Genomic DNA, 69460 nt, shown 5'->3' on the forward strand with positions numbered 1-69460 from the left:
TCGGCACAATTCCCGAGGCTAACCTCGCCAACCCGTCAAACCCGAGTAGTATACTCGGTGACACTCATGTTCTCCCGCCGGGGTCGTGAACGAATTCCTTTCTCTTGGCGCTTCTAACCGCCTCATTGTAGTACTTCGCGTTGAAGAGTTCCTGGAACCTCTCCCAAGTCATGGTGGTGACGTCGTGAATCTGAGACACCATGTCCCACCATACGGGCATCCTCCACAGGAACCGGAATGTGGCGCACACCATCGTCGTTGCGGTGACACCCGTAAAGTTCGGGACCCGGTGATCACCGTAAGCCACCGCTTGCTCGGCTTTCGACACATCCGGACCTCCTAGGAATACGGAGGTGCTTGTTTCCGGAACCTCTCATACAACGGCTCCAATGCGTGGGCCGCCACTACCATCTCGGCTACAGGCGGGGGCGGGTGCCGCCGGAACTACCCAAGATCGGAACCGGCAGGGAGCACCCCGCCGTCTCAACCTCCGAATCTCGAGGTCTTGTTCTTCGATCCGGGCTTGCATCTCCGCAAACCGCAACTCCCGATCCTCGGGGCTCACGATCGGGCGGGAGCTCGGGCAGCTCGTGGCGGGTTCTCATCACCCCGACCACGAGCCCCGCCTCGGGGACCTCTGCCTCGGCCCCTGCCAGGGTGGGGGAAACCGAGCTCCCCGTCCCCGATTCGACCCTACGGAGTTGCCCCGACTCCTCGTGGTCCGCGGCGTCCATCAGCTAGAACCGCTGCGAAACCAAGAGTTGGCATATCGGGGTCGTATTCGGTGGCGAGCTTACTAATGCCGCAATTTGGAAATTAGAAATGAAACATGCGCCTATTCTACTATCGCTACTAACATGCTTCCTAACGGGCTTTTCTTTTTCATAACCGAATAAAATAAACTACTAAAGCAATAAAGGCTTACCGAACGGGCAGTGAACCGAGCTAGCCGATGATGATTGTACATGTCGTGACGATCTTCGGAAGACAACACAGCGGCTACGATACCAAATTGTAACACCCTAACTAACTTAGGCGTATTACGTGATTTTTAAACGTACTGTGCAGCTCGTTGCTAATCAACGAGGTTTATGGAAAAACGTGATTAATTAAAATTTTGCTTTTTCATTAACTTATAAACCATTTTACAAAAAGTCACGGGATCCCGATTTATAAAATATTTACAAACGTTTCACTGTTCAACTTTTACATCAAAATAAAGTCGTCTAACGACAATTACAAAATCTCGGCCCAGATCCAGGATCGTACGCTCCAGCCTAACCGCCCCGACATGTACAATCCCATAAGCTCGCTCACGGTCCATCAAGAATCGCCTTGCCTTTACCTACACATGCAATGTAAACCGTGAGTCGACGGACTCGCAAGAAAAGCATAATAATATCATACATAAAACCGACCGCCGTGGTCAACACGATACCGAGTCCCGTCTTGCCATGTCCAACATGGTGCGAGCACTTCTTGCCATGTCCAACATGGTACCGAGTTTTGAACGTTCGGGGGACGTACTATTGACACGTAACAACTGATCGGTCGAGCCGGTCATACTCCCTCTTGGTCATACTCCGGCTGTACCGACGTGTTACTTATATCCTCACGATCGGCCGAGCCGGTCATACTCATTTCTTGGTCATACTCCACTGACCGACGGGATACGTCAATAAGACGGAACCAATTAACCAAGTGTCGACTGATCGGTCAAGCTAGGTCATACTCCCATTTTGGTCATACTCACTCGTACACGACGTGACAGGGTTGGATGGTTCGAAGCCTAATACCTATCTAATGTAGTCTAACAGGCTTCCTACATGCACGCTAAACATGTAATCTACATATGCATACTGTTATACTAATCTTACGGATTCCGATTTCGGGTGTGCGTCAACCCGACCGGAATCGAAGCCGAACTACGGACATCGGCTCCTAAACCATAAAAACCACAACGCTATAAGTGACACGCTAAATCACTTCCGGGGACTAAAACTCGAAACTAAAAGTTTCCCTATCGATAAAAAGCATGGCAATACCCCTAAAAACCCAAAAACGAGGAAAAACTAGGGTTACGAAAAATCCCCCATCCGAAGTCCGGTTGCCCAACCGACCCGGCTCGGGAAAATGCGAACCCCCATCCAGAGATTCCGGATGCTCAACCGAATCCTGCCTCGCAAACAACCAAAAATTCACATATCTCGACCAATTTAACCCCAAATTGATCCCAAACTTTCCGGACACATTCTATAGGTCCCAAATAACAATTCTAGAGCATCGAAACCTACCTTAACGAAAACCCCACATGCAAAAATCACCATTGAAGCTCAAGCTTTGAGTTCCAAACTCAAGCTTGAGCAAAACCAACTAAACAAGCAATCCACTAGCTTAATCCACCTTAAACTAGCATAATATTACCTCAGAAAACATTTAGAAACAACAAAGAATATCACGTAACGTAAACATAACAATTTCCTTCCAAAATTCATACTTTTTTCATAGAAAACTCAAAGCTTTAACAATCTAACCTACATGCTTCTAACATAGCTTAAACAACAACAATAATCATGCTTTGAACAACATAAAACAACAACAAAACACAGCAGAAACATCTCTCAAAAATCACATGCATTATCATCCATTTTCATCATTTTTCTTCAAGAATTTAAAGAGAAAGGGCCTAGGAAACACATACCACACAAGAGATCAATAAAATTGCAAGTTAGAGCTTGAATCACCAAAGAAAACCCAGCTTTTTGAACCCCCAAGTCTCAGCCGAAAGAGAGGAAAAGAGAGAGAGAGTTTTTCTATTTGATTTTCTAATTTCTTTAAAATTTGCCTAAGTGATGGAATTTTGAGAAAAAAGGATTTTATAACATATTATTCAATTAATTTCAGCCAAGAAAAGAATAATTAAATCAACATATAATTCCATTTCCAAGTCACAAAAGACAAAAAGTCATTGGGGCAAAAAGACCATTTTGCCCCTCCATACAAAAACCACATAAATCATACTTAAGGGGTATTTTTGGGACATTCTAAATTCCCGGCCATTCCCGACATTCCCAATGTCTAAACCCGTCCCCAAAATACTAACATACTAAGTTGTGATCTCTACTGAGCCAAACGCCGCGTTCCAAAATACCGGACACCGGAAATGCGAAATATAACAACTGCTGATAACATACTCATGCATATCTGAATTCCATAATAAATTATTTAAATGGCTATAAATAATTTCCTGATTAACATAAATAACTGCTAATTTCCAAATTAACTAAGCGGGCTTTACAGTACGGGTTTCAATTTCTAAGAGATCTACGTATTCAATTTCGAGTATACATGCATAAACTTAGGTAGATCTAATGAAATACATCTAAACATTATGAACTAAAATAAATCCGACTATGGTAATTTTGATCTTGTCCAATTCAGAAATTAAATGGGTAGAAATATTGTAAAATAATTATTAAAGAGATATTCATAATCAATTTTAGTCAATAATCAATATAATAAAAAAGCTCAAATTGGATTTCATAATTAAAACACATAAACTCTAAGAGTTTAATCATAAAATTCTAATAATTTTAAGCATGTAATATATCAACATAAATTTAACAAAGAATAAAACTACTAAAATTTTAAGATCAAACAACAAAAAATTCAACATAAAATAATAACGAAATTAATATGTAATTAGAGAAAATTAACATATATATATTAATAGTTATACAAATTATAGGTCCTAAATTATATACAATTGGAAATCTGATACTACATGTTAGAAAAATAAAAATTAACCCAAGATCAATTTGTATATAATATAGAACACTATAATAATATATAATAATTATATATGCGTATCTGATTGATCCATAGTTTTTACCGCAATTTGATAGTACAATACTACTATCAACTAAGTCTTCCTCCCTAAATTTCTAAATCATAAGCAATTTTATTTATCTAATTATCAAAAGTATACAATTGTGATGAGACAATATGTATTTATAGAGTTAGGGATGAGACTTAACTACATAACTGTAGTTGGACTGGGCATGCTCATCAAAGACTTCAGTCAACTAGAAAGTCCACACTTCTGCTTTAACTAGACCTTATACACACAAAGATGCTAAGCCCATTAACTATATGATCACTAATAATATGGACTAACACAACAAAGAACTATCTAATCAACTAAAGTCTTAATAAAACCAATAAAAATTAATGTAAGCCCAAATAAAAGTCTAACAGATAAATCTAAGGTCAAGGGATCCTCACTAAAAGAGAAGAAGATGGACTTCAACATTGTTGAATGACGGTTTATGAAAATCTTCAATTTTATTTTATGTTTGTAATCACTGCGGATAATTTTAAATGACTTTCAAAAATTATATTTTGGACTTTCGAATTTGGATGACTGTAATGTGTGAACTTATTTTACTTATGTTTGAACTTTGAATTTTATATTTTCTTTATTTTAGGTGTGAATTTTATGATGTTAATATTTATTTTTTTTTTAATGTGAAATAATAGTTACAACCCAACCCATACTGTACGAGTTGGGTTGGGTTGGATTGTACAAAAATAATAATATTAATTAGTTGAAATTTTATAGGCCGATCTAATTGGGTTAGCCCACTAAAATAGCATCAACACGCCTAACTCAACCCATGTGCAACCCTACTTAGGAACTCTATCTTATGTTGCAATTTTAATTTTATTCCCACAACTAGGGGTGTTTATTGAATCACATCCAATGGATTTAGACCCAACCCAACCGATTTAATCCATTTATTTATTAGATATGGAATTTTGTCATCCGATCCAATTCAATTGAATTGAGTCATCCAATTTGACCTGATCCAATAGATATATTGGATTAGATTAGTTCCAACCATTGGATGCATGAACTAATTTTCTGTTAGATTAGATTGGATCCATCTAGTCCACGTTAGTTGCCATTTAAGTTGATTTCATTAAAAATATATATATATAAAGAATATTTAAAATCTAATAATTCAACATACATAATAAACATTAGTTTAGTCCAATCTAAATCTCATGATCTCATAATAAAACTGTCAAAAAATAAAACGTATTCAATACGCATTGATAATTTCATTAGCGTTTAGGAAAATGGAAATTAATATTTTAGATCTAAGGTTTTTTTTAATCTCATTTATATATTAAATCAATTAATATATTTTTTAAGTAAAATATATTAAATATATAAAATTATAAATATATTTTAAAAATATATAAATATAATTGGATAATCATTGGATGATAATTGAGTCGGTTCGATTAATTATCAACTAGATCGAATGTCTCATCCAACAACTGATCCGATCCAATTATGATTGAATATCCGATTCTATTAGATCGGTTAAGATTGAACGGGTCAGTTATAATTGAATTAGATGTCTTTATCTTACCCACAACTTCTAATTTGTATGCTTATGACTCACCTTATTTTCTCTGTCTTTTAAAATATTTTATTAAAATTCTATTTTTTTTTTATTTTACATCAATTATTTACATTTAATCATTTAAATATTATATTTTAACTACAATATCATTAATTAAAGTACAAAAGAAATGTAATAAAAATAATAACAAAGTAGTTTCTTTGAAAGAAATAACAAAGTAGTCACAAAAACAAATTTAAATATAGAGTTTACATTTATAGAAGTTTTAAAGATGTTTATGAATGGGAATGACTTTATGAGCTAAGACCTTAGGCAGATTTGGAGAGCTGGATTCGATAAGAGTATTCATCCTTCTCTGTTTAGTAATGTCCCTACTTGGTCCCCCTAGTTTCAATCCAACTACCAACAATACATGTAAAAACATAATTATTAATTAATTTTGTAGAAAGTGAGCCAAACGTTTGATGAGATTCTTGGAGTTTTGAGTATTCCAATGCAAAATCTGAAAGGCATGATCTTCACCCTTTACATCAACCAACTCTATCTCACCATTCCATCCACTCTCTTTAACAGCCTCATAATATCCTATCCCTCTCTTTCTCAGAAAATCTTTCTCAGCCACACTAACAAGCAACCTCGAACACCCGATTCCGGCCAAGCTCGGAGATCCCGCTGCCACCGGATTCATCATCGGATTATCTACACCACCGGGCGCAGAAGGGTACACAAAGTTCCAAATCACATGAGCCAAACTAATCTCACCATTATCACCACCCTCATCTTCAGAACTACCCCAAAAGTAAGGATGAGTAAGAAAAGCTCCTGACACAGCTTTCATCCCATTACACAACCCTTCTTTCCCAATTCTCATAGCTATGTTATGAACAATATTAGCTCCCGCACTGTCCCCTCCTAGAAAAACTCGCTCGAAATCGCCGTAATCAGTCAACCATGGCTCCTCAGAGGTACCATGATGATCGTTAGTTGAAAGAGAAACCACCCATTGGAGGGCAGTCCAGCAATCTTCGTAGGCGATTGGAAGGTGATGTTCTGGGGCTAACCGGTACTCTACGGATACGGCTATGATTTTGGCTTCAGAGACTAAGCTGTTGAGAAATTGGTGGTGGTCGGCGGAGAAGGCTGACTCGAAGCAGAAGCCGCCGCCGTGAAAGTAGACCAAGATGGGAAGTTTGTTGTTGTTGAGGGTGTTTGGGAGTAATGGAAGGAACAAGCGAGCTCCAATCAGGGGTTGGAGAGAGATGGAGATGTCCTTGGAAGTGACTGGAACTCCGGTTTCTGGGTGGTGATTGTCATAAGGTGAGGGTGGGACGAATGGAGATTCGGTGAGGCGTTCTACGGTGCCGTCTTTGTAGATCCGGATGAATGGAAGGATCTCAGTGACTATGTCTTTATTGGAGGTGGAAGCCATTATTGGAGATGTAAATTAAATTTAATTTGGTGGTGTTTACATAAATATAAATATATATAGAGAGAGAAATAGATCGATCGAGATATGGTTTAATTGTTAAAATGCATTAATGAAGTACCTTCTTTCGTGCCAGTTAAACTTTATTGGTGTAATTAATAAGCGAGTTTCATATAACTTAAAAAAAATTATTTTAGTTAATAACAAGGGTGATACTTATAAAAAGTGTTGGATAGTCCGCAATAGCAATGCTTTTTCAATGTGTATTATTTATGTAATTTTGATGTCAAACTCAAATTTAATGGTGTTAGCTACACAGTACATATGACCTTCAAAGTGTCTTTATTTCACTCCATTAAAAGCCGCAATGGTAATTGTTTCTCATTAATGAGAAATGCCAAGTTGACATTGTAAATTTGTAATATGACTTTGTGCAATTTAATATTATAAGTAATACTTATTTTATTTTAATAAAAATTATAGATGATCGTTAACTAATTTCCTTTGTTATTTTATAATATTATTTTTAATGAGAGATGCAAAAGTTATGTTATGTTTTAATACACAAAGTGTAAATTAGTAATATACTGCATATGTTATGTTCTAATACATAATTATAAAATTTAATGTAAAATTTAATATTTTCATTAAAAATATATAAAAAAAAATAACTTTATCGCTAATATTGTTATTATTATTAAATAAAAAAATGAAAAACATATGAATAGTTCATAATTAATGTTATAATTAAATATACTAATAAAATAATAAAAATAACATAAAAATTAAAAATAAAAATGTACATTTATTTGACACAATATTTGCTAAGTGCCAAATTTAGATAACCTTTTGGCACATTATTGGAGTACATTTTTTCTAAGAGAATCTCTAATGGAGAACTATAAATTGCAATTTTTAAAATATTTTGCTAAACCTTAACTCCAATGGTGATGTAAAATATGTGTTTAATTTGATACAAAAGATAGCATGAGTCAAATTTAACCCTCAATAAATGTCATCTATTTTTAATTTCCTTTTTGTCACTTATTAATACTACTAGGTTATTGTTACGTATATTATACATATACTTATTTATTTTTTTAGTTTTTATTTTTGTTATGTGTATTTTTAAAATTTTATAAATTAAAAGAAACTAATTAATTTTTTAATTTTGATTTTTAAAAAATGAATACTTAAAGTTTTAAAAATTTGAGTAAAATAAATACAAAATTTAAAAATATTAAAATTGAACATACTCCAAATATTAAAAATAACAATAAATAATAATAATAAAAATATATTAATATTTATATATTTAAATTAATTTAAAATAAATAATATTAATATTTATATATATTATAAAACTAATCCTACTAACACTGTTAAATTTAATAGAATATTTTTATATTCTTAAAATATTTTCTTAAACCAACAAAAACGGTTAACTAGCCACATTTTATATATAATGATCCATTAATAAAAAATAATTTTATATTTTTAAGATAAGATATTAAAATAATATAAATAAAATTAATTGTTTAAGTAATTTACAACATAAATACTTAAGTTTAACTCCTAGTTGTAAATAAATACCTAAATTTAATTTTTGGCGGTAATAATACATAAGTTATAATTATGGAACTTTTGTAGGTACCTAGATCTTAAGCGTTAAGTAAATTACCATGTGACGATCCCTGATTGCTCCAAGTCATTAAATTTTTATTTTAAAAAAAAAAAAATTAGACCTACGTAGTTCCAGAAATATAACTTATGTATTATTACCCAAAAATTAAATTTAGGTATTTATTTGCAATTAGGAGTTAAACTTATATATTTATGCCGCAAATTACTCTAATTATTTTGTATATTTATTAATGATAGTATTGACTTTTATATTTATTAATAATCTTCACTTTTATAATTAATTTACACTTTGTGTATTAGAACACAAATATAAAAAGTAAGCAAAATATAATTTCATAGTATATTTTAGATAAATTTAACTAAAAATATGCATCATGTATTAAAGATAATCTAAGTCAATTATATTTTAACTTTGTTTGACTTATTTGCATCTACATTACAGATGCAACAACTTTAATATTGTATATAGTCGGCCACCAATTTAAATTATTATTGAAATAATATTGATAATGAATCTGCTGCAATATAATATCTCTACATAATTGTACTAATATGAGATTTTTCTTTGTTTATTATTATTGTATTATCTTTTCAATTTTTTTTAGTGTACCTTAATAGTATTATAATTTATTAATATCTTAAAAATATTTGAGTCAAAGTCCATGTCTTCTTTTTTTTTTTTTCCATCCCTCCCTTACCAGCTAGCCTACATTATTGTACATAATTTAGTTTTCAACATAATTGTACTAAACCACTTGATTGGTCATTTGGTCAAGTTTGGTTTCCTTGATTTGAAATTTTCTTAGGGGTGTTTGCTATTAGTTTTGGGTTACATGGGAATATGGGCAAGAAAACCACATGTAGAGGTTTGTAACGTCCTCGCTTCAAGTCTCCATTAGGTCCTTACACCCACGGAATGAATGGCTCTTATACACGAGTACGTCACTTTGGCTGCTTGATGGACTGATGACTGACCCTACAGACCAACACTAGTGTTTCCAGCGTGCTCTGGGAAAACTTCCCAGGAGGTCACCCATCCTAAAATTGCCCCAAGTCAAGCACGCTTAACCATGGAGTTCTTTCGTGATGGGCTACCCAAAAACAAGATGCACCTTGTTGATATAGGTAGTACCAATCAATCCATTTAAGCTCTCTTCAACTGTGTAGTCCCATACCTACACAGTTTCTGAATCATCCCATTTGACCTTCCCCAGGCGATGTGGGATTGCACAGCTTACCCGGTATTTCCCCTTACAGATCACGGGACTACTGACTGTCACAATGTGAAACTCAACTATACAAAGTTATTCACTTTAGAGATATGGACAATTCTGCCACGAACTAACGATTCTTCGAGTAAAATACTTTGTATGAGATATCGGTGATCCAACTTATTGGTGTGCTTTCAGACTCTATAGCTAAGATAAGGTGTGGAATATGGAACCGTCGGCTACAGACGACAATACCCACATGGAACCACCACATGAAGGAGACATCGCAGGGGGTGCAGTTGCGGATAATGACGCCCAAGCTAACGAAGAAAGGGATCGCCAAGAAAATGATTCAGGCGACGTGGATGAAATGCGATTGTAGTTCTTTGATTCCATGTCTTTAGAACTAGAAGCAGACTTCGAGCTCAATGCTGAAGTAGTTAGCAAAGGTGTTCTGGCCACCACCTTTGGTCGACGAACTATTGCTAGAGGACGTATTAAAGACATACTATCCAAGATTTGGTCACTCTCAGGAAAATGGCGCATGAAAACTTTGAAACCTGGGTTATGGGGTTTTTACTTTGACCTGGAAACTGATAAAAGGGAAGTCCTTAGGAAGTGACCCTGAATAGTCAATGGACTCCTCCTCAATATCATAGAATGGCCCGAAGATGGAAGATGGGAAGAGGTTAATATGTGCAAAGCAAGATTGTGGATGGAAGCTCATGGTCTACCCACACCATACCTCACATGGGAAAATACGAGTGTCATTGCCAAGAAAGTGGGAGAATTCATAGATTTTGATAGAGCAACAAGAGAGAACATCGCCCAGAGAGGATTTCTAAAGTTCCAAGTCGACGTTCTTCTCAACCAGAAGCTTGTCCCAGGTTTCTACCTAAATATCTCTTGCGACAGAAAAGAGTGGGTGCAGTTCAAGTATCACAAACTCCGGCGATTTGCTTCAACTGTGGCCATTTGGCTCATTCATACTCTAAATGCAAAAGACCTACAGAATATGCATATCCCCCGATTGGAAAAGCCGTCCCTCTCTATGGCGCATGGATTAAAGTGGGAGTGCCCATTAAAAACTGCTTTGATTCGAGAATTCCAAGACTGAAGTTCCATGATCCTTCCCCTGCCTCTGGTGTCTTCGGCGAGCGAGCTCCCACGGTTAAAGGTGATAAGGGTAAAACAGTCATTAGTTCTGACGAAAACGACCCATCAGAGGCGTCTGACTAGGGTACAACTGGTCTTTCGAACGTTAGGATGGGAAATGCTATACATGGTATGGTTGTAGGAAGGCTTTCCCCCACTTTGGGCAATGCTAGTAAGCCACGCCCTCGCTCTGATCTAAGGAAAAAATCCCACCAAATGAACCATATAGATAATCGTGAAAGAGACAAGGGGGTCATCGCAAGCCTTATGGCTGATATAGGGCTCACTAGAGACCAACTTGTGGAAAAGCCTCATGAAGAAATTTGTAAGTCCAGGGTGCCCCATCGGCATCCAGAACCAACTTATGTCACATGGCCCACGGATAAAACTTTAAAAGATGTGGTAAATGAATTAGTGGATGCCAAAGAGGGTCCAGCCCAAACAATTGTAACTCATGATACTACTATTTTCTCTGATATGGGCCAAACCTTCTCTAGGTCCAAGAAGAGAAAAGCCTGCTTGTCTATCATCCCTGTTATTACTCCAGATGTTAATATCGTTAATGTGGGAAACAAATTGGGTTTGTCTTCTACTACCCTCCTTCCCACTTTAGACGTTAACACTTTCACTCCTGGAAGTAGTGGCACCAAGAATGACTCAACTTCAAAAAAAAAAGAGTAAGAGAAGACTGCGAGGAGATCAGAGGAACCCTGAGACCATCCCTACTACGGTGGCACCCCGGAAGTCTGAAATTAAAAATCTCATTTCAGAGCAAAACTTGGTGGAAGTGGCTGTTCATGAAATTCAAAATTTTCAGGCGGGCGAGGAGGCGGCCCTTATCATGCCCCCGACCTCGCCATGAAAATCATATCGTGGAATTGCCGGGGTATTCGTAGAACCTCGGCAACTCAAGCTCTCCAAGCTTGGGTTAAGATACATAGACCAGAGTGCGTGTTTTTGATGGAAACTAAGGCGAATGAAGAAGAGGGAAATGCCACAGAGAAGTTTATTGGGTTCCTAAACTCCGTGACAATTCCTGCTGAAGGGATGGCGGGAGGCTTTACTCTATTATGGAATCAAGATATAAATCTAAAGGTTAGTGAATCTTCTAATGGGATGTTTACGGTTGTAGTCAATGATACCATTAACAGATTTAAATGGATGTTGTATGTTGTCTACGGTAGGCCTTACGAGGCTGAAAAAAAAGATTTTTGGGATAATTTGACAGTTAAAATCAATCTATGTCACTTACCTCGGCTTTTGGTTGGTGATCTCAACCTCATCGCTCACCCATGGGAGAAGAGGGGGGAAGGAAAGTTCGTCATCAAGATACAATTACTCTTCAGAATTTCATGTTGAATACGGGCGGTGTGGATCTTAGCTCCAAGGGTTGTCAATTTACTTGGCAAAATAATAGATTCAATGGGGATCTCACTAGGGAGAGATTAGACAGAGCTTTGGCATCAGGAGATTGGGTAACTTCTTACCCAAATATGATGGTTACCAACTCTCCAATTACGATTTCAGACCATGGATTTATCTTGGTGGACACCAATGAGGGGAATAGCATGGGTTTCAAACCATTCTGCTTTTTTGAAGCTTGGGCTAGAGATCCTTCGTGTTTGATGACAATTGAGAAGACTTGGGGTACTAGTGGTCAAATTAGGAAGAGACTCTTTGTGACACTGAGTAACACCCAAAGAGCATTGCAAAAATGGAGGAAGGAGGTTTTTGGCGACTGCGATAAAAGGATTAAAGAAGCTGAATCTCGACTTGCCTGGATCCAAAATCAACCAATCTCTTCGGATCTCTCCTTTGAAGAGGCTACAATTCAGAGAAATATTACAGAACTGTGGATCCATAAAGAGAGCATATGGCACCAGAAATCGAGAGAAACATGGCTTAAATTTGGAGATCGGAACTCCAAGTTTTTCCATGCGTCCACGATTATAAGGAGACGAAGAAAAAAAATTGTGGCCATCAAAGAAAACAATGGTGATTGGGTACGACATGAAAAGAGGATTGGCCAAGTCTTTAATGAGTTTTTCATTAATCTTTTTTATTCTATCAACCCGATCATTGGGGAGGATTTTAATCTTCTTTTCAATCCAATGATAACTAGTATGGATAATGAAATGATTAAGAAAGTTCCCCTGCTAGATGAGATAACTTCTACTGTCGCATCCATGCAACCCTTGAAGGCTCTGGGCCCTGATGGAATGCCAGGATGTTTCTATAGAAAATACTGGAACGTTGTTGGTGATGTGGTAACTTCCATGGTGCAAACTTTCTTCATGGATGGCTGCTTGGATAGACAAATTAACTATACTTATATTTTTTTGATTTCTAAAGAAGAGAATGCGTGCACGGTGGATAAGTTCAGGCCTATTAGTCTTTGCCACTTTGCTTACAAGATCATATCAAAAATAATTGCCACTAGACTCAGAGGTGTTACTAAGAAGCTGGTTTCTCCCTTACAATCCGCTTTCATCCCCGGAAGATGGATTGCGCCGGAAGATGGATTGCGGAGTCATCTATCTTAACTCAAGAGTTGGAACACACGATTAAGTCGAAAAAAGGCAAAGGGGGTCTTATGGCTATTAAACTTGATATGCACAAGGACTTTGATAGAATAGAATGGAGCTTCCTTGAGAAAGTCCTTAAGTGCAATGGTTTCGACAACCAAGCTAGGGGGTTGATCATGAAATGTGTCTCCACGGTCTCTTATTCAGTTAACCTGAATGGGGTCCCTCGAAAGAAAATCTCCCCGAAGCGAGGCCTCCGCCAAGGAGACCCTCTTTCCCCATTCCTCTTCCTTTTGTGTCACGAGGTTTTTTCTAAGCTCCTTCTTCGGCAGCAAGGAATGGGGAAGCTTCACGGTGTTGCAATTTCAAGGTCCTCCCCAGCTATCAGCCATCTCATGTTTGCTGATGATACAATCATTTTTGCCCGCGCCAATAAGAATAATGTGATGCAATTTTGGAAAGTATCAATACTTATGAAGCGTGGTCAGGTCAGAAATGTAGTCTCACTAAATCTAGTGTGCTTTTTTCGAAGAACACTTTACCGTTTTTCAAACAAGACATCATTAGGATGTTGAAAGTGAAAGAATGTGTGGGTAATGAAAAGCATCTCAGGAACCCTTTTGTCTTTAAAAGAAGGAAGAGAGGGGAATTCTAGTTCCTGAGAGAAAAGGTTCTGCGGAGAATTAAAGGATGAAAATCCAAATTTCTTTCTTTTGTTGGCCATACTACCTTGGGAAAAGCCGTCGCCTCAAGCATTCCTATCTACACCATGTCTACTTGTAGATGTTAGGTTATAATTAGCCTATGTTTCGGGTCTTTAAAGTTAGCATTATCTCGTCTATTGGTGTCTTTTGGAGCAGTTTTACGCTTGATTTTCATTATTTCAGGTTCCCGGGGTGTTAAAGTTCGAATTCAGTCAAATGGCGAAAAACTGGGACAAACTTGGAAAAAATTGGAAAATTCGGCTCCAGACGCATCAGTAGTCGCGACCTCCAGAGATCCAGGTCGCGACCCTTTTTCCTGGTCGTGACCCTGGTCGCGACTTCGAGAATTGGCAGAAACTCGGTTTTTCGAGTTTTGCCTGTAGTCGCGACCAGCTTAAATGTTAGTCGCGACTAGGTACGGAAATCGCAGATTTGACCTAATTTTTGATTTTTCTCTCAATTGGAGGCACACCACTCATCCCTATATAAGGAATACGACATTGAAGGTCAGAAGTAAGCAAAAACAGACCTAATAGTGGAGGCAAGTGGAGAGGAAGCTATCTTGAAGACCCGGAGCGATATCACCTTCTAGTTCTTTCTTTTACCCCTTTTAATTCTTCTTTATGTTTGTTTTTATTTCTGAATTAATCATGGATGTTTTTAGAGTGATTATGAACTAAATTTCCCAATAAGGGAGGATGATGATTGTTGTTTAAGTTTATGCCTAGTTAATAAATAATTGCCATTCCTTCATCTTATGTGTGAATACTATCTTTATTTGTGTTTAATTCCATGTGCAAGCTTGATCACCTTTTACATGTTTAATGATCTCAATTCGAAATCTGAAAAGTGAGAATTGAGAATGCTAAAATTTGGATAGTCTAGGTTCTGATGTAAAACGAAAGTATTTACATAGCCTCAGTGACTAATAGATTATTGCTTAATGCTGATTTTGTGTTGATTTAATTAAGAAGTTAATTAGAGAACATATTATTTAGAACCTAAAAGATCTGAAAAGAGTTAGGTTAATTTATAATCTGTCATTCACATTGAGATAAGGATAGCAATTAGGTATTAACATAGGTAGCTTATCAACAGGATTCACCTCCCTAATCTCTCATCTTGATTAATCTTCGTTTATTTTCTCTTTAATTTCTGAGTTTATTACTTTCAAATTGCAATCTTATTATTTTACCGAATAGAATCATAAGTATAGTTTAGTAGTACTTAATCCAATTCCCTGTGGTTCGACCTCACTTGCGTGAGATACTACTTGATTGCGTACACTTGCGTATAAACATAATTTTCGTAACAAGTTTTTGGCGCCGTTGCCGGGGAATTGTTTAAAGATTAATATTACACAAGATTATACTAACTTCTACTTTGGTATATTTTCTCTTGCTGATTTTTCTAACCTTTTTCTTGCAATATTTTCGTGATCTATTTCAGGAATCATAAGTGTATGCGCCGTCAAGGACAAGCTGTGATATTACCAGTTGATCCCGAAATCGAGAAAACTTGTAGGAGAAACCGAAAGAACAAGAGGCAAGAGGGAGTTTCAGCAACTGCTGAAACTTCAGAAATCATGGCTGCTAATGCTGCAAACAATGGAGGCAATAACGGTAATAATGGTGGCGCAGTAGAAGATCAAGCTAATGGCCGCAACTTGAGAGATTACATTCTCCCTACTCTGACGGGAGTGCAGTCGTGTATCAGGCCACCGGCAGTGGATGCAAATAACTTTGAGATCAAACCTGCCATACTTCAAATGGTGCAGTCTTCAGTTCAGTTTGGTGGCCTCCCTTCTGAAGATCCTAACATGCATCTCTCTAACTTCATGGAACTTTGTGAAACTTTTAAAGTTAATGGAGTTAGTGATGATGCTATTCGACTGAGACTGTTCCCATTCTCTCTTAGAGAACGAGCCAAGAGTTGGCTAAACTCCTTGCCACCCAACTCTATCGCCACCTGGAATGATCTGGCAACGAAATTCTTGTCAAAGTTCTTTCCTCCAGCCAAGTCTGCAAAGCTGAGAGGAGAAATCAATAACTTCTGCCAACAAGATAATGAATCTCTCCATGAGGCTTGGGAGAGGTTTAAAGATCTGATCAGAAAGTGCCCTCATCATGGTATAGAGAAGTGGATGCTGGTCCACAACTTCTACAATGGGTTGGTAGGAAACACTAGAACTTTAATAGATGCAGCAGCTGGAGGAGCCTTTATGAGGAAGAGTGCTAATGAGGCTTATGATCTATTGGAGGAGATGGCTCTAAACAATCAGCAGTGGCCAACTGAAAGGAGTCAATCAAAGAAGGTAGCTGGTGTGTTAGAGGTTGATGCCATCACAAAGTTGACAGCACAGGTTGAGGCATTGACAAAGCTAATTGCAGGGCAAGCTAAACAAGCCCAAGTTGTTTGTGAGTTATGTGGAGGAAGTCATCACTTTTCAGAGTGTCAAGCTGATGTGGATGATTTGCCAATGGATGAAGCTAAAGCCATTGGAAATTATTCACAGAACAACAACAACAACTATGGGTTCAACCAGGGTAATAACCGAAGAAACAGTGGGTTCTATCAGCAACAAACCTCTGGTGGAAATTCTAGTTTGCAGACAGATTTATTGCTTCAATTCATGACTGAAACTAGATCTTCAATCAAAGACCTGCAGACACAGATGGGCCAACTAGCAACTCAAGTAGCAACCCGTCCTCAAGGGAATTTGCCTAGCACAACTGAAGTAAACCCCAAAGAAAACTGCAAAGCAATTACCCTGAGAAGCGGTAAAGATTATGATGGTCCTGAAATGCCACAACTAGTGAATGGAGAAAAGGAGAATGAAGAGCAACCAATGTCAACCCCAACACCCACTTCAACGAAGGCTTCTGATAGTCAAACACAACCACAGCAGTCTCCACCAACTAATAGTGATCACCATGTAAAAATACCATACCCTCAAAGGCTTAGAAAGTCAAGCTTAGACAAGCAGTTCACCAAATTCCTGGAAGTTTTCAAAAGACTTCACATTAACATTCCCTTTGCTGAAGCTTTAGAGCAGATGCCAAGTTATGTGAAGTTTATGAAGGAAATCCTGTCAAAGAAGAGAAAGATGGAGGATTATGAGACAGTGGCTCTAACTGAAGAGTGCAGCGCCATCCTACAGAAGAAACTCCCTCCTAAACTCAGAGATCCAGGGAGTTTCACTATTCCTTGTACTATTGGGAAAATTGAGGGAATAAATGCACTTTGTGACTTGGGAGCCAGCATTAACTTGATGCCTCTATCGGTGTTTAAAAGATTGCAGCTGGGTGAAGCAAAGCCAACAACAGTAACTCTCCAATTGGCGGACCGATCACTAGCCCATCCTAGAGGAGTCATTGAGGATGTGTTAGTTAAGGTTGACAAGTTCATCTTTCCAGCTGACTTCATCGTTTTGGATATGGAAGAAGATAGCAATGTCCCAATTATTCTTGGGAGACCATTCTTGGCAACTGGCCAAGCCTTGATCGATGTTCAGAAGGGTGAATTAAAGCTGAGAGTCCAAGGAGAAGAAGTGGTCTTTAATGTGCTAAAGGCTATGACGTAGGGCTGAGCATAAAATCCAAAAAACCGAAAAAACCGATCGAACCGACCTACCGAACACCGCTGAAACCGAAACCGAAAAAACCAAAAACCGAAAAAACCGACGACGGTTAAAACCGCCATTAAACGGTCGGTTTTTTTTGGGTACTGAACCGACCAATTCAAACCGAAACCGACCGAATATGTTATACATACATATATACAACTTTCATATTTAATTTATAATGCACACAGTAATAACATATAATACACTTATACACTCAGTACACAATACACATAATATAACCAAAAAAAAAAACAAAACCCTTTCGACCAACACTCTTTTTCTCATTAAATGAAAAGTGAATTGTACATTTTCATTTTCCCACTCTTTTCGTCCAAAACCAAAACAGTACACATAATGCTATTAATTATCATCTCTTTCCTTCTTTCTTTCTTCTTTAATTTTCTTTTGCTGCAACTGCTAGGGTTTTAAACTCAAAATCCCAAAATCAAAACTCAAAGCTCACTCTTCACTCAATCAAAGCTAAAGCTCCAATCTCACTCGTCACTCACTCACTCACGGCTCAGGGAGGGAGGCTCACGACTCTCACTCTCTTCTCTAGTCTCTCTATTTTCCATTAAAGTCCCAAACTCTCTTCTCTTCAAGCATCATCTGAGAATGAAAGATTGAAGGCGTTTCTTTACAAGACAGAGACAAGACTGGTATTGGTAAGTTCTTTTTCTTTTTCTTCTTCATCATCTTTTTTTTTTTTTTATTTTCATCTCAGATTTCTATCTCTCCCTCAAATTTAATTTCAAAGTTCAAACTATTTTTGGGTTTCGCTTCGTGTGCTTTTGTAACTGTATCCGATTAAATTTTGAATTTGGGTTGTGTTGGATTGGCTTGCATTACTACTCCTCCAAGTCCAATGAACAAATGGTATCGCTTTTCATTGATATCTCTTTAATTTGTTAGATTTAAGAGTGTGGCAAGTTGTAAGCAGAACACATAAGGTTAAAACACATAGAAATAGTAGTTGAATATATACAAATCTAATTGCAAATTCCATTGTAAACTTCACCTACTTTGTCAAGTAGTAAGCAGAGTATAGTAGCAGTGGTAATCTCTCTACTTTGTCTCTCTCTCTCTCTCTCTATTTACTTGTCATTTTTATTTGATTGTGTTTGGATGTGTTGTTTGAATCAACCAAATAACTTGAGATCCTTTCACTGTTGATTCATTGATCAATATTTGATGTTAATCACTTGTGTTTGTTGAAATATTTGTTGTTGTACACCTTTCATATATAAAAAAAAATTATTTGAATAAAGGCAAATTTTTTTTTGCTTTATTTCAACTTTAATTAGTTGCTTACTTTATTGAAGAATAGTTTAGTGAAGAAAGAGGAAAAATATCTATGATATCACATACATTACATCTTTGTGCAGGTACCAATATTGACCCTTGAGACTTGAGTGTTCTTATCTCACTGTACTGGTGTTAATTTATCCTTTAAATTAATATCTTAAAAAAAAAAAAAGAAGTCTCACTTAACATGTTAAGAATAATTAAGAGCCACCTTTTTGCTGAAAATTGTTGTAAAATACTAAAATTTGAAAACCCCACTCATAATTAATATACTGTGTATCCTTTTTAAGTTTGGAATCATATAATAATTGAAACAAGTTTATAGAATGATGAGATGATGTGATGTATGTTTTATATTTATTATCTTATTATTTGGAGTATAGTTAAGATATTATAATATAGTGGCTATATCTCCCACATTCAAAATGTGCTTGTAGGATATTAAACTATTATAACAGCATGAATTGGGTAATGTTTAAGATTAACTTTTATATATAGATGTTATGTTTGTGATAAATGTTGTGATTGGCTCTTTGTAGTTGATATATGAAATCTAGTAAATATTTTGTGTATTTGAAATCACTAATTGAAAATGTTGCTGCTTTATATTATTTCTTAATTACTAACTTTGTTCAATAATTTGTCAATTTACAAGTTTAGTTATGGTTTTAGTTTCTAGTAAGCTGGTAATTTACACTTTCCTATTACCGCATAGATGTTTTTAATTTAGTTACTTAGCTAACATTGAATAATTCAGTATGTAATGAATACTAATTCAGATAGAGGAACTTGAAGTTTTCACAATCAATATCTGAGGTTACAATGTTGTCTTGCCACATTTTTGGCTCACTTTAGCTGGTTTGCCTAAACTTGTTCTGGATTGAATTTGTATTATAAAATTTAGGTGTGATACTGATTTCTAGTGATATTATTTTAGAATGAAATCTGTTTCTGTGATATTGATTTAATTACTCTCTCTATATATAATGTTTTATATACGTGGATATGATTAGCCATTAGGAAGTTAGAAAGGCAGAATAAAAAGAGTTTTAGATTGATTATGACATTGACATATATATTTATTTTGTGTATTTATTTAATTTATTATGCTAATTATTATATTTGTCTTTCTTTGTGCAGTATAAATTGTCTATAATATGGATAATGAAAAAAATGTAGAGGAGATCATCAATGACTTAACCACTACAGAAACTAATTTGTCTAGTTCTGATAGGGATGAGTCAATGAAAGAAAGAAGAAAAAGGAATGGAACGAAGAAGAGAAATGATTGCCTAGACAAGGACAAGGACAAAGAAAAGAACAACAACAACAACGAAAACGAGGGTTGTGAAAAGGAAAAAGACAGTGCAAGACCGGAAAAGAAGCAAAGGATTGGAAGGAAAACATCTAGTGTTTGGGATCATTATACTATGTTGCCAGATTGTGATCCCAAGAAGCCGAGGGCTGCTTGCAATTATTGTGGTACCGATTATGCAGCAGATACAAAGTTGAATGGGACTAGCACATTATGGGCACATGTGGAGAGAAAATGTAAAAAAATGTCCTTTTAGCGATTGGGTCGAGCAAAATAAAAGACAACAATCTACTATAGATAGATTTACTAAAAAGAGAACAACGACTTGCAATGATGAAGAAGTTGCTTCAAGTGGGTTGCCATTAAGATTTAATCAAAACCTTATTCGGAAAGGAATAGCTGAATATATCATCATGGATGAGCTACCTTTTCGGCATGTCGATGGAAAAGGATTTCAAAAGCTTATTAGACTTTTTTTTGACGATTTCCAGTTCCCATCAAGGTTCACTGTGGCGAGGGATATTTATCAATTGTTTTTGGATCGAAAGAAAGAATTGAAGGAAGTTTTGGCACAACATAGAGTATCGTTGACAACCGATTGTTGGACATCAATCCAAAATATTTCTTATTTGTGCTTGACTGCACATTGGGTTGATGATAATTGGAAAATGCAGAAAAGGATTATCAATTTTATCCAGGTTCCTAGCCATAAAAGGGAGCTTGTGGGGAAAGAGTTGATAAATTGTCTTAATGAGTGGGGTATCTCTAAAGTATTTGGTAAGTGATTGCGCTTGACAATGCTTCTTCAAATGATGTTGCACTAAGAAAATTGAAGGGGCACTTGTTGGAAAAGGATAATATAGTTCCACTAAATGGTGAAATGTTTCATATGAGGTGTTCGGCCCATATCTTGAATCTCATAGTAAGTGATGGTTTGAAAGAGTTAAATGAAGCAATTTCAAGTATTCGAAATGCGGTGAGATATGTGAGGTCATCTCCAGCTAGACTGAAAAGGTTTAAAGAAAGTTGTACAGATGTAAACATTGAATCAAAAGCCTTGTTATGCTTGGATGTAGTTACTAGATGGAACTCTACCTACATGATGTTAGAAGCGGCTATAAAATTCAAGAAGGCTTTTGACAATTTAGAAGGAGATGCGAATTACACAAGGTACTTTGATGAAGAAAGAATGACTGGCCCGCCAAGTAATCTAGACTGGGAAAAAGCAGGAATATTTGTCAACTTTTTGAAAAGATTCTATGATCTTACTAATCGATTTAGTGGATCATTATATGTCACATCCAATTTATTCCTTCCGGATATTTTGAAAGTTCAGGTTGATTTGACTACTATGGCTTCTAATCCTGATACTTTATTAGGAACTATGGCAATTAGTATGAAGCGAAAATACGATAAATATTGGGGAAGGATTGAAAAGCTGAATATGTTGACATTTATTGCCAATATCCTTGATCCGAGGTATAAATTAGAGGTTGTGAATCGAGGTTTCAGATTTGTGTACAATCCAAGTGAGGCTGACAAAATGATAAAGATGGTCACCAATACATTGGCACAGTTGTATGCATTTTATAAGCAACAACAAACAACTCAGCCATCCGAAGCTCAACAATCACAAGCTCCACCATCTCAATCTAAGTCTCAGGTATCTCAACCATCTCAGCCTATTATTAGTGCAACTACGGAATCATTTCTTCTTGGGCAGCTACAACTTAGTGATGACGTTGAAGAAGATGATCTCGAATACTACTTGAATGATCGTCGTGAGAAGCTTGATCCTGCATTTGATATTCTCCAATGGTGGAAACAAAATGGATTTAAATATCCAATTGTTGCTCGTATGGCAAAAGAAGTCTTGGCTGTTCAGATGTCTACAGTAGCATCTGAATCTGCTTTTTCTACAGGTGGAAGAATCCTAGATGCATTTAGGAGTTCTTTATCTCCGAGGATGGTGGAAGCTTTGATTTGTTCTAAGAACTGGTATACTTGTGAGTATGAGGAACCTATTGTACTTCGTCAATACATGGACGAAATTGAAGGTTTAGAGACAAGTGAACAAGTTATTCCAGGTAACATATTGTTCAACCATTATATATTAATTGTTAATTGAAATTATTTTATATATGTTAGATTTTATGTTAATGAAATTTTTATTAGGTGATGGATCATGTATTACTATTAATGAGAATATTGAAAATGTCTCTGGAAGTGGAAGTGGGACAGAGAAAATCAACTAAAATCTCAAGGTAATTAATGAAAATTTAATTTTTTACTTTGAAGCTTTATTTTTCTAATAGTACTTTCATAAATTATTTCTTTAATTGTGTATTCTTGTTTTTTATTAGTGTAGGTGGTGATCATGGACCATGGTTGCTTTGCTTGTTGGATTGGACTCTATTTTGATATCTATTGCTTTAATGTATTTCATTTGTTTGGTTGTGGAATAATGTATTTGATGTGGACTTATATTTGATTTGTGTTTTAGATTTAGACTTTAGACTTTTAACTACATATTTTAATTTATATGGTTGCACTTATAATATGTAGAATCATGTGTTTACAATTGGTTTTTGAACAAATAATTTGCATGATTGTGGTATTTTTTTTTTTAAAGAAAGTGTCTATATGGTTGTAGCTTTAGATTTAAGAATAATGGGTTTATGGAATAAATTGGACTATATTTTTCAGCAAAAAAAAAAAAGTCGGTTTTGGCGGTTTGAACCGACCGAACCGCTGTTTAGTTTGGTCTGCTTTTCATGTTTTAAATTTGGCCTGGTCGCTTTGGATTGAACCAATCCAGACCGAAAAACCGAAAGTTGGATTTTTTTGAGGGAAAAAACCGACCAAACCGACCAATGCTCAGCCCTACTATGACGTACCCAAAGGCAAGTGATAACTGTTTCTTCATTGACTTGATTGATGAAATGGTGAGTGAGAAAAAGCTGCTAGATGATCCTCTTGAACTAAGTCTAACTGAAGATGAATTGACGGAGCAAGAAGGACAAGAGGTCATGGGTTATGTGAAGTGGCTTGATTCCTATGGGCCCTTGAACAGAAGATATTTTGAGGAATCGGGAGCAGTTCTAAAAGAGCTAAAGCCATCAACTGAAAAGCCTCCAGAACTTGAATTGAAGGTGCTTCCTAGTCACTTGAGGTATGAATTTTTGGGTCAAGATAAAAAGCTGCCAGTTATTGTTTCAGCTTCTCTCTCTGACGTGGAAACTGATAGACTTCTGAGGGTACTCCGAGCTCATAATAAGGCCATCGCTTGGACACTAGGTGATGTCAAAGGAATCAGTCCTTCAACAGTGATGCATCGAATTCTCATGGAAGACAATGCCAAACCAACAATTGATGCTCAACGAAGACTTAATCCACCCATGAAAGAAGTTGTCAGAAAAGAAGTAGTTAAGTGGTTGGATGCTGGAGTTGCTTATCCTATTTCAGATAGTAAGTGGGTTAGCCCGGTGCAAGTGGTCCCGAAGAAAGGTGGAATGACGGTGATCAAGAATGAAAAGAATGAGTTGATTCCTACAAGAACAGTCACTGGTTGGAGGATCTGCATTGATTACAGGAAACTCAACAAAGCAACAAGAAAAGATCACTTCCCTTTGCCCTTCATTGATCAAATGCTAGACAGATTGGCGGGGCAAGAATATTACTGTTTTCTTGATGGATATTCTGGATACCACCAGATAGCTATAGCACCTGAAGATCAGGAGAAGACTACTTTCACATGTCCCTACGGTACCTTTGCTTTCAGAAGAATGCCCTTCGGCTTGTGCAACGCCCCTGCTACTTTTCAAAGGTGTATGATGGCTATCTTTTCAGATTTGATTGAATCTTGTATTGAAATTTTTATGGATGATTTCTCAGTGTTTGGTTCTTCCTTCGATCATTGTTTGGAAAATCTAGAAAAAGTGCTAACAAGGTGCGAGAAGTCTAACTTGGTGTTAAACTGGGAGAAGTGCCACTTTATGGTAACAGAAGGAATTGTTCTTGGGCACAAAATTTCAAAGGCAGGAATTGAGGTGGATAAGGCTAAAGTTTCAACAATAGAAAATTTGCCACCTCCAGTTTCTGTAAAAGGAGTGAGGAGTTTCCTAGAACATGCTGGCTTCTACCGCAGATTTATCAAGGACTTCTCCAAAATCTCAAAACCTTTATCTAGCTTACTTGTCAATGGTGTTCCATTTGAGTTTGGAGAAGATTGTTTAAAAGCTTTCAAGATTTTAAAGGAGAGATTGATTACAGCACCGATAGTAACTTCACCAAATTGGGAATTGCCGTTTGAGTTGATGTGCGACGCAAGTGACTATGCCATTGGAGCGGTTTTGGGTCAAAGAGTTGACAGAGTATTCCACACAATCTACTATGCTAGTAGAACTCTGAATGATGCTCAATTAAATTACGCCACTACAGAAAAAGAAATGTTGGCAATAGTGTTTGATTGTGACAAATTTCGACCCTACCTGATTGGAAATAAGGTAATTATCTACACAGATCATTCAGCAATCAAATACCTTATGACCAAGAAGGATGCAAAACCAAGACTGATTCGGTGGGTACTTCTACTTCAAGAGTTTGACTTAGAGATAAAAGATAAAAAGGGCACCGAAAACCTGGTAGCAGACCACTTGTCAAGATTAGAGCTGGAAGAGAGTCAGAATACAAAGGAGGTACAAATAAATGAGCAATTTCCTGATGAACAACTCTTTAGTGTGAGGGAAAACCTGATGGTACCGTGGTACGCTGACTATGTTAATTTCTTGGCTGCAAAAATAACTCCGCCCGAGCTTTCGCGTCAACAATTGAAGAAATTCTTTTCTGAGGTGAAACATTACTATTGGGAAGAACCAATCCTCTACAAGCACTGCGCTGATCAGATAATAAGGAGATGTGTGCCTGAAGAGGAGATGTATTCTATCCTAAATCATTGTCATGCTTTACCATGTGGAGGACATTTTAGTGGAAATAGAACAGCTGCAAAGGTGATGCAAAGTGGATTCTTTTGGCCAACGCTATTCAAGGATGCTACTACCTTTGTAAAGGCATGTGATCGTTGTCAATGAACATGTAATATCTCAAGAAGAAACGAGATGCCTTTAACAGGAATTTTAGAAGTTGAATTGTTTGATGTGTGGGGATAGACTTTATGGGTCCTTTTCCTTCATCCTTTAGCAATCAGTACATTCTCTTGGCTGTCGATTATGTGTCTAAATGGGTCGAAGCTTCAGCTACACCTCAAAATGATGGAAAGACAGTTCTCCGCTTCTTACAAAAGAACATTTTTACTCGGTTTGGTACTCCTCGAGCAATAGTAAGCGATGAAGGGAGTCACTTCTGTAACAAGCAGTTTGAAGCACTTCTTTCAAGATATGGTGTCCGACATCGAACTGCTTTACCATACCATCCCCAAAGTAATGGCCAAGCTGAAATTTCTAATCGGGAGATTAAGATGATTCTAGAGAAAACAGTGCAAAGATCAAGGAAAGATTGGTCAAGAAAATTAGATGACGCATTGTGGGCATACAGAACTGCTTTCGAAACACCGATTGGCATGTCCCCAAATTGGTTGGTGTTTGGAAAGGCTTGTCATCTACCGGTGGAGTTAGAGCATAGAACTTTTTGGGCCATGAAGACTCTTAACATGGAACTAAAAGCTGCAGTGGAGAAAAGACTGTTACAGCTGAATGAGCTAGAGGAGTTTCGGAACGAAGCCTATGAAAACGCAAAGATATACAAGGAGAGAACTAAAAAGTGGCACGATCAAGGTATAGTACAGAAAGAGTTTCAACCAGGGCAGCAAGTGTTACTCTTTAATTCAAGGCTGAAACTGTTTCCTGGAAAGTTGAAATCAAGATGGTCGGGACCATTCAAGGTGGTCAAGGTGTTTCCTTATGGAGCGGTGGAGTTAAAAGGTGAAAGTCCAGCAACTTTCAAAGTTAATGGACGGCGTTTAAAGCTCTATTTGGGAGGTCAATTTGACCAAGCCAAGTCCGCCACGATCTTGGCGCCACTTTGAAGTGCAAGGCTCAGCGTCCAGCTGTATGACGTTAAAGACAGCGCTTTTGGGGAGGCAACCTAAGTATTTTTCGTTAGACTTTTGATTATGTTTTAGTATGCTTTAGTATTGTTAGTATTTTTAATTTTTAGATTAGTACTAGACATTATTTCTTTTTAATTGAATCATGAAAAGCGTGAAAAAAAATATATATTTTTTTTCGACCTGGAGCCCAGTGGTCGCGACTAGCCTTTGGCCAAGTCGCGACCTATTTTCCAGGTCGCGACCCCAGTCGCGACTTCATGATTTTCCAGAAAGGCATAAAATTCGATCGTAAGCTAGTCGCGACTAGCCTTAGGCCAAGTCGCGACTTGCTCACGAAAATTTCTATAAATTCAAACTTTCCCCCTCATTCAACCCTACACCAACAAATTTCAAATTTCAAATCCTCTCAGCCGACCCTACCCTCTTTCCATCTCAAAAATTCAATTTTTCATCTCCAATCTTCAATCTTTTCATCTTTTCTCAAATTTCTTAAACCCAATCTATTCAAAAACCCAATTTCACTCAACAATCTACACATATCATCAAAACCCACACCAAAAATAATCCATAATAGCCCAAATCCAAAAATCACCATTGTCTTCAACTTCAACCTCAAGCTTTCAAGAACATTCAATAATGGAGGTGGAGTAAAGTTTTTTTCGGGTTTGTAAGTATCACTTTCTTCATTCTTTAAAGAATTTGATTAACTTTTTTTTAGATTTTGAGTGATATAAATGTGTGTTGTGCAAAAATATTGTTGATATTGGGTTTGTGATTATTGTATTGTGGTATTGAGTGTTTGGGAATATTGTTTGAGTGAATTTTTATTTTTGGGATAGAGAAAATTTAAGGGGAAGTGCTGCCCAATTTTTTTTAGAAAAAAAAAAGTTTCAGAAAAAAAAAAATTCGAAAAAAAAAATGGCACCAAAGAGGACTAGGAATGTAGAGGAGGGTTCGTCTTCAAACCCACCACCAACGGGTTTTGATAGAACCCGCTTTGGAAATATCGAGGCCCACAATCGCTTCGTGAGGTTAAAGAATAGGGCTTATATTGAAGATCGGGGTATTGAATTCCCATAAAATCCCTTGAGGCGCCAACCTCGGTTTGAAACAATCAGAGCTCAAATAGAAAGAATGAAGTGGGGAAGCTTTGTAGATACTCGGGGTCGGGCTAATGTTACTATGGCTTGTGAATTCCTTGCGAATTGGCCCGACCGTCGGAATGGGGAAGTGAAGGTGCGTGGAAAGAAAGTTCCCGCCACTGCTGATGCATTCAATGTGATGTTCTCTGTCCCAGATTACACTAGGGAGGAACAACGCCTCCGAATTATTGAGGAGGAAGAGCAGTTTGATATGGTGGATGTGGCAGAGACAGTGGGATTTCCTGGGTTGAGGTTCCATGACAATGATGGCACCGAGGGGTTGCCAAATATTCTATACCGGTGTGAGCTGAACCCGGTGGTAAAAACATGGCTGTACTTTGTGAGTGCTCGGTTAGTGCCCAACAAGCATTTTTCCGATGTCCAAATGGATCGCCTGAAATATGTGTACGCCATAATGAAGGGGTACAACATTAACATTGGACAAGTCATAAGGCAAAGCATTGAGCAGATCGTGCAAGGAGCCACGGGAGGTGGTTTTGGTTTGGCAGGAGTTATCACCGAACTCTGCGGGGCATATGAAGTTCCCCAGTTAGAATATGACAACACGGCGTTGCCACTTCGCAAGATGGACATCGCCTTTGTCAACAGGCTGAAAGAGCCACCACCTGATGCACCGCAAGGGCGTAGGCGGCAACGTGAGCCTAGTGTTGAAGAAGAAGAGGAGCAACCCCTACAATTGCCTGGGCCCATCGATCCTACAACACAATACACTCATGCACAGCTGAGTTATATAATTCAACAGAACAACCACATGCAACAATACATGGTGCAAAGGAGTATTTATGATGAGGGACAAGTTCAGCAACTCAACTCTCTTATCAACAGAATGAATATTGGGATTGATGACCCGAACTATTTCGCACAACCTCCTCGGTTCTATCCCTATGACCAGCCGCCACCACCCAACCCTTTCTGAAAGGGTCTCAGGTAAGTTTCTTCTCTCTCCATATTACTGTATACATTGGGGACAATGTAATATTTAGTTTGGGGGGAGAGACTTAAAAATTTTAACTTCTGCACTTTAATTTCTGCATTTTAATTTTCTGTTTTTTAGTTTTTTTGCTTTAGTTAAGGAATGGCAATAAGCTTGATGATAGTTGTATACTGCTGATCAGTGTGATGTGATCTGAAATTGTAAAATAACTGTGTGCTTGATTCTGCTAACTCTTTGGATTAGTTTGGATGCTTAGAAACCTGTGTTTAATTGTACTTACTCAATCTGCGAAAATTGTTATAACTGTTTTACTATGGTTTGTGGTAAGATTAACAGGATAGCTTAGACCTTGCATGTTTATTCTTTTGAGGCGAAATCCTTAATAGTGTTCAATTGGAATATGACTTAGGCATTTGTTGGATAGTTTGAGCCTTTCAAGCCTACCGTAATAATGTGTATCCTTAGTTACCCTTTTGAGCCTTAACCTGTTGTGTTTTTCACTCACTGATTTGAAATTTAGCAACCACACTATTAATTTTTGTTTTCACCATGTTATCCATGACATCATAAGCTACATGATTAGTTTGGGGGAGGAGAAACATTTAGTGTGAGGAAATAGTGTGAGGGAGAAAAATTTGTAAGATTGAGAAGAAAAAAATTGTGTAATTCAATGTCACTGAAAAAAATATGAAAAAAAAACACTATGAAAAAAAATAAAAATATGTGTTCAAAAAAAAAAAAGTAAAGTATATGATTTCAGTGATGTTGGAAAATAATAAATATATCTTCTCTCAATCTTGGTAAATGTGGGAACACTATGGGGTATTGAAAAAGAAAAGTAAGAAGCTTGTGGGTTCTGTTTGTGTGCTTATGATATTTTGAGCCAAAATTGTCTTTTGCCTATCCCTGAATATCTGAGTCATACTACCTAAGCCTTGAAAAGACCTAATGATTCCGAAGAACACTGTTAACATTAGTGGAGAAAGGTAAGCATGCAAGCTTATGAGTTATCGGATTGTGGAATTAATGGAAAGAGTAAAACTTTTATAACAATGTTTCACATTTGAGTAGATTGTTGCAGTTGTACATAGTGTTGTTAATTGAGCATCCGAGTTAATTGTTAGAGTTAGTAGGATCAAAATTCTAGTTTATGCAAGGAAGAAAACAGAGCATGAGTCAGCAGCGTAGTAATTATCTGATAGCGTAGTTAGTTTTTTTTATCTTACTCGGGGGCGAGTAAGAATCTAGTTTGGGGGATTTTGTTAGGTTATAATTAGCCTATGTTTCGGGTCTTTAAAGTTAGCATTATCTCGTCTATTGGTGTCTTTTGGAGCAGTTTTACGCTTGATTTTCATTATTTCAGGTTCCCGGGGTGTTAAAGTTCGAATTCAGTCAAATGGCGAAAAACTGGGACAAACTTGGAAAAAATTGGAAAATTCGGCTCCAAACGCATCAGTAGTCGCGACCTCCAGAGATCCAGGTCGCGACCCTTTTTCCTGGTCGCGACCCTGGTCGTGACTTCAAGAATTGGCAGAAACTCGGTTTTTCGAGTTTTGCCTGTAGTCGCGACCAGCTTAAATGTTAGTCGCGACTAGGTACGGAAATCGCAGATTTGACCTAATTTTTTATTTTTCTCTCAATTGGAGGCACACCACTCATCCCTATATAAGGAATACGACATTGAAGGTCAGAAGTAAGCAAAAACAGACCTAATAGTGGAGGCAAGTGGAGAGGAAGCTATCTTGAAGACCCGGAGGGATATCACCTTCTAGTTCTTTCTTTTACCCCATTTAATTCTTCTTTATGTTTGTTTTTATTTCTGAATTAATCATGGATGTTTTTAGAGTGATTATGAACTAAATTTCCCAATAAGGGAGGATGATGATTGTTGTTTAAGTTTATGCCTAGTTAATAAATAATTGCCATTCCTTCATCTTATGTGTGAATACTATCTTTATTTGTGTTTAATTCCATGTGCAAGCTTGATCACCTTTTACATGTTTAATGATCTCAATTCAAAATCTAAAAAGTGAGAATTGAGAATGCTAAAATTTGGATAGTCTAGGTTCTGATGTAAAACGAAAGTATTTACATAGCCTCAGTGACTAATAGATTATTGCTTAATGCTGATTTTGTGTTGATTTAATTAAGAAGTTAATTAGAGAACATATTATTTAGAACCTAAAAGATCTGAAAAGAGTTAGGTTAATTTATAATCTGTCATTCACATTGAGATAAGGATAGCAATTAGGTATTAACATAGGTAGCTTATCAACAGGATTCGCCTCCCTAATCTCTCATCTTGATTAATCTTCGTTTATTTTCTCTTTAATTTCTGAGTTTATTACTTTCAAATTGCAATCTTATTATTTTACCGAATAGAATCATAAGTATAGTTTAGTAGTACTTAATCCAATTCCCTGTGGTTCGACCTCACTTGCGTGAGATACTACTTGATTGCGTACACTTGCGTATAAACATAATTTTCGTAACAGTAGACTTCCAGTTGCGGCTTGCAGGGAAATGGACAGCCTAATCCGAAAGTTCTGGTGGACGGGGGGTAATGATAAGGATTGTTTCATGGCTTTGACAAGTTGGGATAAAATTTGTCGGTCGCTTGCTAAAGGAGGGTTGGGCTTCAGGAGAATGGAAGACACCAACAAAGCCCTCTTGGTGAAATTGGCCTGGCAATGCGCATCTAGTCATGACACCCCCTAGGTTAAGTGTTTTAATGCTAAATACTGTCGTCGGAAGTCTTTTTGGAATACTGAGATGAAAGGGAATGACTCTTGCGTCTGGAAGGGGATTCTCCATTCTAGAAGCATCTTACGTAATGGTAGTCTATCCCTCGCTGGGAGAGGCGACTTTATTGACATTTGGGAACAACCTTGGATCCCATGGTTGGAGTATGAGGAGTTCATGGCTCTCATGAGAAATGTTCGAACACGATATCCACTTCTAAAAACGGTTGCTGACTTATCCAACTCGAATGGGGGGGTGGAATAGTACTCTTGTTTTGAAAGTGTTTGGTAATGATATGGGCAATAAAATCTACAACATTCTGAGATTACCCGCTAACAGTCCAGACTCTCTTGTATGGAAGCCCACAAAGGATGGAAGTTTCTCTGTTAAAGAAGCTTACAAGGCCATCACTTCTGTCCACGGCCATAACACTGATCGGAGGTTATGGAGGTTAATTTGGAGCAAATACATCCACTTCAGACACTCTATCATGATCATGAGGGCCTTGATGGGGTGTCTCCCTACAAAGGACAAATTGCCTTTCGTGAATGATAAAATGTATCCTTTGTGTGATTCGGCTTCTGAGGAGGTCATGCATTTATTTTGGGATTGTCCGCTTGCTCGTGCCTTATGGTTTAGGGGTCCTTTCCCATTGAACCTTGGCATTAGAACTGAATCTTCTTTGGCAGATAGAGTGGCTAGTGCTGCTTAATGCATCCCTAGGGAGCTCACTGCCCAGTTCTTCATCTTCTTGGGATATCTCTTTGAGAGTGTGTGGAAAGCAAGAAATGAGGCTATATTCAAAGGTCAAATTACTAGGATTGACATTGCTAGGAAGAACTTACTCACTAGATATGATGAAGCCATCCTAGTAAGTAAGGTTGACTTGGAGGCAGCGACCGTGAATCGCACCCCTTGCAAAGAACTTTTTCTCTATGCCTAAACGCCTCTCTTATCTGTATGGTGGATGCTTCCTGGAAAGATGGAAATGTAGGCTTAGATGTAATTCTTCTTGATCGTGTTGCAGATTCATAGAAATGGTATGCTAAGAGTGAAAAGACTGCCTCGGCACCTGAAGTAGAACTGATGGCCATTTTTTGGGCACTGCAGCTGGATAAGGAGCTGGGTCATGACTCAATTGTTGTTCTGTCTGATGCACAGATAATGGTGAAGGCTTTGGAGGACAGGCGTTTTCCACCGGTTTGGGAAATCAGACCTCTAGCTTTCTCGGTTCTCAATACTTGTAATAGTTTTAGTTTTTGTCACTTTTGCTATATTCCTAGACTAGACAATTCTACTGCTGACTTTATTACCAAGAAGGCTAGAACTGATGATGGTTATTCAGTTGGCCATTGTATTAGGGAGGGGTCCCCTGTCGTGATGCCCAATTTTCTTCTGCAATGAACTCTTTTGTGTTCTTCCAAAATATATATATATCGCTACCAACTTAATTTTAGAAAGAAGAAAAATAATATATAGGCCAGGGAAATTTTTATAAATATGGAAATTTTTAATGTTATTTACTTTTTTATGGCAGAAAAAAAATAACTCAAAAAAATGCAGGAAAAAAAAATTAATGGTAAAAAATATGGGAAATCAAAAACTATATAAATAGGCTTAACTTAAAAAAAATCCAAATTTTCCAAAAGAAAAAAATCAGAATTTCTCTCTCTCTCTCTCTCTCTCTCTCTCTCTCTCTCTCTCTCTCTCTCTCTCTCTCTCTCTCTCTCTCTCTCTCTCTCTCTCTCTCTCTCTCTCTCTCTCTCTCTCTCTCTCTCTCTCTCTCTCCGATTTTCTCTCTCGGAATCGCACGATCATCTCCAGTCACAAAAGTCTACAATTCGATCTCAAACGCAAGCATTTCACACAACAAATCAATCTCACAATCCAGAATTTTGCTCGATTGACAACATAGCTCCAGCATCAATCGTCATCTCCGATTGTCTTCTCCAGCTACGGTAAGTTCTTCAATTGCTTCTGAACCTCTTCCTTAGCTGTGTGAACCTGAAAATCAATACTCGTAAAAATGCTTACTAGAAAATGAAAAATCAAACCAAATTATACATAGTAATAAATCTTCGACAACAATTCTCAGTATAAACAAAACATGTATATAAACTCAATAATCAAAATTATATATGGCGATAATTATATATGAACATATGTGGAAAATAAAAGAAACTCAACAATTTAAAAAATATATGTAAAAAAAAGAACTGGTTAAATCAAGAGAAAAAAACTAAGGACAACCTTATATATAAAACAAATATAATTTCACATTTAACAGTATTGAAAAACTGGATATAAATAATATTAATAAAATAAGATATAAAGAATAAAAAATAAAATAAACAACAAGAATAAAATAATCAAAGACATAACAAGCAAATAAAAATATAACAGAAAAAATATCCAGTTAAAAACTTAAATAAAACAATCAAACATAAAAATTAAATGAAACCGGTTTCGAATACAAAATTATAATCAGATTCTAATGATACATTTTTTAAAAAAAAAATGTAAAAAGTAATCAAAGTTATAATATACAAGAAAAATATATAACAGAAAAAAAAAACTAGTTAAAAACTTATATAAAACATTAATACATAAAATTTAAACAGAACCGATCCTACATAAAAATTATAATAAGATTCTAATATTAATTTTCTTTTAAAAGTACAAAAAGTAATGAAAGTCATAACTCACAAAACATAACTAAAAAAAAACCAGTTAACAAAAAAAAACATACATAAAAATTAAAAAGAAATCAGTTCCAAATAAAAAATTATATTTAGATTCTAAAAATATGCAAAAAAAAAAAAAAAAAAAAAGTAATCAAAGACATAAATGACAAAAGAAAAAAATATAAAAGAAAAAAAAATGAGTTAAAAACTAAAAAAAAATACATATAATTTAAATAAAATCGGTTCAAAGTAAAAAATTAAAATAAGATTCTAATATTACTTTTCCTCTAAAATTGCAGGTATGGAACAAATCATGTGTGTGATCAAATATGGGGGTCAATGGTACAAATTTTGATGACTACACAATGACTGGAATTCTAATTCCAAACAATTCTTCACTAGCAAACTTGATGGAGCTAATAAAAACATAAATAAATTGCAACAGAAGCAGCATAAACATATCCTACCAGATATTACCGGGAACAACACCAATGAAGCTACTGAATTGACTGACAATTCCCTCAAGTTTTACATTGAACAAAGAAAAACACAGGCGGGAGTAATTGATTCTCCACTATGCATCACAACTACAAAAGAGATAGCTATACAAACAGTGGAAAATTAATCTTTTGAACAACCAATACAAAGACAGTGAAGGAACTGGTTCTACAAATATACAATGAACCATTCAACCAGCAATCTGATATTGAAGGACAAGATTCAAATCATTATAATAGTCAGATAACAATTTCTCCAAACATGTTTGCAATGGTTGACGAAGTTGCAGATTTTATAATAGAGCAATCAAATGAAGCAACAAAAAAGAGAAGGGATGAAGAAATGGAGATCATCATAGAATACATGGTGCTTGAGATCGAAGAAGGACAAATATAAAGTAACAAGAACATATTGAAAACAACAATTAGATTCTATGCAATGATAAAAAACTTTCAAATCAGAACGAAGAGGTCCGAACCAAGGGAATACATGGTTATATGTGTTGACGAAAATTGTAACTGATTTCTGCGCGCTTCAAAGTTGAAACAAACACAAACACTCAAAGGCTAGAAAATATGTCAACAACCACACCTGCTCATTAGATGTCATAATGAAAGATCATAGGCAAGCAACTTACAATACTATTGCTTAAATAGTAAAGAAGAAATACGACTCAATAAATAGGAAGCATGCACCGAATGACAGAATGAAGGACTTGCTACATGAGTTTGGGGTTTCGATGGAATATCAAAAGGCTTGGAGAACAATAGAAAAGACTCTAGAATTGTCAAGAGGAAAGCCAGAAGACTCATACCAGCAACTACCAATATACCTTCATATGCTAAAAATAGCAATTCCAGGGACAGTTACTGAATTGATTACAGACAAGAAGAACCGGTTCAAGTACATGTTCTTAGCATTGTCAAATTCAATCAGAGGATGGATACATTGCAGACGAGTGATTGTGGTAGATGGCACATTCTTAAAAACAACATATGGAGGGACGTTGTTTACAGCATCAACAATGGATGCTAATAACCACATATTCATATTGGCATTTGGAATAGAAGACTCGGAGAATGATTCATCATGGGAGTGGTTTTTCAACAAGCTAAGAGAAACATTCGGAGAAATAGAATGTAAGAAACTGGTTCAAAGAAAAATTTACAGCTAATACATCATCTTTAGTGTAAGAGTTTTCCTATTATTGTTAGACTTACTTAACATAAATAACCTGTTTCAAAAATAATAACAAAAAAACTGGTTAAAATAGACATAAACTAATATTTGACAAATATTGACTCGCATGCATAACAATCATCTTAGACCGGCACAAAAACATAAAGAAAACAGTAGCAAAAGTCTACCCAAACATATTCCATGGAGCATGCATATTCTACTTGTTTAACAACATTAAGGTCAATTTTATAGTACACGGGGAAGATCTTACAATAAACTTTGTTAAAGCTGAAAAAACATACAACATGAAATCATTTGAAGTTTACATGTCAGAACTTGACAAAATAGACAAAAGAATAAGACCTTATCTGGAAAGAATAGGATACAAATATTGGAGTAGATGCCACTGCCCGACCAGAAGGTACACAATGATGACATCCAACATAGCTGAGTTGATAAATTCAACAATTCTTGCTATAAGAAGACTGCCCATCACTACAATGATAGAGAGTCTTCCAAATTTGGTACAAAATGGGTTTGGACAAAAGGTAATGAAGCACATGGAACATTCACAAAAGTTTCAATAGTGACAGAAAAAATACTCAGAGAAAACTTTATTCAAACAAGAAAATATGAGGTAACACACTAAACATAAATATACATACAGACAATATATATTAGAGATATTCAATAACAGTATAAAATAACCAGTTATAAACTAATACTCCACCAAGTGAATGTGCTCGAGAAAGGGAAATTCCTTGTCAATTTACTGGACATGCAAAACATGTGAATGTAACCGGTTCTAGCAAGATAAAATCCTATGTGCTCATGCAATAGCTGTATTCTCGAAAAGAGGATTGCGAGTTTATGACTATGTTGCGGAATACTACAAAACAGACGAAATGAAAGCAACATGTGACACAATAGCAAACTCATTACCAAATAAAAGTGAATGGACACTGCCTAAGAGCTTGGAAATGATATAACTACCACTAGACACGAAAAAGCATGCAGAGAGACCTAGAAGAAGAAGAATAAGATCAAAAGGAGAGCCAAAGGCACAAATAAAGTGTGGACATTGCAAAAGATAGGCCACAACAGAAAGACATTCACTAATCCAGCTCTACCACTAAAGCAAAAACAACCAAAACAACAAGGAGCAAGAAAGCAAAAAAAACAACAACAATAAAAGCATTATTGAATAAAAAGATTTGGGAGAAGTTAACTAAGTTTTTGGCCTTCGTATCTATAAAGATAGAAAAAAGAGAACATTAACACTTTCTTAAGCAACTTACATCAATAAGATACTAGAAAGATTCTCAATGGAAAATTCTAAGAAATGACAGTAATCGTCCATCTATAGTAATTAATAATTTGCCCTTCCAGGTATTTATAAATTTCATTATTTTTTTAAAAAAAAACCCCTCCTTCTCCCATACAACTTCATACTTTTGTGACCCGACGACAGTTTACACACCATATCTGTATCACATGTTCTCTCGGTTTGAAGCAAACTCAAACGACCATAAGGTACCAAGTACTACAAGAGATTGTGTACCGTTATTGGTACATTTTAATATCAGGTCCCACACAATTTGATTTAATATATAATATGGAGAACTACTGGCCAATTACAATACAATACATCAACATAGTGTTTCTCCTTTTTAGGTACCTAATAGCAATTGAAAAATTGTGTTCTAATGTTCATATGAGATAAGTGGCTTAGTTTATCCTAAATTATTATTAAACTTTTTTTTCCTTATATTTGGATCCATCTACACGTCTGTTTGTATAAAACTTCTAATTATTTATAGATAAAGCAAAGAATAATTAATATTTTTTTCCATTTGAATTTTGAACTTTTTGCATTACTATATTGTACCTTATAGTATGACTTATTAATAATATCATTCAAAATATAACTTTTTACGATTCCATTTCCATCACATTTTATTCAATTTAATCATGTAACGAGTAAAATAATAAATAGTAGTTGATTGATTGATACAAATTAATTTTTTTACTTTTATTTACATTAATGAATAATAGAATAAAATATTCTCTTTTTTATATTAATTTATAATTCCTGTGGACGAGCAAAAAAAAAAACTAGGTGAATTAAAATTTCTTTTAAAAAATTTAATTTTAGTTTCCTAATCATTAAAATTAAAAAATGTACATTTAATTTGCCTACCATTTACCATATCACTCATTTCACAATAAAATTAAATAAAATATAATTAAACAAGTAAAAATTATATTTCGAGTAATATTATTAATAAAATAAATTATATTTCGAGTAATATTATTAATAAAATCATATACTGAGGACACAACTTGTTAGTATGTTCAGGACAAAAATACTAATTATTTGGCATCCTTGCATCCAACTAATTTAGATGTGGGTAGGGACTTTTAACAACATCAACATGTACTACTTTGTCAAATTCACTAGAGAACAAAGACCAAGAAGAGTGCCACTACAAGTCCAGTCCGTTACAGAGTCCAGACACTAACACAGACAAGACAAGTCCGTTAAAAAAAAATTAGACAAGCAAGAACACTCAACTCTCTCGCCTTTGGAATTGGATTATAAGCAAAGCTACAATCAACAAATAATTAGAACCTTCTAATGGCCCAAAAACAACAACGAAAACGATCATAATGACAATGATGACAACAAGAACATCTACTGCTTTCTGTACAACGTATTTTGTTAGAGATCAAAATAACGAGATGGGAAATCTACGGCCTCTGATTATGTAGGTTAGGCTTAGTAAGTGCTTTAGCAAAGTAAATGCGGATCTCAGGTAATATTCGCTGAACTAGATGAGTGTGCCTGCAATTTTTCCAGTATATTAGAAACTTCAGAAACTCATGGCAGCATTAACAGCAGACTAGCATAACAATAACAAGTGTGAGACCTATTTATTGTACTAAACAATTAACCAAGATTTGGTTAATGGGTTATGGTGAGGAAAAAGAAGATGGTGTAAAAAGGAAAATAACGAAGAAAATATTTTCCTAAGCTTACATTTTCATCTTAACTTCCCTTTTTTTAGTTCAATAAAATAGGCGATCATGAAAAAACGGAAGTTTCGTTTTATTGGGCAATGAGAATTTCATTTAAAATAATCAAAATGTAAAGATGGGAGCTTTTAAGGAAACAATATCATCAAAATGACTGCATACTGCCCTTGTATATTTCAAACTTTCTAACTGAATAAAAAGAAATATCTGAAAGACAATAAGATAGAGAGCACATACCCAGGCCTAGCACTCAACTTTTCAAATTGCTGAAGGATAAACAAAATGCAAGTGTGCCTCAAAGAAGCAGCGTTGAAGGCTTCTGAAAGTTCGTACATGCTTGAAACATTTTCCAAGGATATATCCTAAAATTAAGAAATGAAAATAAATAGAATTAATTAGACAACCATGCATAAGCAGTTAGTTAGGATGCCAAGAACTAAACATTGTTAGCTCACCTGTGCAATCGTGTACTCACAAAGTCGCTTAAGCCCTTCTAAGAGATACTGATCAGCAGCTCTTAAAAGATCTTGAGCAATATCTACTGCGATCTCTATCGATCCGGTGTAAACGAACCTGTACACAATTGATCCAATAAATCACTGACGCTTTCAACACAAGATTTTGTAGAAAATGGGAAAGCATAAGTTTTACTTAACCTCATCATCAACTCAAAGACCTCCCATCTAATATTTGGAATCTCTATATCTCTTGCATCCTTTTCCTGTGATTATATGAAGATAAATTAACAACAATGATATCATGTCATCAACCATAAACCATTCATTCCTCCATGATAAGTTGTCAACTTTCCTTGCAAACAGCCACAAGGTTATGGCTGGCCATATCTTTTAAAAAACCATTATACATAAAAAAAACTTAACCACAAAACTAAGGCGCAAATTCCACAACCAGGCCACTCCTAACAACTGTGCCTAAAAAGATGAAATAATCATTTAACAAGTACTCACTCGGTAACCACCATCAAACATTGCACGGAATGCATCTGAAGAGGCAAGAAGGCAAATTCTATGCGCATAGAATCGTCTACCTGCAGTAGAAGTAAATTTAAGAAAGTTAGAAAATGGAATCACAATAATTTGATACTTGTTCACAAATAGTAATACAAAATTAATTATGCCAGAGACTTGTACCTTCAACCAGAAATGTAACATCAGACAATGTAGGACTGTTGACATACTGCTCCCCCAAATAGACCTGCAATAAATTTGTGTCATATTATGCAAAATAAGAATCAAAATGCAAAGTATGCCTTTACAATTATGTAAAGGAAAACATCATTTTATTATTTGCATGTACCCTATGAATGAAATCAAGACTAATATCATTCACTTCCAGAAAACTGATAATATTCTTCAAAGGTACATGTAATCCCAGAAAGATTATGCCAGGTGCACCCTTACTCTACCACCCACTCCTTAAGTGCAAGTCAAAATTGATTACAAAACTGAAATTAACTTTAATGCAGGTCAAACAATTGATAAAAAGAAGTTTTGCCTGTGGAGTAGGTGATGGGGGGGCCGCATCTACAGGAGAAAGAGTCAAGGCTTTGTTCGCCAACTTGTACAGAGCCACAGCCCCATCATTTTGCTGTTTGAGGCTTGTAGAACCAAGAATTCCAATAAGTAATTCCAATCCTGCATTTACGTTAATATATTCATAATTACATCATAACGTTTGCAATCTAAGAGTGTTATAATACAAGGAAAAATAAGAAAATGAGTTACCATTGCTGTCAATGAATATATTTCTCTGATCATCTGGAGAACAAAGGTGGGCAAGGGCCAAAGCAACACGTCTTTGCACTGCCTTTTCCCCAACACGCATCAGATACAAGAGATGGCTTAAAACCTGCATGGAGGAGTTAAGAGAATATACATCTGAGTTCATAAAAGTTAATCTATGACGACACATAACAGAAAAGAGTGATTTGTTAGGAACTACACGACACTACTCACTCTTCCATGAATCTTCTCCTCTAATCTCTTTAATGTCTTTGCTACGCAATCCTTTGTCGCCTGCAGTAATAAATTAAAAGTTCAAAAAATATAAATGTTCACTTAAAAGGTATCAAATAAAAATGGAAAATAAAGGTATATGGATAGCAACGATAAAATCAAGACAATCACATACTTGAACAATAAATTCTCCATCCTGCAGCTTCTGCACACCTCCCACCCTAATAAAATCGGATACATTATCCTATTGGAGAGAATGAATAAGCTGAGTACAAAGTTATATCAAAAATGGCATTTAAACATCAATCTTTTACTGACTGAAGGACTGCATTCATGGTTCATAAGTTCGTATAGTCACACACCTCATTATCAGCAAGACCATATAGAGCAAATGCAGCATTATGTTGTAGAGACCCAATTTTGGAATCAAGAAGCTTGAGTAATGGCACTATACCCCCATTGTGAGCAATACCGGCCTGGTTGTGCGCATCCTGAAGTTAAGAATTTCACATACCAAATGTAAGTATGCCTCCAAGGGCGAATACTGCAGTGGCAACCACCTAAAGCAGTCCTACATACAAATTGCTATAGTTTCTTTTCCCTTAAATATTGCATGGTTAGGTAAGAGAAAATTTGTATGTAGAACCAAATATAACTTTTATACAATGTATATTTACTTAACTTGTCTAAACCAAAAATTAGTATATCTTATGTCACCAAAATTGATCCCTTTTCTCTCAAGATTTCAGTTCTCCCTCTTTAAATATTGTGATAAAGTACTTATATTATTTTTGTCAAAAAAAAAAGAGAGAGTAATTATATTAGATTGTTTATGCCTGACTAGTACTTTTCACAAAATGGATCATAGTAAATAAGAAAGAGAGAAACCTGTGCCAGTCTTCCCAATGCAAAAGCTGACATTTCCCTCAGTTGTACATCCGGTGATTGAAGCATCTCAATGAGAGGCGGGACTGCACCCCTCTGTACAATGTGAACCTGCAAAAAGTCTTACTAGTTCAGCACAAATATTAAGAAGCCAAAGGAGCCAAAAAGTGCAAACGAAAGCATCAAGAGGATTGAAAAGAATAATCAGGGATGAGACCCAATCATCCATTATTTAGTTTCAGAATAAAAACTGCATTAGTGACCGAAATGCAAATTCTAGTATTTATTTGTCTTTGCTGTTGCGGTAATAAATGGGAAATAAACTTTGAATAGATTGTAGAACAGGAAGATTTAACCACCTTGCAATCTGAATCAGTAGCAGCAAACTGACCAAGTAACAAAGCTGCTTCTCTTTGGCTCTCTGAACAGCAAGAACTGCCATACAACATATAGCCTTTAGTATTTGTGAAAAAAAAAAGATCATTGATATCATATATCATAAGTAGGATAGTACAAGACAAGGGAGGAATACTTAAAATGATGGCTGAATTGAGTAAGTGAAAGATCACCAAAACGTACCTGAGTAACCCAATAACCGGTTGAAGAGCTCCTGCTAGAAGAACTTCTTTCTTTATATTTGGAGAAGAATGTACCAAATTTCCGATCACACCAACCTGGAACTCATGAAAATTAGTTGGTGGTACAATTAACATGAATGCAAAGCACCTAAGAGGTGGCATAGTAGAAAGTCCATTAAACAAAACATACCGCTTCATAATGTATAGCAGCATCCTCAGACCGAAGCATTAAAATGAGTGTTGGAAGAGCATTACATTCAACAATCTGCAAGTTCATGGAATTACAAATTATTTCACATCCAGGTCAACCTTATAAAATCAAAATTGAAAGGACTTCCTACTACCTGATTCTTATTTTCATCATTTTTGAAAGCCAGTGTTCTCAGTGCACCAGCAGCTGCCCTTTGCACCTTAGTATCAGTAAAATCAAGCAACTCAACCAATGGTGGAATTCCACCTTCAATCCTGTAAATCAAATCCGATTCTCATAAAAATACAAAGGTGCTAAAATTAGAATTAAAGGTCAAATGCTAGACAAATGAACAAACCTGACACGTGTTTTGATGCTACTATTCTCGTGAGCAAGGTTGGTGATGGCATCAGCAGCCCTACGAATAACACTATTCACAGCCCGAGATATCGAACCACTCTTATACCTCTTTAATAGATCCACAAGATGAGACAAAGCACCGGTGTCAACAATGAGTTGTTGATGCTCTGGCTGTCATCACATAACACGAAGAAGAATGTTCAGCAATTACATGAATATCATATGTAATCCTTGAGACAAATTCCTACCCCCATAACGCTTCAAACTGCGTTTTTACCCCCAAAAACAACCAAATTAATAGCATTCAAAGTAGCATAATTGATGCATACAAAATATCTGATTATGGCCATGAAATGTCATCAGTTTTAAGGTGTTCATCATATATGGAAAACAGCTTTGTTCCCTTAAAAAACATGAAACTAGAAACAGAAACAGCACAGCACAGTTCACTTACAATTAAGCTACACAATTTGTGACAAGAATGAACTACTCCTATAGAAAATGAAATCAAATTATAAAATTGTATTCCTTAATTTGGAATTCATAATATTAAAATTTAAAATTAAACTATAATTGGATGAACTTAAACTCGGTAAAGCAAAGCTACCTTCACTGCAAGAAGTCCTAATGCAAAAGCACATCCTTTCTCGACCTCATGCTCGTATGGCTTCGAACCACGATCACTCTCGAGCGACGGAGGCGCTTGAAGGTGCTTTACTAGAGCCGGAACTGCTCCACCTTCAACAATCACGTTCACTACTTCCTCTGCAACCGCGTATCAATCAAAATTAAACACACATACATAATTTCATGTATAAAAAAAAAAACAAATATTAAAATTGAGCGAAAAAATCCCAAATAAAAACCGCGAAATACGGCGAGATCGGAGGATTAGTTTTCCATGCTGATATTCGAAAATTACCGTTCTTAGCGAGCTCGGCGAGGGCATGAGTAGCCCGCTTAGCGGCAGCGCGATCGGCTTCGCTCCAAGAGAAGGCGGAGTTAAGGATATTAACCTGGACACCGACATCGGAAAGTAAAGCTTGCTTGACGTCTCCGGACGGCACAGAGATGTCAGGGTCGTCTTCTTCAATTTCGTCCTCCAGTTTCCGCTTCTGACCTTTCTTCTCCGGCAGATACTGATCTTGGCGCCTCTGTAACTCCATAAACGAGTAGACCAACTCTGATGAGAAGGGCGAAACCCAAACCACTCAGACAAGGAATGTGTGAGAGAGAGATAGAAACAGACGCAAGAAGGCTGATCCAAAACCAAAATTTCGGATTTGAATGAGTTTCGGAGAGAATAGATGGGAGGGTAGTTTGGGGATTTTCATAAAAGTAACGCTTTTCTTTTCTTTTCCTTTTATTTTATTTAATTTATTTTCTTTTTCCTTTTCCTTTTTCCGGTGAATTGTCGGCTTTAAACCGGCCAAATAACTTGATTAATTTCTGAGGTTTAATTTTGATTATTTGTTGATAGTGAAGCTAACGTGCGCACTCATCGGAGAAAGGTGCAAAATATCCTTAAATGAGCGGGTTATGCTAATGTGCGCATGCCAAGTGACAAACAGGGATAGTGAGTGTGGGATAGGTATTGGACCAATTTTTTTTTTCTTTTAAAATAAATAAAAATTCACTAAAAAGAGTGCATGACAAGCCTAATGTTCTACCATCTTATCATAAGAACGTGAAGAGGACCACTTGTTTAACGAGTAAATAAAAAAAACTTGTTGGAGGACCGCTTAGAAAAAAAAAAAAAAAACTATTTAAGATTTTTATCAATGAACTATGACATATTTATTATTGTGTCCTTAAATTTTTTTGGATAAATACTATTTTAGACCTTGTATTTTGTAAAAGTTAGAAATTAGATCTTTCATTTTGTTAAATGATAAAATAGATTCTGTATTTTTTAAAATAGTACAAATAGGACCCTGAACTGATTTTTTATCAAAATAAAATTTAATAATAATCCGATCTAAATGTGGTATGACAAAATTGTTTACATTTTCTGTATCTATTCGTTAGCGTTGTACAAAAAAATTTGTAAACCACCCAAACCGAACCGAAAAAACCGATAAAAATTACAAACCGAAATAACCCGAAAAAATTACAAACCGCCCAATCTGTTAATTGGGCGGGTTGAAAATAGGTCCAACCCGCCCAATTAAACCGACCAACCCGATTTTGCACCTTTAATTTTTTTTTTAACTTTTTAGTTTTTATTATAGATAACATAAATGATTAAATGTATAATAATATAAAGTTATATACTTAATTATTAGTTTTAAAGTCATATATATGGTGTTGTACTTTGGTGGAATATAATTTTTTTAATTTATCTTTTTAATTTTTGTTGATTTTGACTTTAAAACTAAAAAAAAAAAATTGGCCCCGTTGGTCGGTTTATAATTTTTTTTTTTTTTTTTACATTGGGCGGGTTGCACTTAAATTTTAGCAACCCGAAATTTAGATTGGGTTAGAAAATATATAGGATAAACCGCCCAAACCGATCGATGTACAGCCCTACTATTCGTGTTAAGAATTGTCTTTAAGTTGGTAATATTAAAAAAAAATTGTCGAATATTAAGCTCAGGGTCTTATTTTTACCATTTTAGAAAATACAGAGTCTATTTTTTCATTTAACAAAACAAAGGGTCTAATTTGTAACTTTTACAAAACACAGGATCTAAAATGGTATTTACTCTAAATAAATTGTCAATAAATTACAAATGATTTTTGAACTATTCATAGTATTATAAATTGATCTTTTTGTTAAATTTTGTCACGTGTGTGGCAAATAAAATGACATAACTCCTTAATCAATTGTCACATTAACGTTGCGTGTATAATTTTACATTTAAAAATAAAAATTATTAAACTAAAAATTAATTAATGATCAGGAAAATTAAGTAAAATTAAACTAAAAAAATTAATTATTTTTTCAAATTAATTACAGGCGTCATGTTGATATGATACTGACGTGGCAACTGGTTAAATAGTCATGTCATCACTTTGTTTGTCACGTGTGACAAAATTTGACAAAACGACTAATTTATAATACTATGAATAATTTAGGGATTACTTTTAATAGTCTGAAAAATTAAGGGAGACAATAATCCATAAATTATAGTTCGATGGGTAAAACTCATAAATAACTTAGCAAAATATAAAGAAGCACTATGAAACTCTCCTTTATTGGCTAAGTGTATGTTAACAGAGAATTCTGCTTTTTTAAATTTATTATCTATTCTGATTGTTTCGTTTAATGAAGATGAATTTGTTTAAAAAAAATTGTAAGAATATAAATATTTTATTTTAAGAGAATATGTATTTTTTCATAATAATCTCGAACTTTATTAATCAAGTTGCCTCATCAAATCTCTAAAATGAAGTTTTGCTAATGTGTAAGCCAACATATTTTCCTTCAGAAAAAAAATTGACAAAAATTAACATTTTTTTTTAAGAAAAGCGTACTTATCATAAAACGAAAATCAGTTAGACCTCACGGTCATTACATAATAGGTTTTTCAAAATTGTAGAAATTGAGATAACACCAAATCTCAGGTCAACGCTCACTTAGCCACACTATGGGCTGCAAAATTACAAGTTCTACTGATATTAAAAAAAAATCAACTAATAAACGAAGGAGAAAACCTATAACAAAAAGAGAAATAGTTCTCAAGTGCCTAATAAAATTCATTCCCATGAATTGCATTGATAACTACCCTCGAGTCGTTCTCCACAATAACAAACTTGGCACCGATGTCTAGTGCCACCGTAACATCCAAATAATAGGTCGCCGCTTCTCCACATAACGCATCTGAAAAATCCAACCGAGCCGTATGAACTCAAATCACCCTGCCAAGATGAGCCTTAGCTACAACTGTAGTACACATGCTATCTAAACCCACTTTGACATCACAATTCATCTTAATCCAGTCTTGAGGAGGAGGACTCCAGGCCTCCATTAAGCGTGGGGCAGGTGGAGGGAAAATAGAAGCATGTAAATCTTCAATAGAAGTACAAATAGAGTCAATACACTTCTTCACATCAACTGGACTATTATTATGTACCTTATCATTGCGAGTCCGCGAGATGCTGTCAACAACAATCGAAGCATAAAGAAAAATATCCTCAGCACGGTTACCCTTGTGTTTAAGATCCCAAATGAATTTCACATTGTCCCATAAACGAATACCTGCATTGTAAATAGGAAAAATACCCCTGGGCTAAGGCGGGCTAGGCCCGTGCATAGAGCCCACCCAAACTCAGGGCCCAAAATTTATATAAACATCTTACTAAAAAAATTAGTGATATATATAATATAGGCACACTGCCTATACCCCAGCCGGCCCAAATTCCCCACCCCAAATCCCAAACCCATTAAATATCAATTAAAAACCCACCCAACCCCACTTGTCACCCACTGAGCTTGTTTGACAAGCCAAGAAAAAAAAAATATATGCATACATAGGGCCCATATTTGTTTTTAATTTTATCAAAATTGTCTTGGGACCATTTTTTTTCAAGGTCGGCCCTGCCCCAGGGAGAGGATCGCCATAAGTGAAACGCCCTCACATGAAAGAAACAAGTGTTCAAAAGATTCCTCCCCCAACCCACACAGAGGGCAACTTGTATCCTCAATATGAAACCTTTTCTTGATCATTGATCTAACAGAGAGAGCACTGGACAAGATACACCACCAAAGAACTTTATGACGCTCCAAGATTTTACTATTCCAAAGCTTATTCCAGAGCGAAGGAGCGACCTCACAGTGAGGAGGCCCTCTCCATGGCTTGGGAAGGTAAGCAGACTTACATGAGAATCAACCATTACTTTCCAGAGTCCAAACCCACATATCCTTGCCTTGGCCAGAGGGACTACCACCTTTTAAGATTGCAGAAACAGTCTCATGATCAAAAAGGCAGTTTAGTTTGTGGATATCTCAATCACCTTTGGTTAACAAAAGATCAGCAACTTTGTTAAAAACAATATCAGGAGCACCATTTGGTTTTGGGAAGAAACCTTTGCTATGAGGGATTCATGGGTCCCCCCAAATACTCATATCTCTACCATTAGCCACCAATTTACAGGCTCTTTTTCTTAAGATAAAGTTGGCTTTTACAGCAGTTTTCTAAAACCAAGAATCGGAATTTTTATACCTATAATTAAGGAAATCCTTCCCTTTAATATATTTGGCTTCCAGAATCCGTCAACACAGAGATTTGCACCTAATCAGCATGTTCCACCCCCATTTTGCCAAAAAAAGCCTAGTTCATTTCTCTAGTCTTCTGAAACCAAGATCCCTGAGAAATTTGGGAAGACACAACTTATCCCAAGCTCTTAGGTGAAGCCTATGGTTCCCTCTTTCAAAACCCCACCAAAAATCACGCACCAAGCAATCAATTTTACAAACAAGGAGATTTGATAGTTTTGTAGTTTGCATACACTACAAAAAAACCCCAAATTCCCGTCGGTTTTACACTGTCGGCCGAAAAATTCCCGACAGTCCATAAAACCGTCGCCTATACGAGCGTCGTGAATACTGGGTAAAATTGACGATGGTCGAAAACTGTCGGGAAAAAAGTATGGGCTACGGTTAAAAACCGTCGCCTATAGTGTTCACTATAGGCGACAGTTTTAAACCGTGGCCTATAGTATAGGCTACAGTTTAAAACCGTAGCCTATACTATAGGCCACAGTTTAAAACCGTAGCCTATAGTGTTTTAGGGACAGTTTTAAACTGTGGCCTATAGTATAGGCCACAATTTTAAACCGTAGCCTATACTATAGGCCACGGTTTTAAATCGTGGCCTATAATGTTTTAGGCACAGTTTTTAATGATCGCCTATATTAAAAGTTTTCAGTTTAATTATAAATTTCGTATTTTTCAGCGCCGGTTTTTGCCAGACATTGTATTGCAAAAAAAAAATAAGGATAAAGTATATATATTGTCACTAATAAAACAGAAACTAATTTATATTTAGTAAAGTTTTCCCTACATTAATTAATTTTTACTAATTTATATATATATATATTGTCACTAATTAGTTAGGATAAAGTATAAACAAAAACAGAAACTGATCATTGATTTAGCCTTTGTCGCACTGCCTGTGCTCGGACATATTCAATCCACTGATCACGCAGAATATTCATCTCGTTAATTGAGTACAAATCTCTCTTGCCCTGCAAAAAAAAAAAATAGAAAGAAATTATATATTAATTAGTAAAAAATCTTGTACACTATCTACATTAGTGAAAGAGAAGCTTACAACAGACTATCATTACTATATTTACATATTATTGTGTAATATATAATGACTACCAGAACATAAGTTTTACCATTTCTCTCACTCGGCATATTGAATCTTCTTCGTTCATGAAACTCTCAATGAATTTCATGACATAATATCCATATTGCTTCCCGTCTAGTTGTTGGGCCAAAATAATCCTAATAACTATCATTTATTGACTTAAATATGTGCCTAAATTTTGAAAACTCAGTTTTGACATCAAATATTTCTTCAAAAGCATCAGTAAAAAAAAATCCCAAACAAAGTACAAAGGAAAACTCAAGTCCAATTTTTTCAAAACAGAGCCACGATTTACAGCAGGGAATAAAAGAGGGCCAGGGCCATGATATATTATCTCTGATCTAACAAATTAATGACAATCCAAGATTTCAGTAACACTTTTTATATAAATTACTGTTGACCTAATTCACTGTCCATTCCCTGCTCATACTTCTCAGTTTTTTCTTTTTATTTTTGGTTCTGACCCAAAAAAATTATAATCTTTTTTTCTTCATCACCACGCACAAAACATTGTATCTCATCTCTCTCTTTCATCCTTTTGTTTTCTTATTAATTATTCCTTTTTTTTTTAAGACAAGTCTGAATATATATTCACAACAAAATTGTTCTCATCAATATCAGTACTACTAATTACAATGTCATAATTTATATCTTATTTGATTAATTATTCCATATACAAAATAGTTAGCTAAATACAAACATAGGTGAGAAAAACCTTGATGAGTTGATAATGTATATATAGTAGTATAGTTTTGTGCTTATGATAAATCACTTTGTTGATTCGTGTAAACTTGAATAACCCATTTAGGGAAATCAATCATATACAAAATTGGGATAAAGTAAGTAAGTTTCTTTTTTCTTCCAAAGAAAAGCAAGTATTCTTTTTAATTTTTATCCTACACTCCCTACTCAAAAAGCACTTCCAAAGATAGATAGCAATGACACAGTAACATTATTTTCGAATTATGCCACAACCTCTTCACACCAATACGTCTACGATCATTCAAAATTCCCTAATTTTAAATCTAAAACCAGAAGCAATCTAAATCCACCAATGCCCCCTCTAAAATTCAATATTAATACAAACATGACTCTTCTACTAAGTGCAGCTACCAAAAATGTAATATTCAAAATAATGTATAAAGAATGGTGGGTAACTACATAAATTTGAGTAAATTAAATTTTCATTACATACACCAAACCAAAAGACATTGCATATTCGATTTCTAAATATTACAAGTACTTCTAAAAATAAACGGATATCAAAGAAGGAATTAGAAACAAATCTTAAAGTTGTATGCAAAATTGACGAAAATAAAAACACCAAATCCACTCAAATCGAATACTTGAGAGTGGATTTCAAACAGACCCAGTCTTTTGGCAGGAACCAAACAAGAAGAACGATTACAAAACTAACTAGAATCTATAAACGTTGAGCTCGATTTTTTTTTTTTTGGTATACTTAAGATCATATCATACATACAAAAAAGAATAAATAAAAGATTAATTTAACCACTATTATTTGGTTCTATCCATATATATATATATAAATATATATAAATACTAGAGGCAAGGAGATGAAGAACATACCTGGAAGGAAGGAGCGGAGGCCTCTGAACCCGATGGGATATGGGTTGTTTTGAGCGGATTAGGCCTTCAATCACGGGCGAACAACGGAAGCTTGAAACCGGAGCTGGCCTGGATGGGTGGAGCAGTGGCAACAAGTTGAGATGGAAACCAGAGATAGGCTCGGCAGAGAAAAAAAAATGGAGAAAGAGAGAGAGAGTCTTACCGGAGATAAGCTCGCGACTCGCGGATTGGGGGCTCGTCGATCTGATGGAAGGGTGGAGCAGAGGGAAACCGGAGATAGGCTCGTGGGTTGGGGAGAAGCAAAAGAGGGGTTAGGGTAAATCGTGCGTTGGGGAGAAGCAAAATAGGGATTAGGTCTGAGGCGAGTTTTTATTTTGAAAGGGTATTTCCCGACGGTTTAGAACCGTCGGGCAAAGTATAAGGCCGACGGTTCTAAAGTGTCGGGAATAGTGCATCAATTTTGTTTTTTAATTTTTTTCTCTACATTTATGAACCGTCGCCTAATGTATACTAGTGTTAAAAACAATCGCCTATAGTACAATATAGGCGACGGTTTTTAACACTCAGATAATTTTTTTAGCGACGGGTCCCAAAAAAAAGCGTTTTTGGGACCGTCGCGAATTTGGCCTTTTGTAGTAGTGATAGCATACATAGGCAGAGACAAACCCACAAATTTAATGAGGGTAGCACGCCCCGCTTTTGACAAGGTTTTCGCCTTCCGACCTTGCAACTTAGTAGTGAGATTATCCAGGATGAAGTTGAAGTTGTTGGGTTTTATGCCCTAAATAAAACTCCATTTCAATGTAATCCATTTTATTCAACATCAATAAAGAAACAGAAGTATTTTTCATTCATTTGTGTATGTTTTGGTTCATCTTATCAATTGCTTGTCTATTTGATTTCTAAATTCATCTGAAACCCTTTTCACATACTTGATCCTGTTTATTGTGTTGTCAACACATTGGAAAGTAAACATGACTATGTGAATAAAGATTCCTAGATTTATCAGACACACTGTTTTACTGATATGATAATCTGCAACAGAGTTTACTTGCATTTGGAGAAATGCTATGTTCTTTCCAGAGCATTGGTTAAAGTAAAGCTCAGGTTGGATGCATGGAGTATGCATCGGAAGGGACCGATATTGAACTTTGACTTAGATTTATGAAACTTACCGTAAAATCTATTCAAGTCAATATCGCCTAGTTGATCCTAGATCAAATGATCTTAATCCTGTTATGATTAGGCTCAATCTCAAGAGGTTATTCGTGTTCTTTGATTTGTTAGTTAAGCCTACTTTTGGGTCACGGTGATACGTACATTTTGGGAACACGGTAGTGCAATTGAGTGGGAGCGCTAACATAAACATGAAATCTATAGCTTCTATCTGGCGAATAGTAAGTAAAGGATGATCTCCTTCGAGCTTGACCAAACGGAAATAAATGGTGGAGTACTCATTTCACATAAGTTGAAATATCATTTATACGGGGTTAAGTGTTTTAAGGATAAAATACATTGTAGGGTGTAACGGTAATCTAATCCCTTTACAGTGTAGATCATTCATATAGAGGATCATTGATCAAATTAGGATTATAACAATGGATAACTAATGATGTGTCTATATGGTGGAACATATAGAGCATTCTATATACTGAGAGTGCAATTCTAAGTTCTATGCGTGGATTCAACGAAGAATTAATAAGTCAGTGAATTTAGGTAATAAATTCTTGATCTGCTTATTGAAAGCTCGGTTATATAGACCCATGGTCCCCCCACTAGTTGAGATAATATTGCTTGTAAGACTCATATAATTGGTTTTGATTAATCAATTATAATTCTCAAATTAGACTATGTCTATTTGTGAATTTTTTCACTAAGTAAGGGCGAAATTGTAAAGAAAGAGTTTTTAGGGCATATTTGTTAATTATGATACTTTGTATGGTTCAATTAATAAATATGATAGATGAAAATATTATTTAATAATTATTTATAGTTATTATATAGTTAGAATTGGCATTTAAATGGTTGAATTTGAAAATTGGCATTTTTGAGAAAATGAGATGCAGAAATGATAAAACTGCAAAATTGCAAAAAGTGAGGCCCAAATCCACATTGCCTAGGCCGGCCACTTTAATAGGTTTTTTTCATCTGATACTTTCATTATTTTAATGCCAAATAATTCAAACCTAACCCTAGTGGAATGCTATAAATAGATAGTGAAGGCTTCAGGAAATTTACACTTAACTTTCACACTTTTACTTCTGAATTCCTTCAGAGAAAAACCTGAGCCTTCTCTCTCTAACCTAGCCGCCACCCATACTCTCTTCTTCTTCCTTGAAATTTCGAAACCACTTAGTGATTAGAGTAGTGCCCACACACAGCAAGTGATACCTCAATCATAGTGAGGAAGATCGTGAAGAAAGACATTCAACAAGAAGGAGTTTCAGCACTAAAGAAGGAGAGAAAGAGATTCAGGTTCAGATCTTGATAATACTCTGCGACATAAAGGATACAAGGGTTAGAGATCTGAACGGAAGGAGACATTTTATTCCGCTGCACCCAATGTAAGGTTTCTCATACTTTATATGTGTTTATTTCATAATCGTTTTAGAAGTTCATATTTAGGGTGTTAATCAACATACTTGTGAGTAGATCTAAGATCCTGGTAAAATAATTTCCAACAGAAGTCAGCATCCTTCTGTCTTGATCTAAATAGGGGGAGGCCCAAGTACTTGATAAAACCTTCAGGCGATCCAATTCCTAAAGCTTCCTTGATCCCTCTTTCATGCCAGTGGGAGTATTTTTGCTAAAGAAAATTGAGGTTTTGAGCTTATTAACTTGTTGGACGGACCAAGAACAAAATTTCTCAAAACAGTGCCAAACACATTTCGCTTCATTCAAATTGGCTCTACCAACCAGAATTAGGTCATCCGCAAAGAAGATATGGGAAAGAACTGGGTCGCCTCTGCTAAGTCTTATACCCTGAATAGTGCCCTTGCAAAGAGCATTCTCTAAAAGCCTTGATAAAACTTCGACAACCCAAATAAAGAGATAGGGGAAAGCGGGTCACCCTAACGTAAGCCGCAAGAGGATTTAATCAATCCAACCTAACCTCCATTAAGGCAGATATTGAGAGAGGTGGTGGAGATACACTGGGAGACCCACCTGTGAAATTTCTGAGGGATCCCATAACAAGAAAGCACATGGTCAATAAATCTCCAACTTAGTCTATCATAAGCATTAACCATGTCAATTTTTATGGCAAAGAAACCCTCTTTGCCTTTCTTCATGTTGAACGAGTGGATAATCTATTGCACAATCACATTGTTATCTTGAATATTCCTCCCTGGCACGAAAGCAACTTGAGTTGGGCAAATGAGAGAAGGTAAGATAGGTTTGATTCTATTTGCAATGATTTTAGAAATAACCTTGTACATCACATTGTAAAGAGAAATGGGGCTAAAATGATTGGTTCTTTTTCGAGTTCTGGACCTTAGGGATGAGAACTATATTCGTAGCATTGATGCCCTTATGCATATTACCAGTCACAAAAAAAAATAAGAAAATGCATCACAAAAATCATCTCCCGTAGATCTCCAATAATGCTCAAAGAAGAGAACCGACATTCCATCAGAACTAGGAGCCTTATGGTTACCCATGGCAAAGAGAGCTCTTCTAATTTCATCATGAGTAGGGAACTTGAGTAACTCCTCCTGGTCTTGTAACGAGATTCTTTCATAAAAAAACTATCTGCAATTAAGAGCTTGACCATCATCGAACCTAGTAAAAATTCCTTTAAAGAAATCAACGAACTCATGACCAATCAACTCTCGGTTAGAGATCCAGACATCATCTTTATTCAAGATATTCTCAATGGCATTTCTCCTTCCTCTAATAGCAGTTGAGAGAAAAAAGAACTTAGAACATTTATCCCCTTCCTTGAGCCAAGAAATCCTAGCCCTTTGTTTCCAGTATAAAGCTTTTCTTTTTAGGGATTCATTCAAAGAGTGACAGATCTCACATTTAGTATCCCAATCACGGGATCCTGCTGGTAAACTCTGCAAAAAATTAAGCTTTTGCTCTAGCTCTTTTATGACCGTGTCAAGTTTACCATATTGAGTTCTATTCCAATGAAGAAGAGCAACCCGAGTCGCTCTTAATTTCTTATAAGCGCGGGCGGGAGCCCAAGAGTGATTAATTGAATTCCAGGCATGATCAACCACCAACTTACTTCTCTCATCCCGCGTCCATCCCTCTTCAAACTTAAAAAATCTTGTCAATCTAGCATTCAAATTACCAGTAAGAAGACAAAGAGGTATATGATCAGAGTTACTCGTCTGGGAGGAAGAGCAAAGAACAGCTCTTGGAAATAAATTGAGCAATGCTCCATTAACTAAACCTTTGTCGAGAGCAGATTTAACATGGTTCCTCACAGAACAGTGGTTATCCCACGTCATCTTATCACCCTGAATAGGCAAACTAATAAGACCTCGAGAATCAACCAGATTAGAGATGAAGGGGATAAATTGGTCCCTTCCCGTGGACCCTTCACGTTCTGAATCACTAAGCACAAAATTCGTATCTCCCAGATTCAACCAAGGTCCATCAAACTTATCCCCAATTTTCATAAATTCAGTCCAAAAAATTTTCTTAGCATGAATATAAGGAGGGCCATATGTTGGAAATTATTTTACCAGGATCTAGATTTACTAACAAGTATGTTGGATTAACAACCTAATATGAATTCTAAAACAATGACAATAAACACATATAAAGTTAGAAAACCTTACAGTGGGTGCAGCGGAATAATATGACTCCTTCCATTCAGATCTCTAGCCCTTGATTCCTTTCTGTAGCAGAGCATCACCAAGATTTGAACCTGGATCTTCTTTTCTCCTTCTTTGATGCAGAAATTCCATAGTCTTACATACTATGATTGAGATACCACTTGATGTGTGTGGGCACTACTCATTCACTCAAAGTTTCGAAATTTTCTCTCTTTTTCTCTCTTGAATTTCGTGGCTTATGATCCATGCAAGAGAAGAGAACAAGGTTGCTTTATATAGGGAAAAGGGAGAGCACAACTTTCCAAATAAACAGTTTCCTCTTTCACTGTGTAATTGATTAACTGCCTTATTTAGTGTGATCCACCACTTTCCTATTATTGCTAGGTTTTGATTAGCAATTACATGGCAATTAAAAATTGAAAATAATAATTGGGAAACTCAAACCATGTGGCCGGCCATAGGGTGAAATGGACCTCACTTGGATTTTGCAGTTTCCTCAATTTTATTTCTATTTCTCCAAAAATGCTATTTTTCCAATTCTAATCATTTAAATGCCAAAACTAATTATTTAATAACTAAAATAGATTATTAAATAATATTTTCATTTAAAATAATTATTAATTAGACATACAAAGTCTCTCAATTAATAATTAAACCTAGAAACCCTTTTCTTTACAATTTCATCCTTAAACTGTGAGAATTCATAAAGTAGACATAGTCCAACTTTTAGAATTATAATTGATTAATTAAAATCAATTAACTGAGTCTTACAAGCAGTATGGTCTCAACTAGTATGGGGACCATGGGTCTATATAACCGAGCTTCCAATAAGTCGAACCGAATTTACTAAGTAAATTCCCTAACTTATTAATTCCTCATTGAATCCATACTTAGAACTTGGAATTGCACTCTCAGTCATATAGAACGCTCTATATGTTCCACGATATAGACACGTCATTAGTTATCCATTGTTATAACCCTAATGTGATCAATGATCCTCTATATAGATGATCTACATTGCAAAGGCACTACTGTTACCGCTACACCTTCAATGTATTTTATCCTTAAAACACTTAACCCTGTATAAATGATATTTCAGCTAAGTGAAATGAGATCTCCACCATTTATCTTCGTTTGGTTAAGCTCGAAGGAAATCATCCTTTACTTCTATTTGCCAAATAGAAGCTATAGATTCCGTATTTATGTTAGCGCTCCCACTCAATTGCACCACTCTGTTCCCAAAATGTAAGTATCACCCTAATCCAAAAGTAGGCTTAACTTAACAAATCAAAGAACACGAATAACACTCTTGAGATTGAGCCTAACCATATCAGGATTAAGATCATTTGATCTAGGATCAACAGGTGATATTGAATTGAATAGATATTACGATAAATTTTAATATATCTAATCAAAGTTCAATATCGGTCCCTTCCGATGTATACTCCATACATCCGATACTGGTAAACTTTGCCAATGTCCTGGAAAGGACATAACACTTTTCCAAGGTGTAAGAATACCTATCGCTGATTATACCATGTCAGTCTAAATCCAGTGTTCTGACAAATTAGGGAATCAACTTTTGAACATATAATAAAGATTATATTCCACTGTGCTGACAACACTATAATCTTTAACAAACTCATATGTTCTGGACTTAAAAAGAATTCATACATTATATACATATAATCATGAAATAAATCATGTGAACCATGCAACATAAAAATGTTATTTGTGATCTTTATTAATAAGTAAATCTGATTATATGAAATGAGTTTTATTTAGGGCATAAAACCCAACACCATACACACAAGAGAGAAGTCAAGGATGGGAAGGGGGTCCGAGTAAACAAGGCCAGAATTATGATTACAAGAACAAGAAATACACTCAAAACTAAAGCCATTCTTCCAAGTCAAAATAATACCTCCAACAACACCAATAGGTGGCATATAAATATTAAAATAAAAGTGGAGGGATTTAAGTGTACATACCAGAGGAGTGGCATCAACTTTTAGTTCGGTCAGGAAGACAAAATTAAGAGAGCGCGATCTGATCAGGGACTTCAATTCTCGAATTGTCGAGGTCTCACTACTACAAAAATGGCCTTTTGTCTCGGTTTTAAAGTGACACATAAACAATTTTGCTTTGGTTTGTGTAACCGACGTTATTTCCGTAGATGCAAATATTGATTTTTTTTGCTTCAATTTTGAACCGACGCTAAATGTTTTTTTGCTTCAGTTAAAAAAAAAAGGTTTTACTTCGGTTTATAACTGAAGCAAAAAATAAGTGCACCGACGCTAATTGATTTTTTGCTTCAGTTATGAGCCGAAGTAAAAGAATTTTTTCAAAAAAAATATCAGAACCATCGCACCACCACACTATTATACATCTCACACCACCATATATATAGAGATTTGAACAACTATTTAAACCCAAAATCAACAAGTTTAAACCACCGCACCACCACTACTACACCACCACCACAGCACCACCAACATCGCACGCCACCACCACACCACCACCCATTGCGACTGCACCACTGCAACCCTAAAAAATCAGCCAACATCAAATGAGAAAAAGAGAGATCGAAAGAGAGAGAGAGAGAGAGAGAGAGAGAGAGAGATCAATAGAGAGAGATGAGAAGGCAAAAAGAGAGAGATATTACCGTGATAGGGTGGTTGTGCGTGGTCCGTCTGAGCCAGTGGTGCGAGCGGCGGCCTTCGTCGTCTAGCCTCCATTGTGGCTGGTCCATCATATATATATAGAGAGAGAGAGATAGAACCGAGAGAGAGAGAGAGAGAGATTGATTGATATAAGAGAGTGTGTGTGTGTGTGTGTGTGTGTGTGTGTGTGTGTGTGTGTGTGTGTGTGAAACGAAATGGGGCGACTGGGAGGGAATTAGGTTAAGTTGAAATATATATAAGTAGGGTTTTCTAAAGATGGGCCGAAGCCCATAACTGATTTTTTTAATGCCTTTTTGCGTCAATTGTACACTGATGCTAATAATGTATATAATGGCTTTTTGCATCGATTGTAGACTGACGCTAATAATGTATACATATTTTTTTTATATTTTATCTTTTGTTTCGATTTTTATTTTAGCGTAGGATAGATAATCGACGCTAATTAATATTATTTGCATCGGTGGATAATTGAAGCAAAAAAGTGTAGGTTGACTTTTGCATATGTCAACAAGTTTAACCAGAGGTGTTGACCGACGCAAAAACCCCTTTTTGTAGTAATGTCTGCCCTAATCCTCTACAGTTCCAAGCAACGCCTCTTATGGCTCATGTGGAGGAGATATGACATTCTCCTCCACAGGCGTACAAGAGTGAACAGACACACTAGAGCCAGACTTCAATAAAAAAAGAGCCAACCATAGGGTTCTTCATAACACCATCAATGTGACTTCGTGAAATCGAGATATCATAAGAGGGTTCTTTAAAGGCTACCTTAGACTCATGATCCTGCTCCTTGGAGTCCCACAGGAAATGACGAATAACACCGGGGTGCATTTGGAACAATTTTTGAGGCCTTGAGCATAAAGAAGCAGAGGCCTCATTTAATTTCCTTTTCTTAAAAGGAGTAGTTCGTTCATTAGTTTCAGAAGTAGGCTTGACACCAATATCACCCCCTAACCGTCGTATCTCATACAAATCCAAGCTCCCAAATTTTTTAAGTTCTTGTAACATGGTTTCTTGGGCTTGAAAAAAACTAGACAAGGCCCTATTCTCATCAAGTTAAGAATGGACCGCTTGCCCACAAACTGAGTCAACAGTAGGGCCTTTAGAAACATTTAAACCAATCTGCCCCTTACATGATTGGGCCTTAGCAAGAGACCTACCCACATTTAGATCACCACATACCAAACTTTTATCCACACGGTTCAAATCCTCGGGCCCAACAACACCATTAGAAGGAGATCTAGGCCCAATAGGTGAGACAATCAGCCCCACACCAGCTGGCCCTTGGCCCAAATTATTGAACACCTCATGCTCCACAATCAACACGTTTGGCCAAGTTGTACCGTTAGAGTTAGCAAGTCTATTATCAACAGCCCGTCCAAGCCCAACAAAACCTTTAGAAAATTGACTTGGGTCCACACCAATCGATGCCCTTAAAATAAAATCCCCAACATTTGAACTAACCAGGGGAGAGCCTTGCACATGCCCATTCTCATCATTTACATTAAATCTAGGCCCAAAAAGAGAAACAATCGACCTAATAGTAATAGACAAGGGCAACGAGCCTTGGACCACCTCAGAACAATTTGAATTTTTAGTACATTTCACATTGTCCAATGAACGATCAGAAACATACAACCACAAATCAGTAGAAAAAATAGGGCCTTTAACCGTACCCTTATCCTCAACCCGAACCTCATTACCATAAATGACAACCGAAGGCGTGCCACAACGAGACTACGGCTTGGGAATCTGCACGCCTTGCTTCGACTTCCCCACAGTAATAGGAGAGCATCCTATCACTTTCTTGACATGCCTCGAGGACCGAACAGCCTTGGATCCCGTTCTCAACGAACCACCAACACCATCGCCAGCCATTGCTGGAAGGGCAGAGCCTCGACTTCGTTTAGGCACAGGCAACAAGGAAGAAGCACGGCTGGGAAAAAAGAATTAGCACCTGAGAACACATCCAGATACGATGATGAAGTAGACAAGCACAGTCCAAACAAGGCAAAGGGGACACCATTTTCGTTCTCAATCGTGACTAGAGAAGAGAGGTTACAACCTCTGCGTTGGTGGCCCAAACAACCACAATTATAGCAGAAGATACCTATTTTTTAAAATTTGAACTGAAGCCATTTCTTTACACCAGACACCAAGTCAAAAAAGCAACCCGAGAATTGAGGTTTAGCAATTTCAATCTCAACCAATATCTTAAGACACTTGCTCTAGGAGGCCGGTTTATCTTCCTTTAAATCCACAATCAAGACCTTACCAGCCAGGCCTCCCAAGAAATTTCCATTTGTCGTGGAAAAATATTCATGTGGGAGGTGGTGGACCTAAATCCACAGTCTCATACAAGCAAAATGTATTTTCCATTCATCTCTCGAAGACCAAGCCTGAAGAACCAGAGTATAACCTCTTATGCACCAGGGGCCATTCTCAAATGCCCAATTTCTATCCTCAGCAAGGTCAAAACCAAATTCAAAGCAGTTAGAGTTATTGTACTCCTCAAATTAGGCCACTACAGACACAGGTTTATGCCAAGTTTTAGCCACAAAGTCAATGACTGTGGCTTCATCCACAAGCATTGGGGCCACCACTTTTCCAAAGAGACAAAAGGTAGATAATACCTTGAGAGAGGAGGCACAAAGAGTCAAAGTGACAGAGGCTTCATTTCCTGAAAAGCATTTACTTTTTACAGGGGGTTAGTAGCATTAACTAACTCCATTAAAATAGACAAAAAAGACATACTCTCCAACAAAAAGGGAGAAGATAATAAGGAAAAGGATAAAAAAAAAGCACAAAACACCCACACCACACGAGTTCTAGCCACAACACACAATACAAACACACCACACCCACACCCAACACCACTCACCAACACAGAGACCTGCACAAGACCCACAACAGACCAACGAAAGAAAGAGAAAAGCGAAAAGGGGCACGACAAGGGAGAAGCAAAAAATAGAGAGACAATACAGGACAAGAGGAGCAAGGGAAAACAGAGTTAAAATGGACACTAAAAGACAGTAGAGAAAACACACAAAGGCAAAGAAATCACACAGACAAAGGACGTCAACGGAGAAGAGAACCAGAAAGAAGAACAGGGACACGAGACTAAAGAGTAGTAGATGACCATTCTCGACAAAAATCAACATTACATAAAGAAAAATAGTGTTAAGTATCTCCAACAATCACCACATCTTCATATAAGCCACCACCTTTAAAAATAGCATGGATTGCATTGGAGCATTCACTTTAAAAATAAAAACACCAGTTAAGCACCTCCAAACATGTCAAGAGCTTTGCACTGTAGGGAGATAAATTCCCATAAACCAGCTTTGAGAAGGTTTAGACCACTTGTTAGAATTTATACCTTGAAAATTTATAAACATTTTGATTATAAAAATAACTTGAACAATTTAATATATAGTTGAATGTTGAATTATTTATTAATAATTTCTATGTAAATATTGAAAAAACTTTATTCATATATGAGGTTATGACTTTACATTGTACGAATAATTAAATTTACAAGTTATGAATAAAATAGCCAGAAACATATTAAAGTTATAGAATCTTTAATTAACGGTTGCTAGTACGATTCACTAATGTCAATTACTTGATATAAGCAATCTTGATTTGGATCGCTAATGTAGATGGACATCTCAGTAGTGGTATTATCTATAATAAAGATTATATATGATAGGACCAATATGTAATTAAGTTGTCTTTATCAAACTAGTCATTTATTATAAAGACCTAATTCATATCATAAAAACAATCAATTACTAGATTGACTTAAATCTTGAGAAATCATGAGCTCATGTTTATGTTATTAGTTTCTTTGATTCACTCGTTAAAGTTTTTTAGAGAAGATAATTCTTACAACTTCTGTTTTGGGAATCTAATAATGTGGATGGCTGGAAACTTAAATTCCAATATGGAATCCTGACTTTTAAACGGATTGAATATTGATTTCCTTTATATTTTAATTCTGGAACTGAAAAGTTGTGCACGAATTTAGATCAAATGGATCTAAATTATACTTTCACTGGCAAAATAATTATACTAAAAGATAAAGAGGCAATTAGAAGGGTAAAATGGTAATTTGACAAACTCTAATTATGGACCAGTATAAGGAGGGTTAGTCACTGATATTGATTATATCAATGGGTACTGTAATTAACTTTAGTAAATATAATTCTGTAAATACTAAGTGTGCAATTTAATAATGGAATTAATAAAGAGAAATTATCTAAAATGACTTGTTTTTTTGTCTTATTATCAAAAATGACTTGGTCAAGTTTCAATAACATTTTTATTTGTTTACTTATGTTTCAAGACCCTTATTTATACTTTTATCTCTATCTCTCTCTCTCCCTCTCTCCTTTTTTCTTTTCTCTTAAGCTACTCTCTCTCTCTCTCTCTCTCTCTCTCTCTCTCTCTCTCTCTCTCTCTCTCTCTCTCCTTCTTCTTTCTCTCTTTCTTATTTCTCTCTCTTCTATCAAGCTTTAAAAATAAATTTTGATCACGTTGTTATTCAGATGAACTTAAAAAAAAATACCATTGCGATCTACTCTTCAATGTGAACATTTTAAGATGTGGGATATTTTTTTGCTATTTCGAGAAAAGAAATCATTTGGTTGCTAATATAGTAATTAGTTACTGTTTTATAATTTTTTAAAATCTTAGTTAACATCATTCATATTAGAATTTTGTTAATAGAATTATATTATATTATACGATAACTAATTAACTTTCAGAATAAAAAAAAAGTTATATAAAATAATCGGTATATAAAAATAGCAGCTTATATTACATGACAACTTATTAGTTTCGAAATATTTTTTAAAGTTACCTAAATGTATTTTAAATTATAATCTACCATAATATAACTTAAAAATAACTAATTAGTTATTAAGATGTATACAAATAAGTTTTTAGAGAGTAGCTAAAATGTATATCAAATAAAATAAAGTTTTTTATATAAAGGTAACTAATTTGTTTCTTTTCAACACTATTAGTAACCAAAAATTTATTTTTAAAAATGCAAGAAAATAATTAAAAAAATACTAGAAAATGTCAAAAAAATGTCAAATTTGGTTGACTTGACACGTCAGTTATAGTAGTAACGTTATTATTGTAAATTAGATGTAAAAAAATGTATATTATTGTAACTTTCCATTAATAAGTATGATTATTTGATCAATGAGACTCAATAAAGAATCTAATTTTTTAAAGCTTAGTATTATAGGTCCATGGTCCCCATATAGTCACTGTTTAACACAGTCAAGGGTATAGATGATACAAAATAAAGTGGAGAAGAAAAAAATATTTATTTTGAAGTTGTAAAATGTTAATTATTTATTTTGTGGTAAATAATTTATTTTAAATTTTAAATTTAAATATAATATGGATAAATGTCATTGTTTGGACAAGACGAATGGAGACACCATTTTTGTTTGTTATTAGGACAAGGTGGTGCTCTACTTAGATGTTCTACACAATAACAATGGCACCTATCCTATAGGATGAGATCCACTAAGTTTGTTTTTGAATTAATTAATTAGTTTAAAAGATAAATATTTATTTAAATTTTAATTTGTTGACGCTAAAAAATAGCCAACTTCGTATTGTTTGATAAGCGATAGCGATAAACAGAAAAAATAATAACTAAAGAGAGAACACCACAATTTAGAATAGTTCACTTCTCATATCGCGATGGTAATGGAGCTACTCTACTTTGAGCTTTTATTATCGAAAAGCAAATTTCCTTACAAGAGAACTAGAGAAAAATGAAGTCTACTGTTATACTCATATTTCGAGCAAGTACTATGATTATGACGCGTGTAAGGAAGCTGGAAAATAAAGAAATTGTTACATGAGAGCATGAGTAACTCGCAGAGTTTTTAGTTTGAAAGTCTCTATGCGACAAGATCAGTTAGTAGTTATGACCAGACGGATGAAAGGCAACATCATCCTGCTCTTTGTGAACATTTGAATCGCTGATAACCCAACTTATGCAAGTAGCTGAATGTAATGTTTCAGATCTCTGAGATTGGTTAAATTAGAACACAACAAATGAGCAGCAATAAGTCGAGCATCCTATCATGGATCCCATCCAACTAAGAGTTATACAGTTGGAGGATAAGTTCAGGCAATATCAGGATGAAGAATATGAGAAATTATCAAGATATGATTATGAGGAGGAAACAGAACCTTTTCACCCCGACATACTCAACTCCCGATTTCCACAAGGATTTAAGAATCCTCATGTCACATAATACGATAGAACAACTGACCTAGTTGTGCATCTTAATAATTTTAACATTATAATGCAAGCAAGTAATAATTTTAAATTATTCTATTACTTCATGGGAGCAATTATCCAAGGAGTTCAAAAAACAATTCTAGGTCGCAAAGGACAGAAGGCTAGAAGCATCCTCACTAACAAATATCAAACAATAGCCAGGACTTTTCAAAAAAAAAAAAAAAAATAGCCAGGAGAGTCGCTAAAGACTTATCTAAGTTTTTTTAGCACGACAACAATAAAAATAAGAAACCTAAATGACAGCATTCAGTTAACAACACTCCAAGCTGGTATAACTACGGACTTGTCAATCGTAGGAGGCAAGTTGTGGAATGATTTATAGTGTCGCCCAGTCAGGTCAATAAATGTATACAATGACAGAGCATTAATCTTTGTACAAAAAGAGGAAGGACGTAGTGAAATAAAAATGCTCAAGTCGGGCTCAAGAGATAAACCCAACTTAAGTACCGCTACCGTGAGTACTGTAACAATGAAGGTGGGAAATGCGAGCAGGGGGAATGGGTCAAATAGAAGAAAAAAAAAGACAAATCAAAAGATTCATCAGAGGATAAGAAAAAACGAAAAAAAAAACATGAGAAATATATTCCCATATATTCTATTTATACAAATTTGAATGGAACTCGTGAAAATATCTTTCCCACAAACGAGAATCGGGTCACTTTTTGAAGACCCAAACCAATGAAAAACTCAACGAGTAAGCGAGATCCAAATAAATATTGTCGGTTCCACAAGGACATTGGACATACTACCAAGGAATGTTGCCAATTGAAAGACAAGCTTGAAGGACTCATTTCTTGAGGTTATTTTAGGAAATATGTGAGAAATAGGAGGAATGAACAAAACCAACCCAACAACCAGAATCAAAACCATAATGTACAACCTCCCCCTATTGAGGGCGAGGATATACTGGTTATTTCAAGTGGACCACATCTTGCTAGAACTAGCAATAGTGCCCAGAAGAGGTACATTAACTAGGTTAAAAATCAAGAGTCAACTTTTTGCGCCAGAACCCCTCAAGCATGCAAAACCCAAGGAAGCGCCGATAATCTTCATTGACGAAGATGCAGCACATGTGCAATTCTTGCACACAAATCCTCTGGTCGTCATAGTTTTGCTCGCGAATAAAAGAATAAAAAGGTTCTCATTAACAAGGAGAGTTTAGTAAATATTCTTTACAAAGAAACGTTAAAGAAGATGGGCTTGAAGATGTGAAATTAATACCATGTATGGTAAATTTATGTGGCTTTACTGGGGATAGTGTTGCAAGTCTAGGGACCATTGAACTCCCACTTACCATGGGAAAATATAAAGACCGCTTAATTTTAATATGAGAATTAGCAAATAATTAGGGTTTAATTCAGAATTAGACTTTAAATTCTGATTTATGAATTTATGGTGATATATTTGAATTCTATGTGTGTTATTCATGTTATATATGAAATTTCATGTTTTTCATATTTTATGCCTCGCCACATTAGAACGTGACGTTTGGCCGATAGAATGACATTTTCTTATAGTTTAGTATTTTAGTTATAGCGGGGCAATATAGATAGACATTGATAATGTTGAGATTATTCGAGGTATTAGTTTTGAGCAAATTACCCCTAAGTGATAAGGATGCCTTTTGGCTTAGGCAAGGGGCAAAATGGTCTTTCACCCTAATTAAGTTTTGTCCTTTAGTGGATTAGTAATAGTGAGTGTATTCGGATTTTTAGTTAGATAAACATTAGTTTTATGTTATGATTTAATCAAGTTAAAACAAATTAGAAACAAAAAAGAAAAGCACTTTCTCTCTCTTCAATCTCTCTCCCTCTCGACCTCCATTGTAACTAGCAACCAACCTAGATTTTCATGCATTTTTTGATGTTAGAATTTTATAGAATTGAAGTTGTGTTGGTTGTGATTTCAGAGGTTACTTTATGATTAATTAAGCTGATTTAAGTGGTTATTGATGCTTGGTGTTGTGTTTGAGCAAAGTTTGAGTTTAGAGCTCAAAGCTTTGCTCTTCAATGGTGTTTTTAGTTTCTGAGTTAATTGTTGGGTTTTATTGCATAGATTCTACTTATTGTGGTGCGAGTAGGTGGTCTAGAAGGTTTGGAATCATTTGGGATCGAGTTGTGGTGTTTGTGGTGTTTTTGGGGTTTTCTACACTGAACCGGTCGACCAGTTTAGTGAGACCTATAGAAACCAAAATGCTAGTTCGTCCCCAAGCAGACCCCACATAACCGATCTTCCGATTGGGGCATTTTTAGGCTACCCTAGTTTTTTTCCATTTTTACGATATTTAGGGCATTGCCATGTTATCCATCTATAGAAAAAATTTTAGTTTTGATTTGAAGTCCACGAAAAGTGATTTAGCGTGTCACTCATCAATTTTACAAATATTGTGATTTAGGGGCCTGTAAATTGTCAAACAGTTGTTCCACTTAGGTTGACTGGCACACCTGAATTCAAAAACGAGGTAAGATTAGTATAATGATATGCATATATGTTTACATGTTTAGCGTACATGTTTAATAAGCCTCTTAGATTACATCGATAGCAGTATCAATATACGTAGAGTTGTATTGGATACCGATAGAGTATGTTTGGCTCAGATATTTATTGACGTTATCACATCAATACGACTAAAGTACCGAGTATAGGCTGATTTATGGTTGATAGTATTATCGTATAAACGTTCTAGACTCGGTACCGCCTAGGGTACGGGGATAGGATTACAGTTGGGTGTAATAGAAGCCTAATTGTAACTCAGGTTATATTTATGATTATGATTATACTTTTCTTACTAAGTCTGTCAACTTACAGATATTGTTTGCATGTGTAGGTAAAGGCAAGGCTAAGACTGAGTAGCCGTGAGAGCGAGTGGATGAAGATTGTACATGTCAGGGCAGTTAGACCTGGAGCGTATGATCTTTGGGATAGTTGGTTGTATTTTGTAAAGTCTCTAGGCGACAACTTTTGTATCAAGTTTTTGAATCAGTTGTAAATATTTTAAACTCGAGATCCTGATTATATAAAAGTTATTTATTTTCAAATTGATAGTATTTAAGCAAAAATTTAATTACTCACAATTTTTAATAAACTCGTTGATTAGCAACGAACTGCACAAATAATATAAAATCACAATAACACGCCTAAACGAGTAGGGTGTTACAGAAAACCTCCATTATCAGCGACCTAAATGCAGGAGTTCCTCATGGTGGATATCCCTTTGGTGTATAATATACGAATGGGTCATCCAACACTAACAAGAATAGAGGAAGTAAGCTCGATAAAACATATGTCCTTGAAATTCCTAACTCATTCCAGAGTCGGGGCAATGAAAGGCAACCAGTGGACAGTGAGACAATGCTATGGTGTAGAATTGAAAAAGAGAAGGGCAACCCACCAATTGATGGTAACCATAACAAAAGAGAATGAGATATGTGAGATGGAAGACTTGGATCCCATAATTCAAGATGAACAATTAATTCAAGCCAATTGAAGAGTTGGAAGAAGTGAATTTAGACCCAAACGACCTAACCATGTATGTCAACATTGGAAAAGATTTAGGGAAATAACTAAAATAACAATTAATCACATTTCTGAAGGAAACCCATGACCAATTTGCTTGGAGCCATTCAGATATGGTTAGGATCGATCCAAATGTGATTTTTCACCATCTCAAAATAGATCTTTCTTACCCATCAAAGCGCCAAAAAAGACGTCATTTAGATCTTGAACGACAAAATGCTTTAAAGAGAGAGGTTGACAAGTTGTTAACCAATAACTTCATTAGAGAAGCATTTTATCCCATGTGGATCTCAAATCCTGTTCTTGTTCCAAAAACAAACAAGACATGGAAAACCTACATAGACTTATCCGACTTGAATAAAGCATGTCTAAAAGATTGCTTTCCGTTACCAAGGATTGATCAATTAGTCGACGCGATAGTAAAACACGAGCTGATGACCTTTATGGATGCATATTATGGATACATTCAGATAAAAATGTATGTTCCAAATCAAGAACACACAAGCTTCATTACAAATATGGGGTTATGCTGTTACAAGATCATGTCGTTCAAACTCAAAAATGTTGGAGCAACATACCAGGGCCTCATGAATGGTATGTTATAAAACAAGATAGGTCAGAACATGGAAGTATATATGTATGATATGTTAGAAAAATTAATCAAGAGCGAGGATCATGCAGAAGACCTCGTGGAATGCTTCTTAATATTGAAAAAATTCAATATGAAGCTAAACCCCAAGAAGTGTTCATTCGGGGCTTCCTTAGGAAAATTCCTTTGTTTTATAGTTAACGCAAGAGGAATTAAAGCTAACCTAAGAAGATAAAGGCTTTGCTCGATATGCCTTCCCTGAGAAAACCAAAGGAAGTTCAGTCGCTAATAGGAAGAAATGCAGCCTTAAGCAGGTTCATCTAAATCAACTGGTAAATGTCTTCTATTCTTTAATGTTTTGTGAGGCAATAAGAAATTTGAATAGACTGAGGAATGCGAGAAGGAATTCTAAGAAATCAAGAAACACCTATATACACCACCATTATTGGCAAAACCAGTAACTGAAGAGGTGTTATATGTCTATTTTGCCATCTTAGAAAATGCCATAAGTGCAGCTTTGGTGCGAGAGGAGGGCAAAAACCATCAACCAGTTTACTATATAAGTAAACGATTATTAGGGGCAGAATCAAGGTATCCTTCACTTGATAAGCTCGCACTTAACTTAGTGCACACCTCGAGAAAGCTGTGACCATATTTTCAAGTGTACCGAATTAAAGTTTTGACAAATCTGTTGGAAATTATTTTACCAGGATCTAGATTTACTAACAAGAATGTTGAATTAACAACCTAATATGAATTCTAAAACAATGAAAATAAACACATATAAAGTTAGAAAACCTTACAGTGGGTGCAGCGGAATAATATGACTCCTTCCGTTCAGATCTCTAGCCCTTGATTCCTTTCTGTAGCAGAGCATCACCAAGATCTGAACCTGGATCTTCTTTTCTCCTTCTTTGATGTAGAAATTCCATAGTCTTACATACTATGATTGAGATACCACTTGATGTATGTGAACACTACTCATCTCACAAGATTTTGAAAT

At 35.8% G+C, this 69460-nt stretch overlaps 4 protein-coding genes and 1 non-coding gene across 5 annotated transcripts; 2 read left to right on the forward strand and 3 right to left on the reverse strand.

The window, feature by feature from the left end:
- Positions 1–5616: 5616 nt before the first annotated feature.
- Positions 5617–7287, reverse strand: LOC115722492 (2-hydroxyisoflavanone dehydratase). The gene has a single exon (XM_030651711.2). It carries the CDS (start codon positions 6862–6864, stop codon positions 5869–5871), a length of 996 nt encoding a protein of 331 aa, XP_030507571.2. The 5' UTR covers positions 6865–7287; the 3' UTR covers positions 5617–5868.
- Positions 7288–16126: 8839 nt separating this feature from the next.
- On the reverse strand, positions 16127–16233 carry LOC133031640 (small nucleolar RNA R71). The gene has a single exon (XR_009684741.1). It is a non-coding gene; the product is annotated as a small nucleolar RNA R71 (small nucleolar RNA).
- A 4913-nt stretch (positions 16234–21146) lies between these two features.
- Positions 21147–23072, forward strand: LOC133030859 (zinc finger BED domain-containing protein RICESLEEPER 2-like). The gene is made up of 3 exons (XM_061103794.1): positions 21147–22432; positions 22521–22609; positions 22714–23072. The coding sequence occupies exons 1-2, from the start codon at positions 21226–21228 to the stop codon at positions 22598–22600; spliced, it is 1287 nt and encodes a 428-aa protein (XP_060959777.1). The 5' UTR covers positions 21147–21225; the 3' UTR covers positions 22601–22609; positions 22714–23072.
- A 12067-nt stretch (positions 23073–35139) lies between these two features.
- LOC133031220 (uncharacterized) lies at positions 35140–36601 on the forward strand. Its single transcript, XM_061104669.1, has 3 exons — positions 35140–35572; positions 35865–36160; positions 36422–36601. Exons 1-3 carry the CDS (start codon positions 35140–35142, stop codon positions 36599–36601), a joined length of 909 nt encoding a protein of 302 aa, XP_060960652.1.
- Positions 36602–37962: 1361 nt separating this feature from the next.
- Positions 37963–44255, reverse strand: LOC115722483 (ARM REPEAT PROTEIN INTERACTING WITH ABF2). Its single transcript, XM_030651698.2, has 19 exons — positions 43560–44255; positions 43245–43402; positions 42636–42808; positions 42432–42552; positions 42278–42352; positions 42089–42183; positions 41869–41944; positions 41513–41620; positions 40987–41115; positions 40800–40868; positions 40625–40684; positions 40394–40517; positions 40164–40303; positions 39800–39863; positions 39617–39696; positions 39305–39369; positions 39104–39221; positions 38886–39010; positions 37963–38457 (listed from the first exon to the last, which is right to left on the reverse strand). The coding sequence occupies exons 1-19, from the start codon at positions 43801–43803 to the stop codon at positions 38364–38366; spliced, it is 2118 nt and encodes a 705-aa protein (XP_030507558.2). The 5' UTR covers positions 43804–44255; the 3' UTR covers positions 37963–38363.
- Positions 44256–69460: the final 25205 nt, after the last annotated feature.

This window comes from Cannabis sativa, chromosome 9, assembly GCF_029168945.1.
Source record: "Cannabis sativa cultivar Pink pepper isolate KNU-18-1 chromosome 9, ASM2916894v1, whole genome shotgun sequence".
NCBI classification, from domain to species: Eukaryota; Viridiplantae; Streptophyta; class Magnoliopsida; order Rosales; family Cannabaceae; genus Cannabis; species Cannabis sativa.

Excerpts from the sequence above, each read along its gene's own strand:
- LOC133031220 (XM_061104669.1), top strand. The coding sequence starts at position 35,140 with ATGAAGGACTTGCTACATGAGTTTGGGGTTTCGATGGAATATCAAAAG. Across the intron at positions 35,573-35,864 it reads AACATTCGGAGAAATAGAAT|TACACGGGGAAGATCTTACA; the intron begins GTAAGAAACTGG and ends TCAATTTTATAG. Across the intron at positions 36,161-36,421 it reads AAAATGGGTTTGGACAAAAG|CAAGATAAAATCCTATGTGC; the intron begins GTAATGAAGCAC and ends AACCGGTTCTAG.
- LOC115722492 (XM_030651711.2), bottom strand. The coding sequence starts at position 6,864 with ATGGCTTCCACCTCCAATAAAGACATAGTCACTGAGATCCTTCCATTC.
- LOC115722483 (XM_030651698.2), bottom strand. The coding sequence starts at position 43,803 with ATGGAGTTACAGAGGCGCCAAGATCAGTATCTGCCGGAGAAGAAAGGT. Across the intron at positions 41,945-42,088 it reads CCGGTTATTGGGTTACTCAG|TTCTTGCTGTTCAGAGAGCC; the intron begins GTACGTTTTGGT and ends GTTGTATGGCAG. Across the intron at positions 39,697-39,799 it reads TGTTACATTTCTGGTTGAAG|GTAGACGATTCTATGCGCAT; the intron begins GTACAAGTCTCT and ends CTTCTACTGCAG.
- LOC133030859 (XM_061103794.1), top strand. The coding sequence starts at position 21,226 with ATGTTTCATATGAGGTGTTCGGCCCATATCTTGAATCTCATAGTAAGT. Across the intron at positions 22,433-22,520 it reads AAGTGAACAAGTTATTCCAG|GTGATGGATCATGTATTACT; the intron begins GTAACATATTGT and ends AATTTTTATTAG.